A 55,049-nucleotide genomic window follows, 5' to 3' on the forward strand; every position below is an offset into this window, starting at 1 on the left:
TTAGCTTCACCTACAACTTTGTATGAGGAAGGCATTTTGATAATTGCATTTAAAATCGGACTATAAAACCAGGTTTGGAAAAGCGTGGATCATTAGTTTGTTATTAGTTAATAGATCGGTATACAATGATTTTGATGAGACGATCAAAACCACAAAAAGTTGGTCAAAATCGTTGGAAATTGTTGATATTATTCAAATTATACATGTTTTATCACACAACATTCTTCATACTTAACTATTTTCATTGCATATTCACATGATTAGATACTAAAAATGTGTCTTTGTGATTTTGCATAAATAAAATCTCTTTCGTAAAAAGAGAGTAAAAACCTAATGAAAAACGAAGAAATCCATCAAGTATGGCGAGACATGGCCGTGGACATCCTAGGGGCAACGACCATGCCGCTCCAAGACAACCAGGATCAAGGACTAAATCACGAGTTGATGTTCAATTTAGCCGACACATTTGTGTCGATGTTTCTCTCTTTATAAACAGAGTTTTACAACAAACATTAGCAAGTGGTAAATGAATACAATGTAGTGTTTCATTCCATGAACTTGAAAGAAATCCAAATAAGCAAAGCCAATAGATATTAATCAAACATGTAGAGAAATAGATACGCGAGAATATATATTAATCAAACGGTACTGATTTTGCTCATCTCTAGTTTTTAGTATGTTGTACAAAATTTTTGTATTAGATTTTATGTATTGGATTTTTTGCTTTGTGCTGAAACTTTTGTGCCTTACATTTTTTGTTCTTGTGTACAGAATTTTCCGCGCTGTACTTTGAAAAACACGTGGTTAAAGTTTTACGTTTTAGGACTAAAATACCCCTTAATCATAACTAAGAGAAGCGTCACATGTCATCAACATAATCTATACTAGACTACTTATGGGTTGTTTGGCAACCTTTCAATCATTAAGTGTTGAGTCAATAAGCGACCTAAATTGTTAAGAGACTCTAAGCCAGTAAGTGCTGAGTACGACGATATGGTGGTGGGCCAAGGAGACTTGCGTTAGTGGCAGACTAATGGTTATGAACACACGTGAAATAACAAAAGGGATAAAATATTTTCATTCAACATTATTTTAAAACTTAATACTAATAGGTAAGTATTTTGAAGCTTAATAGGTAAGATATTTACTAACCGATTTAAATGTGTACTTACAGTGAACCAAACACTTAACGTTGTCTGATCTAGACGTAGCATTTTAACGAAAATATTAAAAAGGCTACTAAACTACACCTTAGACAAAAAACTTTTTATTAGGGGTGACTCCCTAATAATATGCACAATTTTTTTAATAACAAAATTTCACATTTACATTACACTTTTATTGATTTGAATATCTACACTTTATTAAACACCCAAGCCAAACTTTAAAAACTAAGAGTATATTTAGTTGGAAGTAATGGAAGGAAAAGAGAATGAAATGAGAGCATGAATGAAATGAAATGAAATGGATCATTACCATTCCTTTGTCTTGTTTAGTTAACCTATGGTAATGAAATAAATAATTACTTTATCTTGTTCGGTATCCAAAAAAAATTGTAGAACGAAACAGAAATAATACAAATATTCTTATCCCAAATTATATACTTTTTTTACAAAAAAAAAATTGAAATGACGACGGTGGTAGTGGTAGCTTTGGCGACATAAATGGTGGTAGTGGCGGTCAGGCGGGGTGATTGTTGTGGTGGGGGTGGCGGGTGGTAGCATTGGTAGTGATGGGGATGGTAGGGTGGCGGGTACGGTGGTGGTTAGGGATGAGCATTTTGTCACAAATACACGTACATGTACCCGTACCGATTTTCCCTATTCGGTACGGGTATTAGTACTCATTTTTGTTGAATTTTGGTACAAGTATAATCGGGTACAGATACGGGTATGGTACGGGTATATTTGGTATTTTGTACCTGTTTGGAGTATATAAGGGTTAATTGAGATTCTTCATATTTAATATATAAAAATAAATTCTCCAACCATGTTATTATTGAACAAGTACCAAGCGTTTCTTCAAAAATAAATAATATAACATCCAAGACTCGAACCAACAGACAAATCACTCAAAATTGGCGACCGAATTAGGGTTCTTCAATACTATCTAATCATTAAATCGACGGCCAATTTGGTACATGTACTAATTTGGTACCCGTCACGTACATGTGCAGGTACCGATACCCGGACTAATTCAGGTTGTTTGTTACTCGTACCGGTACCGGTTTTAAGTTCGTCAAAGATTTAGAAATAAAATAGCAAAGTGGTACAAAAACGGGTACTGTACCGAAATACCCGTACCATACCGAAAAATTTGGTTCTTCAATACTATCTAATCATTAAATCGACGCCCAATTTGGTACCTGTACTAATTTGGTTTATGTACTAAGGGTGTGCAAGAAACCGAAAAAAACCGATCCGAAATAAAACCGACGGTTTGGTTTTATGTTTTTGTGAAAACCGCACCAACAGTTTGGTTTTGTTTTGCATGTAAAAAAAACCGAAAAAACCGATCCGAATTCCTAAATTTTTATTTTTTTATATTTTATATTAAGTAATTTTTAAAACTTCAATATTTTTTATCAAATGTATAATAGTATATTATTTTTCACTTAACAAAATTATTTATACCTAAGTTCATTATTTTTTGCCAACTTTTACTTTGGCCTAAAATATTCAAGTTCATATGAAAAAAACCAAATACTCGAAACCGAACTAAAACCAAACGAAAATTGAAAAACTGAAACCGAACGAATTCAAAAACTCTAAAAACCAAAGATTTGGTTTTAGCAAAAAACCGTACCGGACCACATCACGCACACCCCTACTAAAAACCAGCATGAGCCAGACTAAAACAACATAGTCCGGTCAAAATGAGGTAACGAAACGCTCCAAGTATGAAGTGTACGATTGCTTGACACACAACAAAGTCGCGTTAAAATATCTACCACTTTAGACTATATGTAATGGGGCTACAATTTGGGCGATAAATGGCGAGAAGGGGCGCGAACACCGCCCCACCCCACCCCCCGCGAGTTTGGGCGAAAAGGGGCTGGGGCAGGGTTCTTTTGTCGCCTGGATGGTTTGAATAATAATATTATTATATTATAATGACCGTTTGCAAACGGTCAAATGTAAAAAAAAATAATTAATTAAAACAATATATATATATATATAAACATACATCTTCTTCTCCATTTCATACTCAAATTCTTCAAAAAAATCTAGCAAAATTAATCCTACAAACAACCCGAACCAACCGAAACCCGTGGAACTCACCGCTACCATGAGAGAAATCATCAAAAAACACAAAAGTGTGTCGAGGAACTCAACGATACCATGAGAAAAACCAACAAACAACACGAAAAGATTGCCGCTATGTTGAAATTGCGGGAAATGAGTGAAGAATACGAATCCCTCAAAGCGGCCGGGTTACACGAAGAGGCCGCATTATTGCAACGACAACGAATTGAAAAAATGCGTGAATATTATGGATATTAGTATTTTTTTAGTTATGTATTTTTTTGTATTTCTTTTTAATTTTAATGCATTTTTATTTAATTATTGAACTGTATACCATGTTCAATTTATTCTTATGTGCAAATAGAAACTTCTATTAGCATGAAATAAATCCAAGCTAATTCAGAAGTTTACCAAAGTAAAATATTGTGTGACTTCTGCTGCTGAGCAAGTTAAAGTTTGTCGAACCAACATGCCTGTGTTCTGTTATAACAAAGAACAAAAGAATGGAAGATCAGTGACATTTAAAAAGTGAAAGGATCAAATAACAAATTTTTAATTAACCATAGGGTAGAAACTGCCTCAAAAGATATTATACCACTGATATCAGTCCAGAAAAAAAAAAAAAAGACAAATCTTTTTTAAATGACCTAGCATCTGGGATGTAAGAGCCTGATATGCACGATTATAGAACAAAAAAATACAAACCTTCTCCAGCTGCAATAAGCGAAAGTGCATGGGCAGGTGATAGCACAACTTCCTCCTTAACACCTTCAACAAAGGTTCCCTACAAGCAATAATTATCGCATAATTCTCATTCAGAATTGTTAAGGTCTACAGATATAGACCAGAATGCTTCCAAGACAAGGGAAGGCTATTAATTAAATAAGGGCATTAACATGGGATCTAGAATAATGGTGGAACAGTATACTATAATATTAGTAATGTATGGTAAGAGATCAAATTCATCAGGTATTCGGGTCCAACATCCAAGTTTCACAAGTGATTATGATTTGCAGTTCTATATGCCAATAAAATAAAGCTTCCCAACTTAAAGCAATTTTGCTTTGGTGAAAACTATTACTAAGCTGATCACTTAATCTCAAAATGTCATTGAAGAAAAAATGAAAAAGCAAGTATCGGAGTGAGATGCAACAAAATTACCTGACTATCCTCCCTTATTCTTAAATTTTGCCCCGCTGGATTCAACAAGTCATTAACAACCTGAAGAAAACAGAAAAAAATAAGATTTCAGTATTATATAAAAAGAGTCTAATGCATCTGCAATATATGGCTAAGGAAAACTAGCACCAGGGTGGTTCCAAAGGGTGTATACAATAATAGTAAAAGACAAATTACATTCAACACTAAACAAGCTAAAAGAAACCAATACATAATATAGTGAAGATATAAGTTGATGCATGAAGGACTACAAGTAAAACACATAAAAGTACCAAGAACCTATGGTAAAAAATAAAAACTGATAATCAACAAGTATATAGACAATTAAAGCAGATGAAGATAGTGGCAAAGGTAGGACCGACCCGTTATTAGGAAAGAAAATATAATGATAAGGTATATCTAACAATTTGTGAGCGCCAAAATTGATTGTTCAGAAGCCTACCTCATTATAAATTTCCAAATATGAGACACGAAGAAGAAATTCACGGCTTGGGGTCTGAAAATATGCAAAAATTATCAGATATTCCTCTTAAAACAAGTTCAACTTGCACATATGGTATCAAAAGTTTAGCGATACGAACCTCTTGAATTATACTGAAAACATCTTTTACTGCCAATGGTATTATTCCAGGAGACCTCTGATCACCCTGATTTGTGTATATGAAAAAGAATAATCAAAACAGATACATCAGAACGCAATACACACAGAAATCTTAACGGCTTTAAGGTAAAATTTATTCATGTGGCCAATGGAAGTTGAGACGTTAAGAACCGACACTGTAAAGAAAAAATTGTACTTACATGCATGGTGTGAGTCTTTCCACTACATGTAACACCATATGCAAAGATAGTCCCTGATATTGAAATAGGTCAAAGAATATTCATGTGAGGTAATGCAGACATATACAGTGAACTGATAACTAAGATTAGAAAACTATTGGTCTAATAATGCTTAAGTTACCGTTATATGGCAAACAGTGAACTTATTCTAATACCTTTGACTACATAGAATCATAAAACTGCATAAAGTATCAAAATTACATACCATTAACGCCTTCCATAGCGCCACCAACAACATGATGGGCTGCAATATCGTATACATGTCGTGTTGTTGTGGTAGGTCCAAACACCCGATCTATACATGAAAAAAGATGAGATTCACAATGTCAATCAAGATATCCGAAATTCCAAACCTCAAATATATTCAGTTTCAAAGGAACCATCTAATCATCTATAATAGAAAATTTTGTAATTTGGAAGTGAAAGCTTATATGAACTTATGAAGATACGTAAAATACACCAAATTTGGATCTATAAACAAAATCAACCTAATATACCTACACATAGCATGTTGAAAACTAAAACTAAGATAAAATAACAAAAAGCTAACAAAAGCATCTTCCTTCATTCAGAGATTTTATATAGGACTAAAAGATGAGCCAATACCCATCTTTAGGAATCATAATCTAAACAGTTCTGATTGCTGAGAGTGATCAAATGAGTTTAATGATGAACTAGCCAACCCTCCACTCTTAACAATAGCACGCCACTGGATCGACACATAATACTGAGATACAGCAAGTATATTAACTTAGATTAAATAAAACCACTACTCATACTTAAACAAGGCATACTGATTCATGGAGATAGTGGCCTGGGCTCAACTAACATGGTCAAAAGTCAAAACCACTACCCAGATTCATACAAATCTATAAAAATGTACAATAGTACACTTTCAATCTCTATATTGGCTTGTGATAAAAAAACCTCATATACGTAACACACTAACACATACCCATAATATTCTTAACGATTTGTAGACATTCATGTTCTTCAATTTCAACTTGACCACTAAGGTATGGTAAGGGATGCTTAATTGCTTAATGCTTATATACGGCTTCTTTTAAATACTCTACGTAAACTAGAAAACTCAAAAGTACAGGCCAGTTTTATGACTTCTCGAGTTACTCTACGTATCCCGAAAATCACAACCGCATTCTGGTAGAATTTTGGGTCCTCAAAACGCCAAACAACAGTATCCAACTCAGTCATTATCTCAACATACAACTTCGTATCTCTTCTATGTTCTTACCACTACTCAGTTTAACTCATCTTTACTTTCTTAACTTGCTCTCCACTCTCTCATACACTCATATCAGTTACAGGGTGGTGTTTACCAGCCTTATAATCCAAGTTCTAAAACACAAATTTCTGCCGTGAGTTTCACTTAGCTAACTGAATACAATAAATACAAATATCTTCACCATAAGTCAATAAAGCACCATACCGTATGCATAAGCTATCAAAGGATTATGCTCGTTCCGCACAATCGTTTCTCCATCCGCATACCACGCAATCTCCTCCCCTTGCCGTATTTCCCTCGGACTATCAAAAACAAAATTTAAGTTACTTCTAACTGAAATAATATCACATTTAACAAGAAACGTTAACCTAACTTAATATTAATCACAATTCACAAAGAAATCAAAATAACATCACATTAAACCGAAAACATTAACCTAACTTAATAAGTTAATATTAATCACAAAACGAACCAATAATATCACATTTAACCGAAAACAATAACCTAACTTAACATTAATCGCAAAACAAATCAAATAATATCACATTAAACCATAAATTTTAACCTTACTTATCACATTAAAGTTTGTGTTAGTTAGGGTTTGAATTGAAGGAGATGATGGTGTGTGAGACTGGTGATGTGTGTGTGTGTTGTCTGACTGGTTTTTGTGTACTTTTTGCAGAGACTTTTAGACCACTAGAATATCTGGAATATTATAATAGAGAGGAAAGTGGATAAATACAAAAGAGTTAGTATCAGTTTCATCAAAGTTTGTAAAAGTTTTTTATTATTATTCTCGGTGGTGTTTTATCAATCGTTTTATATACTTTTATAAATACTATTAAAATTTTATATTTAGTCATTTAAGGGTGAGTCATCCCGAGACTGGAGGTTGCCGTTCATATTAATTTTAGCGCTTTAGGCGTAGAGGTAAGATTACCATACTTGTACATGTTTAGTACTTGTACTGGTACCGGTACCTGTTTATTTGATACGAGTACGTGTATCCAGATTTACTGAGTTTAGGTGTGGTACTATCGGGTATGGGTGCGGGTATTATGGGTGCTCGGTATCCTTTTAGAATATGTTTATTAGGTTTTCAACACTTATGACTTAACGTATATGTGTTTTTTTATCATCAGGTTGTTCAAGTTTCAAGCGGGATTTTCAAAACCTAATTGTCTTATATCTTTCAGTCCTAGCATCGATCGATATAAAAATCTCACACATAGCTCTAGTCAAATATAAGCCATTCCAATCAAACCATAGTTCCGGTCGCTTTTGGTTGTGTTAATATGGTTTTTTTATTATATAGATAATTTATTGTCGGTACCGATACCAAGTTTAGTAGAGATTTTGTTTAAAAGATCAAAGTGGTATCAAAGCGGTGTCAAAGCGAGTATCGTATCGAAAGTACCGTGCCCTAAAATTCGGTAAGTGTATGGGTACCCAGATTTAATGATTTTTGTTACGGGTACTTTCATGTTCGGGTACGGGTATGATTATGGTATGATACGAATCCCATCCCTATTTAGGTCTGATTCGCCTTGAAACACCGTCAAATAGACTATAAAATATGTCACTGGACCAAAAGATAAACAAAAGAAACAAAATGGGAAAAATAATATAGTAGCTAGTTAGCTACAAAGAATTTATCTAACAGTAATAAAAATTAGAGAGAGTATTGAAGAAATGGTGCAACTTATGCAAATATAAAAAAGGATAATCGGTGGGATTGTTGATTAAGAAACATCCTCAAATTTATTTAGTACAACTAATTGTTAGATAATAAAAAGAATTGTGAACACTTAGTTAAGGGTAGTCAACAACTTAAATTAGATAGATCACCTTGTGGACTCTAATTCATGAATCGTGGCTTTGTGAACTCAGCCCTTTTATTTTATTTATTTAGTACATTTAATATGCATTACTTAAACATTTAACTTCAACGATAAGAAACTTAGTTGGTTTAGCATCGCTGATAAGCATGAGCCCTTTCATATGGATCACCTCTCATGCACGTTCGTCATGGTTTGCTTGTGTGGCTCACACACCACATCATGCTCCCTTCATTTCATGTGTTACAACTTCCGGTTTAAAATTTATTGAGACATGTTTAAGTAAACACATAATTATATTATACTATATATAATTGCAAACATAAAGCTACAGTACATGTTTTATAAGTCAGTTTTAGCCCTTTATTTTATAGCAATAATACTCTTTGCCCACCATGTGTTTTGCATTTTGTATTCGTGTTATGTTTCCACAGCTCCTATTCCCTGTTCCCTGCTTTTGTGCTTCGCCATTTCTCTGGCGAGAAGAAGAACCATCAATAATACTCTTTTGTGCAGCCACAACGAGTGAGCCCAATTGGATGACATTGACTACGTTGGTACATATACTTTTATGTAGTTGGGTACGTTGCTAGATATTGAGTCGACCCCATGGTTGAATATAAATAACAATTCATGTTAAATAAGTCACTTAACCATGGTGTTTGAAGTTTTGTGCATGCAATGATTTCCAATACAGTATGTCCTTCAACCATTAAAGACATTCTTTGAGATTGTTGGTCACATTTTAAACGGGCCAGATTTATAAACTTTTTTATAGCAGATGATTTTAAATGGGTCAAACTTATGTTTCTTTACCTAACATGTTTTTACCTTTTTTTCTTATGCAACATAGACTTATTGACATGCATTTTGATGTTTTCAGCAGGTTTAAGTAGTTTTAAACTAAGGATTTTAAGTGGATTGTGCAGATATTTCTACTGTAAGTTTTCATATAGCTTTCGAATGGATTGTAAGTTGTAAACTGTTTTGTGTGTATAGCGCATACTTAGGGTTGTAGTCATGTGCGTTTAGGACTAACATGTGCATAGGATGTAAGAAAGGCGGTTGTTATGCATGTTTGCATGTAGGGTGTATTTTTTTTTTTTTGTTTTGTTTCTTTTTTTTCTTTTTGGTTTTTATTAAGCATGTTTACTTTGTATTAACATGTGTTGTTATTGTGTCTTAGTTATTAGTTTACGTTTTCTACATATTGTATTTGTTTGTTTCCTTAGGTTAGTTGTGTGGTTATGGTTGTGTTCTAAAAGCATGAATTATAAACAATCATTGATGTTTACTTTGATCATGCTATCAGTGATTACGGATTTCGAATCAATTTATTTTCATCATCGTAAACTATGCTCAGTATGTATACATCATCATATTAATTTTCAACTGTTTTCGCTAATTGAGGGTTTTATTAGGTTTTGACCAAGTTCTGTTTTTGGGTGCAGCTCAAGAATAAGTTAACAATCACTTGGTGTGACAACTATAGGTGTGGTTAGGCAGATTTACATGGCACATAAAGTCTTAAAAAGGTAATAACATGAAATGTCAAACCCGCAAATATTACTGTAACAAATTATCTTTCTTTTTTTATATATATAATTTTGATGCTAATTTATCTATGTTTTTTTACTATTGCAGGATCGATTATACTAAGTCGTAATGTTTATTTGGATTTGGGGGTTGCTGTTCGACTTGATGGATTTAAGTTATAACGATTCGATTATTATGTGTTGAGTTTTATATTTATATATGTAGGAGTTTACAGAACAATTGGTGCCTACAGATTGTACAACTAAATTCGAGCAAATTTTAGATTTGTTTGTATATAATTGTAAACTTGTAATTTATACAGGCTATTTGTCAGATACCCTCGGCACAACGCGCCGGGCATCCACTAGTTATAATAATTATAATGTGAATAATAATTCATGACAATGACTAATTTTAAGTCAACAAAAGATACTCAAGGAGAAAGGGATACTTGAAGATTAACATAATAAAATAACTATGCCCTAAACTATATTTTATAAAATATTAACAGATATAATATATTTAAATCAGTCAACATAGTATTTCCTATTGCTTTTAGTTCTATATATATTGACTTTTGTTATAGTTATGAATTTATGATCTCAAGTTGGTCACCAACAATTTATCTAATCATATCTTTTTGGAACAGTTTTTAAAATTTTATAATCATATTGGCTGCTTTTTTTTTCGAGTTTAATAAAAACAGTCATAATAATAAAAATAATCATGAATATACACTACAATTTCATATAAACCAAGAACATTATTTAACTTACTATTTTCAATATCTATTAATTAATACTTTTAGTTTAACTGTAAGTGCACAAACACTACTAAGGGGTTTTATTAACCGTTGTGTATCTAAACCGTCAAATCAAGGTAAAAATGACCGCTTACTGAACCGGACAGGTTTTATGGTTCTGTTTTGGTAGTTTATTAGGCCGGCTAACAGTTTCAACTTGAAACATACATAGATGTATATGAAACCGTTTAGGCAGGTCCAGCCGATCTAACCAACCCAGCCGGTTGCTCTTTTGTAGTCAATTTCTTACAGGTAACAGTATACATAAATCACCCACAAAATTATGAGTATACTGGTAAAAGAAATTCTACAAAAAGAAAAAACACAAAGGGTCAAAGTTACTAGTCCTTAATCTTCGGTTTCAGAAAACCATAAAAACAGCTACATGTGAAACATATTCATGAAAAACATCATGCGGTAATTGATGGCATCATATCAGCAAGCGCGCGAATGAAAGTACTGTGTTCTGAAGTTGTTGCAAAACCTGGTATGAAGTCACGAAAGAATCTAAGAACCGCAGCTAGTTGTTGTGGGTCATTTGATGCATACGCTGCTTCTAGAAACAGTGACGGCCTCACAGTAGTAACCTGATTCATAAACATAATGAACCGGTCAAACAAGAAGTCAAAACAACTAACAATTATGAAATATAGATAAGTCACAAATTATAACCTTATTTTTCCGTGCAAAACGCAAAGCTTCAAGATAACATCCGTCTTGTACAAGTAACACAATATAGTCGTGATGAAGCATGAGCTGTCTCATCATATCCAGTCCCAACTTCCTTGTTTGGATGTTTTGACAGCCCGTCTCGAGCAGTTGAAGTGCTACCTCTTTCGAGGGCTCAATTATCTACAAAATATGTATATAATTTTAAGTTTTAAATATGAACGCATACTTACAAACTATACTACTGTATTAAAGAGCATAAAAATTTTGTACCTTATTCATAATAAACAATCCAAGTTCAGCATAACGTTCATTCCTGGCAAGCAACCGCACTGCTAGCACATAGATGTTCGGGTTGAGTTTTATTTTCTCCAAGTTGGCACTGCAAAAGTAGAGAATGTACTGTTCACTCAAACGTTACATAAATGGTCCTTGGAGTGAATGAAGGTTACATTTTTGTTAAGTTTTATAAAAAACAATTGACGAAAAGGGTTTGGATCAAATACAAATTAAACTAACGTGCTAACTGTGAGAATCAAGTAGTGTATTATATATATAACATAGTGTAATTATAATGTAGTGTAATTACACAACGATGTAATTACAAAATTACACAACTTGTATATATAATTACACTACTTGATTCTCACAGTTAGCACGTTAATTTAATTTGTACGTTAACTTTTCCCTTGACGAAAATACCCTTTCATACTAAAAACAGTAAAAGACGATAGCAGTATTACCTTCTTATGAACTCTACGATAATGGCAAACAAATAAGAACCATCTGAAATCATCTCTTCCTCCACCGAAGCAAAAACAAAACTGTACAGCTCATCGGGTGGAATGGCTGCTGAAGTAAGCTGAGACTCTTGTTCAGAAGCATTAGCATTCAGTGGTTGGTTAACTAATTGGTCTCCACTTCTAGAACCTTCTTCTGTGTTTCCACTAGAAGAATTAATGTTAACAGATTTGGCTTTTGCGTTCCTGACATTATCATTACTATCCTCAGAGTCTGACATTGAGAAGCCAGAATTGTGTTCAACTCCACTTGCGGATTCATTTTTGACGGATTTACCGGATTCACTGTTTTCTGGTATATTGGAAACTGTGGTTTTCTCTGGATTCCCACCCTTCAAATAACTACCGGTTTTGAGTGAATATGCAAAGGATTTGAGTAATACGTCTATGGCACGAAAAACCATAGGGAGAGGTCTTCGTTCAATGATGACAGAGCGAGTTAGTTCCAGGCATAAATGTTTAGCCTGGAAAAAGAAAAAAAAATGCAATTTTGAAATGCGTCGCATAATTAAAGAATTGTATCATTTAGTCGATAATATATTTTTGAAAAAAAAACATTATTTAGCCAGTATATTATGCGTTACAAACACACTGCATATGAAAAAGATTTTATATAAATAAAATTATATTGCCCAAGAGTTACCAAGACCGTTTATCATTACACTGATTCAATATATCTTTTTATATTATATTTCTTTTGATGTTAATAAAAAACGGTTTATGAGGTTTTATGCATTAAAAAACACTTTTGAACAACTTTTGAGTTTGACCCATTTGACTCGATTCCTTTTAAGCTAACTTTTCTGATTTTGTTAATAAACGGGTCAAAACTGCCACTTCTAAACTAATTCTTAATAGACATGTGGCATCTGCAGACTGGATTGGGGAGCACTGCAATACTTACTTTCTTTGCGTCTAACTTCCTCCGCTGCAAGAGCTCTAGGACAGCTGGCACTTCTGAGTTACTTGCAGAAATTGCCTGCAATCATTCAGAGACAAACATGATTTAAGAAAAATAGTACCATCACAGTGAACATAATATATATAGAAAAACAACACCAAAACTTACCTCCAAATCTAAGCTTATTTTCCACAAAAATCCATTGGCAACATCACATATAAGATCAGGGACAAGAAAAGTCCAGCCATCACCATATAGATTAGTTGTTGCATTATTTGTCAGTGTTGCTTCTGAACTTTGTGCATTTGTCCTACTTGGCGCACCCCTTATCAAAAGAGGAAGTGGAGCCGATACAGGTGTACGTGAGTCGGCAAATATATCGTATAATAGAATAACTTTTGTGTCTACTTGATGAATCACCAACACATTGTCAACCACACTCACAGCTATCTTGCTAGAATATATAGGTAGAGAACCCTAATAAAAAAGAGAACACGGTAAATAAATAGTTTTCATTTCAACTGCTTTCAAAACAAAAATACAATTTACCTGTTGGATAACAGCATCACGGTAAAACCTGTATGAATGCAGTAGCATTGCAACTTTATCAACTTGTAAGCAGTATATTCTTCCATAACTGTAATTCCAACAGAATATTAGTATCGAAAAGTCAAAACGTTTAAAAAGTCACAAATTGATAATACATATAGCTTACACAGTGACAATATGAACATCTTCAGCAGCAAGAACAGGCTTACTGTTAGCATCCAACTTTGCCATTGACATCTCAAACCTTGGTAACCGAATTACACCAGCAGAAGAAAGCTGAAGCAGTATATCAGTCACATTGTAATTTGTGCAAAATCTAATCTTCTAAATATAATAGTTATAAGGTGTAAATATCCTGTAACCCTTATTAATAACGATATATCTTTCATGAGTTTTTGGCTGGTTGGAAGATCAGTGAAATGATGATAATAAGAGAATCAAATTATTAGGTACTTTTAAAACACTTTAAAAGCAAGTAGTTATATAGTTGGTTATACCTGAAAACCAGTAAAGCTTTTGCATTGCATCCCTGTAGCAAGAAGAACCAAACGGCTTTCATGTGTGTAGATGTACCAACTCACACTCAATTTCTTTGTTTCAACCAAAGCAAGTGACTTTTGCTCTGGCACGTAAGTGTAAAGGTCCAGTCCACTGTAAGTCAACTCTAATAAGTCAAACCAAGTTACCAGCTCAACAGTAAGCAAATTGTATTTATATTTTAATATCCGTTCCCTTAATATGGAACTTTTTAACAAGTACCTGGTCTTGACAAACACAATATCACAAACCGCGCAATCGGTCCAAAAGAATCCCAATATGCTATCTGAATCGGACTTTGACCTTTGACTAAAAGTCTCCCCAGTTTCTCTGACCCAAAACTGAACCTCATGATTTGATCTTTGAACAGCTATAAGCTTTAAATCTAAAGAATACCGAACAGACAGTAACGGGCCTTCGCTTATTGTGTCTGTTGTTGGAGCTACATCAGAAGTAAAAGGAGAAACTTTCCAAGATACAACCTGACACATCAGCACAAAAATATTTAGCCTCATGAATATATACATATGTATGTCCTCTTCAAGGTTTAACAACCGATTGTATAAACAGCAGTTACCTGGTCAGTGGTTGGTGAGATTAGCAGCTTATTTCCATCATCATAAAATAAACCACTTGATCCATCATATCTGCATTTTAAGGGTGGATATTGAATGTACGCGTGTGACAGTGCACCGGACCCGCCAAACCCAGAACTGGACGTATTCCCAAACATTTAAAACAGTTTTTTTAAACAGCGCTCGAGGTTTAAAGTTTGAACTTGACAATCACAGGGAAACCTTATCTGAAGAAATTACACTGAAAATAAAAGGATGGAGTTCAGTTTGATGACAAAAAAGGAACAGAAAAGTATTAAAAGATCTTTAAGCTATGATATTTTACCTCTTTATATGAAAGTACAAATATATATATATAACTGTAGCTTTGATATATCTGTTAAGTAAAATGCTGTAAATTTATGGCTTTCCTTTAAGCTGCAGAAGAAAGATAAGCAATTTGGTGGAAGTGTTAGTTAGAGAAACACATAAACAAATTAAAAAAGGTTATAAATTCCAAATGTATTATTTTAACAATCAATACCACACTCTGCATGCAATTCTTTAATGCAAGAAATTCTTTCAAACACATATCACGTTCAACTTGAGGAACTTTTGCTGCAACACAACTCCCGTATTCTTTTGCCTGCAATTGTTTGCATGGTCAGTAAACATGAGTGTTGAACACGCAGCATTTCAACTACTGATATAAAGTTTCTCACTTTCTATACTGATATAAAGATTCTCACTTTCTACTGATATAATGTAACACAAGATAGTCTTAATTTTGAATAATTACAATTAACTAGCTGCACCCTACTTACTTTTATATGATTATGTCTAACTTAGTATTTTACCTCTTAAAATATTACATTAATGTTTAATTACATTGGGCTATTTTCTTAATCTAGCTCTTACAATGGTATAATGCCTGTAACCTGCTTACTTACATATCTAACTTAGTATTATGCCTCTTAAAATATTACCATCTTATGTATGTTCAATCACACTGGACTATTATCTTAATCTAGCTCTTATAATAGCTCTGTTTGTTTGTCTTTCCATTTTTGGTGCCATCTTGATTCTTGACCTTCGAGTCAAACAAACTACATCAAACTATAAACTGATGAGACTTTATGGCATTTTGATTTTTGAGTAAATAAAAAAGTTAACCATGTCAGATGTGAAAGTATCATTTCAGTGAAAATTATACGGATCAGTTTGGATTTTGTGAAGTTGGAATTTGGAAAGATACAGAATCTGGCACTCGGTGTGTGTATATACATATATTTACTCCCATGTGGATTGTTTTTCTTATGATCATGATGATGTGCAATATTAATAATCAATGACTAAAGAGTGAAGTGCAACATATATAAAATTCTTGAAGAGAAAATGATAACTAATAGGGTTCACATGTCTGTGACAACCTTGTGTTACATTATATCCCTTGTACTAGTGTCGGTGTTACATTATGTAATCTATTTTGAAAATTATACATAAAACACTGCTTTAGTCTCATTTATGCACTCATTAACAGCCGTCCAAATAAAAAGTAACTAATCTGCACTTATACACGTTCACTCATGGCACTTCAAGGCACAAACAAAAATATAAATATTCTAAAGCAATTTGCTATCGCTTAACAGCTTACCTGAGCACCACAATTCAACAGAACACGTTTAAGCGGGGATGATGCAGTCCTTTCTTTCATTATACTACCTGATATGTCAATTACACAAAATTCAGGCTTCCAAATTTTCAACTCAATTCACAATTACAAATATCAATTCTTCAAAATCAGTTCAACACATGTATACTCCATTCTTATAAGCAATGCACCTTTTTTTGGCGCTGTTACATTAAACACAACATTCTCTATTTTAGAAGATCCCATTTCAAATTTACCTAGTTGCTCAGTATCAGTCATTACAAGAATTCGGTTAAACTGATTGGGGTCCTTTATCTTGCTAAGGAGTATTTTACTTGAAAATTTAGCGATTAATCGAGGACTAATCGATGTAACTTTTTAGTAATCAGCGACATTAATTGCTAACCATTCAAAGACAGCTCTAATCTGCGCTAATTGTTCTTAATTCCGGCCAATATCCGGCGATTCGGATCCTGAGTGGGTCAAAGATGGGTTAAAATCTTTCTATTTTAAAATTAGGCATAACTATGTGTGCGTATGTGTGTGCATGCATATATATGTATATGTATATAAAACTGAAAGTTACATATAAAAAATTCCAATCCGATTAATCCATAGTCCCATCGACCGACTAGCGCCTAGCGACTTGACTTCTACAACACTGATCATTAGTCACATACTTCTAAGTAAACTCAAAAATATTTTCAATATACTTCAGCCTCTATCAAGACCCTTATTATAAAATTTTGGCTCACGAGATCACCAATGACCTTATTAGGGGTGTGCAAGAAACCCAAAAAACCGAACTGATACAAAAACCGACGGTTTGGTTTTGGTTTTCGATGTAATAAAAGCCAAAAAAGCCGAACCGAACCGAATTTCTACTTTTGTTTTTTATTTTAAGTAATTTATAAGAATTTAATAAATATGTAACTCAAATACTTTATGCCAAATGTATAACAGTCTATTAGTTAACAATTAACAAAATTGTATATGCCTAAATTCATTATTTTCAGCCAACTTTCTTTTCGGCCTAAAATGTTCAAGCTCAAATGACAAAAACCGAAAAATTGAAACCGAACCGAAACCAAAACTAAAACCGGAAAACCGAACGGTTTGGTTTTAGCCCAAAACTGCACCGAACACCCCTACCTTAATTTTATGGTACATGATCAACTCTAGTAACTGAGCCGCGTGTATCGATAGCTTACTAACTTCAAAACAAATAATAACTGTTATAGAGTAAATATACTGGATCCATAAACCCTAACCAACACCTAACATTCAAAAATTGTCATGTAATAACTAATAATAACAGTATATACACAAATTGCGTAAAATAGATACTAATTAGAAACTAAATTAACTAATTACGATCTACAAAACCTAAAGTATTATAGACATAGGGATTAAATGGATGTTCGATCTGTTACTTGTTACATTTCTGATATATATGAATATATAAGTCAATGAATGATTCGAAATTACCTCATCAATTAGGTTCGGATTATGCAGGAAACAACAGCGATTAATAATAATAATAATAATAATAATAATAATAATCAGAAAGGTTTCAGTAATCGACAAATATTTAGGAGAGAGTGCTTTTGTTTTTGGAGAAGAAAGGGGGTAGGTGTTGGGTATTATACGTATACCCAAAATCGAAATATTTAGGATGGGTATTCGGGGATGGGAACGAGTATTACGGTTAGTTTTTCATATTAGGTGGTATCGGAACCGATTAATCGATGGATACTTGTTTAGTTGTTTACATAAATCATACCCGTAAACATTTTGTTTTAATTATTCTACGAGGATATAAAACCGTGCGATGATAGGATCTATTATAAATCATGAAAAAAGTTTGGGTAATTGTAAAGACGAGCTATATAAAATATGAAGACAAAGTTTAAGAAAATCGTTTAACCGGCAAATAAAACATGTAAAGTCAACACTTGATCAAGTTTTGTATTTAAAAATATAGTTTGTTAAATATTTTAGTTAGTTGAAAAGAAAAGTAAAATAAAGAAAATAAAAACCATTAATATTATTTATGGAATTACGGTGAGTGATTTAGTAGTTAAATACATTAATAGTTAATAAATTGTTAAAATATTAAACAGTAAAATGAATAGTAGATATGTGAGGGGGATAAAATCCTCCATTTAATATATATATATATATATAAACGAAGATTTAAAAATCATATGTGTCACGATGTGGTCGCTCCCCCTTTTTTTGGAGTCACCAGATTTGTTTGATTTTTAAATTGAGGCTTCTCATGCATTTGACCCGAATTCATGGGTATGAGTCTTACCAACCCAGATATTCCTTAAACGGGTTATAACATCTCTCATTAAATTAAAAATTATTCTCACCAAATTATCGATGTAAAATTCCTATAAAATAGGATATAATAAAAATCAATATATTATTTATTTTAAAAAAGATATATATATTATTTAAATTAAAAAACTAATTTGATAGTAAAAAAAATTAACGGGTTTTGGGTCTCATCAAACCAATCAAACCATACGTATATTATTAACTTTCATAAATATTATTTATAATTAAAAAAACAATTTTTAATAAAAAAATAAACGGGTATTGGGTCTCATCAAAACCATATAGCATTTAAACCGGGTTACATCATCTTATTTATTTGTGAAACAATTTATCATCAAACTATAAGTATATTATTAACTTTCATACAATAAAAAAACAATAAATTCAAAAAATAAATAAATATTAGAAAAAAACAATATAAAACAACCCCCGTAATACAGGAGATAAAACTAGTGTGTATATATATATATAGAGAGAGAGAGAGGAAGGTTATAATAAAAAGGTGAAGTTTTCTAAAAAGTGTAGGAAGCCACCACAATTTGACATGTGGCATAGATTAAGTAACACACTCATGGGCATTTTGGTCTGTTAAATTTTAAATAAATATGGTAATTTTTGATGATAATTGATTTCCTATTTTTATGGATCTATATTTAATAAATTCTATAGATTATAATGATACATTCATATTGTAAATCAAAAAAACTACCCAAATATTCCTATTATACGGCTTCATCTTCCAATTAATTTAAAATTCTTTGTTTTTTCATGAGAACATAAATTCAAATTAGATTAGTTCATTGCTAAACTCCTTTCCGGTGACCCTAATGGCTTGTGGAGATTCAGTAGGTTTTATCACTTTATGCATCGAAATATGTCCCTGGCACGACTAATGAATTGAAGATGACATCATTTGGTCTTTTCTCACATTACAATTGTCGGCTACATAAATAAGCACAGCGGACTCCACATTATTAGTAATACTAACTGTATGTTTTCGTGTATATTAATAAATTGATTTATGTTCATTTGAAAAATAAAGCTATTTTTGGAAGTAGTAACTAGGAATTTTGATCGAGATTTAAGATGCATTCATATGAATTTGTTAAAAAAAGTTAAATTAATATTTTTAATAAATTCTTTCATATAGTAAAAACTATTGTAAATGGTAATGTAACTCGAAATTTTTTACAAAGTTAATAATTGAGATTCCATTATTTTATAATTTGCATTATTAGTTTTTATTACATTATAATCTAACCCTATTTTGGTATGTTACAGAAATGCACCATCGATTTGTGGAAATGAAGGACACAATTAAAATTGTGCTTTAGCTCATAACGTTGTTTATGACGTGTTTTAGTTCATATGGATAGAAAATGACGTGTTAACTTGTTATTATGTTTTGTTGTTATTGGCGTTTTTATGTTATTGGTATTATGTCAAGTAAGATATGTTGGTGTGTTTATTTTATTGGTGTTATGTCCAAAATAAAATATAATGTAGTGTGTTTTTGTTCTTGATGTTCTTGGTGTTTTTTTTTGTAAATATGGATTAAAATTTGGTGTTCTGTTTTAAAACACACTGTAATTCAGCAAGGTTTTCCGTAATGTGTTATTGATGTTCTAGTGTGTTTTACGTTATGTGTTTTTCGGTAATTCAACAAGGTTCATGTATGGTGTGTTAATTATTGGTGTTCATGATGTAGTTCATTTATATTTTTGGTATTAGGTTTTAAATTTGAAGGAAAATATGATAATTAAGGATTTAATAAATGTTTCCATATATAATATAACATATGAGACATTTATGCCCTTTAACACATCTTTCTTGGTCTTTAAAATAAAACACACCCCCAATTATCTCAACTTTCCATCTTAACCACTGATTGTTAAGATCCAACGCTCCAGATTTCTTTCTACACTTTTTAGGCACTCTTAACTTTTTATAATAACCTCACCCTATATATATATATATATATATATATATAATGCCCTTGGTTGTTACGACAATCTATTTTTTTCTATATGGCGATTTTTCTTGTGTTTTTAGGTCACGGCATTCCTTGAAGTGGAGAGACACGTTGTTTCACTTTGGTCAGACTATGTTATTATAACCGGGCACACGTTCGTTTCGGAGTTTGGCTTGAGCGTTCCACTTGACAGTCGTTGTGCCGCCACAAGAGTAAAACTCCTTGTTTTAACACACGATGAGGTGAAAACCCAAGTGAACTTGGGATTCGAATTAACCTCTTAAGGCTTAGCTCAAATCCTTTATTGCTATAATTTTACAACAATCTACTAATTCACTACTTTTTGGTTTTATATTTATAATTTTATTTGATAATAGTATTATGTATAAAAAAATATAATAATAAGAAATGCATTTGGAAATCACAATGGCTATTTTTAACAAACTAATAGTTATACTCGCTACAAGCATACAGAATACTAATGGCCAATTTCAATACATATTCGATGAATATTTGGCCAGGTATAAGACACGGTTGTATGATCGGGTGTGAGAAATGAATTGTAAATATCTCTCCCAAACTCGTCCCATTATCATGCGTAACCTTTGATGTCACTCTAAGAGGACGTTCATGGTTTGCTTCTAATGTTTTTTAAGTCAAATTTTGAGTAAAAACCAAATCAAGTTGGTAATAACAGTTTGGTTTCACTTTGCTTTCAAGCTTTAGACTCATCGAGTATATACAATTACAAAATGCATAGAACACGATCAAAATAAAGTAGTGATGGTGTTTCAACGGTTAAAACTTAAAAGACCAACTATTCGTACTATAATTTAAGCAAATCCCGATAATGCATGTGTTTACTAAATCTTAAAAAAATTAAAGACCCAACTAATACAAAAGGTTATAGATCAGAATCCTACGGTCCGGTATGAAAGTTTCTAAACCAACCTACCCAAGTATTTTGTAATAACTAACAGGCAAAACAACCCGATAATTGGTAATTGGTTTGTTAACTTTTTCTCCATAGTTTTCTAGGTGATGCTAGTAATTAGATTTCGGTAGTTTCTTTGATTTCTAGTATTAGGCTGGGCCTTTTATTGAATTTGAGAAGTTATGGGCTTAGGCCCACAATCAAAAGACCCGTAAGTTAATTAAGAAGTGAAGACTGAAGACCGAGGAGGATAATGAAGTAGTTGAAAGTTGAAACTTTCAACTTTGATCGAGGGAGTTAGAAACAAATACATGATGTATTTCGTTTATAAGGAAATGAAAAAAGAATTGTATTCTTACTCCGTTAATTATTTCCAACTTTTTATGTAATAACTTAACAAGACACATGTTTAAAAAATATAATTACTACAATTAAGTTATTTATTTATTTTAAACCAAGCTCTATTAGGTGTTTCTTATTTTGCATGACATCAAGTAAATATTAGAACACGGTTAAGAATCGAGTTATGTATATTAACAATGGCTTGATATCCGTCTACCACACGGAGTTTCTAATAAATCTATTATTATAATAAATAAAAACCTATTTGTGTCACTTGGCATCTAATTATACTATAGTTGTGTCACTTGACAAGTTTTTTCTCAATCATTAAACTTTTATTCTTTATTTAGAAAAGAATAATTAAAATTGTTAAATGGTAACCGAAACTTTCTTTAAATATGTTTGTCCTATTATTATGCGCTAATTAATTAGTAATCAGTAATAAATGTTAATAATAAATGTGTGTTGCTGTAAATTGTAATTTTTAATTTTTAAGACTTTAAGAATGAGAGTATCTCCATGGGACATGTGAGTGCATATTATTCTTTCATGGATAAGAAAATGAAATGCATTGTTTACTTATTATTATCATTGTTATTATTATTTATATAATAAAATAAAAAGAACTTTAGCTTAAAGAATAAGTACTCGGTTTTTATGGGTTTAACAGTTCTGTATTCTTTATAAGTAATGATTAATAGTATAATCATAATTCTTAATCCTTAATATAATTAAAAAAATATGATTATGTCACTTAGCATATAATTAGACCATCTTGTGCCACTTGACACATTAAAGTTAAAAAAAACTATATTAATCTCATCCCATATTGCTCAAGGAAGAAATTAATAAGGAAGCCAACTATTATAAAATGCATTTGTCATCAAACTTGTCATTAGCCGTTTCATGAATTATTGTGTATGGTTACTTAGTTTTAAAAATATTTAATGTTATCTGGACTATAAATATTGTACAGTTTGATATCCTATATCCGTTGTTAAGAACACAAAGATAAAAAGGATGACATGAAATACATGTAGAAACAAATACGGTAAAGTTACATATAAAAATATTAATGTTATATACATAGAAATATTTAGTCTTTAGGAATATAAAGTTACATATATAAATACACACACACCATATCGTTTAATAGATAATTTATTATACTGTAAACTACGTATTTATATAAACAATTTAACACATTATTTGTGTTTTATGTTGTGCCGTTGTTGAATATATTTATTTATTCTAACCGTGTTGCACACAGGATCTTAACCTAGTTATATGATAAAGGATTCTAAGAGATAATAAAATATTTGTAATCTATAATATACATAAACGAAGACATAAAAATCCTACGTATCGTGATGTGGTCGCTTCCCCTTTTTTTGGAGTCACCAGATTTGCTTGATTTTTAAATTGAGCCTTCTCATGCATTTGACCCGAATTCATGGGTACGGGTCTTACCAAACCCAGATATTTCTTAAACGAGTTATAACATCTCATTAAATTAAAAATTATTCTCACCAAATTATTGATGTAAAAATCCTATAAATTAGGATATAATAAAAACTAATATCTTATTTATTTTAAAAAAGATATATATATTATTTAAATTAAAAAACCAATTTGATAATAAAAAAACGGGTTTTGGTCTCATCAAACCATAAGTATATTATTAACTTTCATAAATATTATTTATAATTAAAAAACAAATTTTATAGTAAAAAAATAGACGAGTCTTGGGTCTCATCAAAACCATATAGCTTTTAAACCGGATTATAACATCTCAATTATTTGTGAAATAATTTATCATCAAACCATAAGTATATTATTAACTTTCATACAATAAAAGAAATATAATTTCAAAAAATAAATAAATATTAGAACAAACAATATAAAACAATCCTCGTAATACGAGGGATAAAAACTAGTTAGACTAATATATGATAAAAGATTTCAAGAGAAAATAAAGGATTTTCAAGATATTTATTTTGAGGGATAATAAAGGATTTAAAATTTTTTTAATATATAGTTTAATGGATAATTAGATTAGTCCTTCTAGGACATCCGATAAAATTAAAATGATACAGAGAAGATTAGTATGGCTCTTGCGTAAGGATGACACACACAAATCGAGAAATGGTCCAAAATTTTGCTAATTAGCTAGTTGTGGAGTGGTAAGGGATAGACTTGGTGTTCCATGTGATCCATGTTTGATTCCTGCTCCCAACATTTAGTTTCATGGGTGTCAGAGTGATGATGGGAGATTAGGCGAGTAGGTGGCTTTCACTAGTTGGATCCTTCAACTAAACGGGTTTTATATCACCGCACTGTCGTGCCTTCGGGTGAGTGTTCACGGGCATTTGCCTTAGGTGAGGGTTTTTCCTAGATCTAAAAACGAGTGTATCTTAATATGATGAATTTAACCAGTAGCTCATTTAGAAGATTCGTTAGCCATTCAAAAAGAATGAATAACTAATTTAATAAGGTAGTGAAAAGTGATAAGACTTTAAGTTTTAGAATAGTAACCAACTTTGAAAATTGTTCCAATCAGGTCACTGATAAAAACTTTTGTTCCAATCAGGTAATTGAACTTTCATTTTTGTTCTAATCCTAGATATTTTACCTGGATAGTAGGTAATCTAGGTTTTTTTTAATTTTTCAATGTTTTTACTTTGCATAATAACTTTTAAATGTTGCGAAAACTAATTTCAAAATTCCGAAAATTTTCAAAAAAATTCGGAAAATTGCAATAAATTGCAAAAATTGAAAAAAATAAAAAAAAATGTTAAAAACGGGTTGGAACGGGTTAGGGTCAACAGGTTCGGGTTAGAACGGGTCAAAACGGGTTTCGGGTCAGTTTTTTTTTACCAACGAATCAGCGCGTTTTCAACACGTTACAGTTCGTTTTAACAGTAAAAGCTCGTTTAAGCGATTTTTTCAGTTCGTTTCAACACTTAACAACTCGTTTAAGCGAATTTTCAGCTCGTTTCAGCACCTAACAACTCGTTTAAGCGATTTTTTAGCTCGTTTCAACACCTAACAGCTCGTTTAAGCGATTTTTCAGTTCGTTTCAGCATCTAATAGCTCGTTTAAGCGATTATTCAGCTCGTTTAAGCGATTTTTCAGCTTGTTTCAGCACCTAACAGCTCGTTGAAGTGATTTTTTAGTTCGTTTCAGCCCCAAACAGCTCGTTTAAGCGATTGTTCAGTTCGTTTCAGCACTTAACAACTCGTTTAAACGATTTTTCAGCTTGTTTAAGCACTTAACAGCTCGTTTAAGCGATTTTTCAGCTCGTTTAAGCACGTTTAGGTGCTGAAACAAACTGAAAAATCGCTTAAACGAGCTGTTAGGTGCTGAAACGAATTGAAAAATCGCTTAAACGAGTTGTTAAGTGCTGAAACGAACTGAACAATCGCTTAAACGTGCTGTTTGGGGCTGAAACGAACTGAAAAATCACTTCAACGAGCTGTTAGGTGCTGAAACGAGCTGAAAAATCGCTTAAACGAGTTGTTAGGTGCTGAAACGAGCTGAAATTCGCTTAAACGAGTTGTTACGTGCTGAAACGGACTGAAATATCGCTTAAACGAGCTGTTAGGTGTTAAAACGGACTGGAAAATCGCTTAAACGAGCTGTCAAGTGCTGAAACGAGCTGAAAAATCGATGAAACGAGCTGTTAAGTGCTGAAACGAGCTGAAAAATCGCTTAAACGAGCTGTTAGGTGCTGAAACAAGCTGAAAAATCGCTTAAACGAGTTGTTAGGTGATGAAATGAACTGAAATATCGCTTAAACGAGCTGTTAGGTGCTGAAACGAGTTGAAAATCGCTTAAACGAGCTGTTAGGTGCTGAAACGAACAGAAAAATCACTTAAACGAGCTGTTAGGTGCTGAAACGGATTGAAAAATCGCTTAAATGGGCTGTTAAATGCTGAAACGAGCTGGAAAATCGCTTAAACGAGCTGTTAGGTGCTGAAACGAACTGAAATATCGCTTAAACGAGCTGTTTGGTGCTGAAACGAACTCAAAAATCGCTTAAACGAGCTGTTTGCTGCTGAAACGAACTCAAAAATGCTTAAACGAGCTGTTAGGTGCTGAAACGGACTGAAAAATCGCTTAAACGAGCTGTTAGGTTTTGAAACGAACTGAAAAAAATCGCTTAAACGAGATTTTGCTTTTAAAACGAGCTGTAACGTGTTGAAAACGCGCTGATTCGTGAGTAAAAAAAAAACTGACACGAAACCCGTTTTGAACGGTTCCGACCTTGGCCCGTTCTAACCCGAACCTATTGACCCTAACCCGTTCCGACCCGTTTTTAACATTTTTTTAATTTTTTTTTCAATTTTTGCAATTTATTGCAATTTTCCGAATTTTTTTTGAAAATTTCCGGAATTTTAAAATTAGTTTTCGCTACATTTAAAAGTTATTATGTAAAGCAAAAAACATTGAAAAATTAAAAAAACCTAAATTACCTGCTATCCAGGTAAAATATCTAGGATTAGAACAAAAATGAAAGTTCAATGACCTGATTGAAACAAAAGTTTTTATCAATAACCTGGTTGGAACAACTTTCAAAATTGGTTATTATTCTATGGATTAATCCCTTTTTTATTATTATAAATTAATATCATAGATAGATTAAGATCATGATATCCTTGATCTTGTGATAGTGTCCATTTAACTCTATCAAATGGGAATCTGATTCTACATAAGATAAGAAAACCTTGTTTGGTGTCGTCAACATGGTTTTGTTTCAGTTTCATAACCTAAGTCCTACTGAATTCGTATCGGTTTGTTACTGTAACATGCAGTTTTTATTTTTTTTTTGTCTTTTTTATGTTAACTTGTTGCATTTAGGCGTTGACGAATTTATATTTTAGCTTAATTCCGGTGCCGTAACACATTACCGGCTGAATTCGGGTTCAAATATTGGTTTTCGTTTTCATTGTGATGGGCCTGGAGGGGGGGGGGGGGGGGGCATATCAAGTATCAGCTTCGGACCACGTCTTCTTAGGACTATTTTGGATGTACAATTCAATTTCAGTTGTCATATTTCATTTCAATTGGAAAAACTCGTACCCGCACCTCATTCAAGTCAACTCGTACCCGCACCTCACAAGTTTAACCAACCGACTACTCGTCGTTTTAAATATGTTATTTTACAATAATTATTTATACGAGTGTCAATACTACTATGTGTGTTTACTTTTTTAGGTTTACAGTCGTTATCGTTACGAACCTTACTTATACCGACCGAATTCTCTTGTTGAACCGCCACAACACGACGGATTTTGTTACCTTGAACTTTATTTTCAAAGAAGCTATGCTAAATTTTAATATCAAAATTAATATTTTATGGTATTCCCATTTCCCATCTAGTTGGATTTTGTTACCGTGAACTTTATTTTCAAAGAAGCTAAGCTAAACTTTAATATCAAAACTAATATTTTATGGTATTCCCCTTTCCCATCTAGTTTTATTATATGTAGAGCCACCGTTTATAAAACTAAAGCATAACAACAAACTTTAAATTTCATCAATATTGATTACAATATAAGTGTGAAATAAACCAAAACAACCTTACATAAAATAAAATTAAATAATTGAATCAAGAGAACAATAGAATATAAATAAACAAAAGCAACATACAATGAGTGTTCGTTGAGGATTTCTGTTTAACAGATGTCCCTTAAAACAAACTCCAGGCCACCCCAGATGAACCAATTTGTCTCCCAAGGTACAAAACCGCAACAATGTTTACTGTCAGGATTAACCTAGCACCCGAACTATACCTGGAGCTAGAGCAGTGTGTACTCCTAAGATATTGTGTTTATTACGGGTCCAATCTCATCTCCTCGTCCTCGAAGAGACAGCTGACGGTGTCTCACTCCAGTGCCGAAGCTAAGTAGCGAGGGGTCGTCAACGTACCTGCTGAAATACGTTGGCTTCGGAACTTACTTTTGGAACTTCATCATCCATTGACATGCGCCACCACTGTGTATTGTGATAACACGAGTGCCATATATCTCTTCGGTAATCCTGTTAATCGCCAACGTGCAAAACATATTTGAACTCGATATCCATTTTGTACGGGAACATGTTCAACGAGGACAAGTTCGCACACATCATGCGTATTTTCCTTATCAAATAGCAAATATCTTCATCAACGGTCTCCCTCGTACTTCGTTTGAAGACTTTAGATCCAGTCTCATCATTAGATCATCTCCTGTAAAGAGTAATGATTAATGAATGAGAAGGCAAGGAATTCACAATTATTATTCTATCACTAATGTCACCAAGTGTGTCTTGTCATAAAAAATATAATCTTGTAAGTCATCCTCCTTATAAGGAGCTCACAAGTTTGTTATTGTATCAATGTGGGACAAGACCATTTCCCATTTCACCAATGTGAGACAAACCTATTTTTCATAATTTTCTTTAGCTACTCATTTTAGATGATCGATATCGCATTCATCTCTATTTTTTAAACCCGTTAATAATTAGCTTATTAGTCTCCTCAAACTAATTATTATATATTATATAGTTAGATAAATATCAACTGGCTGTGTCACAAAGTAGTTTTAAGAAGCCGTTGCTTGACTTTTATAAAGTTAAGTTAATTAATGACCAAATTTCATGTTTGGTCTGATGGCCAAGGTTTGGTTTTCTAACCTTTGAAATACTTATCTGCCTGAGTTCAAATCCCTTTAGAGTCTTTAGAGTCATGTATATTTTTTTTGTGAGTTAATGTTTTAAGTGTTGTTAATTTGTTATATTAATGTTTTTTTTCCTTAATCCCGTCACTTGGCTAAATTATCTATTTATGTATAAAAGTTTGTTTTTTTAATACGGTAATTATATGTTATGAACCTACCGAATATATTCGCTTTAAGTCGCCGAGGCGAAGCCCATGCCTTATTTATCTTAACTTGACGAAATTAGTTTTTGTATTTAGTTTCGACACTATAACAAACGCAACAATACCGCTCGAATAAATGTCGGTTATATATGTTATTTTTTTTGTATCATAGGCTATACGAGTTTCAATACTATTATGGGCGTCTATAAATTTATTTTTAAGGTTTAAATCATATACCGAATCGAACCTAACCGGTGGCGACTAAATTGTGTCACTTTGATTATAAGTTGTATGTGTTCTGGTACTCTTTTGAGAGTTTATAAACTTAATTTGTAACGCATTTTTATGTAGTTTTGGTGTAATGAACTTAACCGATACCAGCTTAATCCGTGTCTCGCCGCCGCAACTCGACGAGTTTTCTACCTAGTTAATATTATTAGCCAAAATTAGTTTATTAGCCAAAAAACTAATTCTGATTATTCTAGTTTTCAAAACACTAATTTTCAAAGTCCCTTTCTAAGCATTCATAAATGCCAAATGGGCCCCCCCTTTAAGTAGCTCTTAAAGGCCGAAGGAGACAAAGCTATCATCATTTAATTGATAAATGTGTCGAAAATTTAAAATCCACTCATCTCTCACTTGAAAAAGACAACTAAGTGTTAAGGAATTCGTGATAACATGATTGAATAATCTAAGAGTCGTGTGATACACGTTCAAATTGAATACTATTAGAATACACAAAAGAAGCAGAATTGAAAACTGTGATATTTAAAAAATACTTAAAACCTAGCGTACGCTGCTTCTTAAAATACATGCATACAACTGATAATTACGTTTTGAATATAAATATACCATGAGGTATTATTCCTTTTGACCCAGACACCATTTATGTCCAATTGCTGACTATGTAAACTTATGTTCAGTTGTGTACAAATAAGCGCGTAAATGTTACAATCATGTATATCGAGATCTTTGAATTTGTTTGTGACATTAAAGTTCGCATGTGCATCTTTTATATGTTTTGGAAGATGCAATGTTTTCAGCTAACAAGCTTCCATGTAAAGGGTCCTACCATATGTCAAAGCTTCTAATCGAAAGATTGAAGTTAAGAAGTTTGTGTGGATGAAGTAGCAGAACAAAAGAAGTTCAAAGGAGAGACATATTTGTATGTGGAAATATGAGTACTTTGTGTTATGGACCACATTGATAATGGCAATATATAGCAAAGATGATCATCATAAAAAGAGGCCAAGAACAATGGTCCACCAAAACATGTGTTGTATCAACTTAGACCTCAATCTTTAGTTTATTCCATAATAGAATATATAGTCAATCATTGATATCTGTTTAATTTGATGAGTTGGTGTAATCTTCTTGTTTTCACATTTTGTTAAAGTTGAATAACATGTAGGGTTGTCAAGTCTTCTATCACTCTTGTTTCTTTGCTATGGAAAAAGAAGAAACAAATGGCATATACTACTTTGGAATGAGTCGACATGAATATGATTCTTTTTCGTTCATAACGCTTGACCTTTCCTATTCATGTTCGTGTATGTATGTATGTATGTATGAATGTATGCATGCGTTATGTATGCGTGAATGGTTGAGAAGATATAAAGTTAATTTGTAGTATAAATTCATAGCATACAACCTAATAAAGTTATGGTTTACTTTTATATCGTTTCCATAAACATTTTATCGCTAATTTTGTACTGGGCCCAAGGCCAAGCTCATTGGGCCTTTTATATGAAAGAACATAATAGCCTAGGGGTGACAACCCTATATCATGGTTTGATCCGTGTTATTGTCTAGATCCGGTTTTGGGACCTACATACGTTAATAAGTGATTTTCGCCTAGGTTACATGATCAGAAGCAATATGAACTTTTCATCAAATCAATTTAAATTTAGTGGTTAAAATTAACTTGATAGCAATTTCGTAAATAACATAAATAACGACTGAGTGGGTAAAAGAGGAAATTTTTCATGATGTTACCATGTTAGATTAAATATTGCATTACTTTTTTATTTCAAAAAAAATGTAGTAAAGTTATTCATTTTATTCTCTTTAATACGAGCATAAAGAATCACAAAAAAGTGATAACAAGAGAACAATGAGTTATACATGTAGTATAAATTCATATTTGCATTTTTTTTCCTGAAACTTTGGTATTAAAATACATGTAGTAGCTCCATATCAAGTCAACATCTCAATCAAAGATGTGGACCATTTAGTCCAGTCAATGAAGTAAATTTCGGTGTTACCAATTCACATGATACTTTGATTTTGAGTTCAATTTCTACTTTAATTTGGGGAGATGTCTTTGATCAAACACAAAAGCAAAAGAAGAAAAGGAACATGCAAACATTTCTCTAGCAATTAATCAACTCACATAAACGTGTTTTAATTAACTAATTGATTACATAAAGTCATATTTTAGTTGTTTGAATATTTTGATATAGTATTTTGTGTTAACGGCAACTTACACTTGAATTATTTTCTACTTCTAAACTACACTAAGAAAATAATCTACTCCATCACCATGCTAGGATCCGAACCCTGCTCTTTTCTCTTCATAAAGCAAGAGCTTCTACCACTAAGGCCTCAACCAAGACGGGAATGGATGATAAGAGTATTTTAGTTAATTCAAATAAATCAATATTTTCTGACGCCCAAAACTTAATATGACTACTAAAATACATCATAGTACATAATTGAATTGATGTATACATATGTATGTATATTTATGTGTAACCATATATTATAATCATGATTATCTACATATACATGCAGTATTACTCTAAATTTTTCTAACCTAAACATGTATGTGTTCAAAATTTGTTATGAGTAAGAAACTGGAACATAAAAACTAGAGAACCTAATCTTTTTTTGAACGATAATTTGGATAGCTGACGTCTGACGAACCACGGTATAGAAATTATTCATTTAAACATATATATTATCTAAATTTTATACATCTATACATGTTTCATTTATTTTTTGATAAAAGTAAACCGTTTAGACTGGTTGTAAATTTGGACAAAAATTACACACACCCACAAGAAAGAAGACTTTTACGGATGAAAACTTTACTAAGGGAAAAAATTGTCTATTATTTACTGACATTGGACGAATTGAATCAAATATAATTCAAAAGAAGAAAAAAAAGGTTATATTTACATACAAGGTTGAGAAGGGGACACGTGAATCTATTTGAATTTTGAAATACAGTAATTACCAAACACGTACACATATACTGTAATATTATTAATCAAGAAAGGGACCATGTAGAGAGAGGTATCTTTGACATAAACTTAAAAGAGCTAGCTCCATTGAAAATTAAAGGGTTGTACATGTTCATGCAACATCAGAAAAAGATGTCATGGTTTCTGGTGGTCCATAACTAAGAGTTCCAGACAACAATGATGCACACACATCACAATAACACAATAATAAAGTATTTTATTTTATTATATATATATTCTAAAAAATGGTAAAAGCGACTAAATCTTAGATTCATATACCGATTGTATGTATTTTCATGGAGTTTTTCCGATAGGATCCTGATTGTATGTATTTTTAGGTTTCTTTACCGATGGGCAATTGAGGAATTTGTTTGTCAGTATAATCCTCAGATTGTAGTGTAATCGATAAATCCAATGGTCGGTACGATGGTAAGCACACGATTTCTCTCTAGGAGATGTCTTATAAATTTAAATCTTGCTTTTACGGATTTCTTACCATAACCTATTGATTATTGAAGGGCACATGCCCAGTACAAGTTATGATTTACCTTGTCTCATTAGCTAGCTGAGCATTGACAGTGTCTAGTGAGTTTTCTGGTAACGGCTTTTCATGGTTATCAATATTATAATTAAATTAAATTGTTCGACCTGTAGAATATATAAAATCTTGTATTAAATCGGATTATAGAATAAATTTGGTACTTTTTTTAAAAATTGATTACCTAAGGCTTTACTATCTATGTTTAAGCATATAGATCTTTTATACCTAATTTGCTTTTGGAGTCATATAAATCATTAGTCCTTCAATGAATGATTTAATAAAACATAGTTAGAACACATATTATGATTCTTTTAATGATACACGAACTAGACTCAAACTAACTGGGCCAGTAATTGTGACTCATGTTTGTACCTTTCAATGAATTAAATTATAGAGTGGGCACTCAATGTCTCTAGTTTTTATTGCATATACATTCTTGGTAGCTAGATTGAGGGTTATTATATGTGAGAGATATATACATTAATTAGTTAGCATCCTCATATACTTATATGTCTCTCTCACATGTATATAGTTCATAAAATATATGTGTTACATATACTATACAACGAGAATACGAGATCGATGTATATACATGTATCATATGTCATGTTCAAGACACCTATTTTTGAAAGTGATATTACAGAACATCCTGATGGTGACTATTTTATTTTATATTAACAACTATTTCAAAAGAAATAAAGAGAGAGACCAAAAAACTCTTTTGAACATGTTAGGGTTTCAGAAGATGGTGATCATTTGCTTGTCCCCTAATCATACATATCCAACCCCATTTTTGTATTACAATTTTTAGTCCTTCAACTTCTTCTACTTTTGCATATTACAACCCAACTAATGTTTTTTTTGAATTTTGATAACATCAAGTGCAAGTATTGTTTTTTATTTATTGTAATTTGGTAATTGGTAATTAGATCACCCTCTCTAGTTAGGGCTGACAATTAGATACCTGTTTAAGACATGATAAGACATGTTAATAAAAAAAATGCGGTATGTGATTTTTTTATTTTCCTAAATAATTGAAATTAGTAGGCTAAACTCAATCATTTTCTCTTATTGGTATACAAAACTTAAAACTTTCTTATAGTCATGACATATAAAATAGTTAAATGAGTGGTATTTAAGTTTGATATTTGTGTTACGCGCGTTGCTTCTTACATGTTAAACCTGTAGTGTATAGTTTGCAATACCAAGTGTCTATTAGTAGTCTTAGGGATAAATATGTTATATCCTATCTTTCATACCAAATAATATTTTCTGTTTTGTACACAAAGTGTTAAATGATTTGTTTTTGATTGCCCAAATAAAAACATTTTAGGACACCCATGATGGATTGCTTCCACTCAATAACAATTAAATTTGGAGTTCTTCTCTTAAATGCAACCCGTACAACCAAAATGCGTTTGTGGTATATGTTAGGCGAGGCATTTCTTAAGAACGAAATATCTCTCAAGTGAACAGAACAAAATTGCCTAGGGTTTCTCTAAGACATCAGACATTGTTGATATTATATTATAACTATACTCGGGTAGAAGTGCATTAGATACTACCTAATTGGGACCGTCGACTGCTTGTTTTGACCTTTAAAGATGACCATTAAGCAGTCACAAATAATTGTTTTTCGTAGTCGTGGATTCTTACATTGTGATTATTAACTTTACACTATAAAGTTATCCTGAGGTGATTCAATGTGGCTAGTTTTCATGTTGGTTGGCGATCTACGACATATAGGAGATAATACAAGATGTGTACATAGTGTACATGAAACTAGCCAGATTTGTTTGACTGATTGATTAGGGTTTGGTTGGTGTAATTTAAAGGAATATATCAAGTTAAATACATGTCAAGTAATAAATTAAAAGAATGGGATGTTTGTCCAAGTGAACATGCATTTGAAAACCACCAAATAAAATCCAAAGAGGGAACACACATACATGCATACATATATGTACATAAAATACAAACACATGTACACATATGTCACACATACACAATTTAGTTAGTGTTCTACTATAACACTAAATATATATTATGATTAGTTGATTACATATGGAACAAAATGAATTACACACTTTTCCATTCTTAAAAATCTTATAAAAGAATAATAAAAAGGCAATTTTGTTTCTCTCTGATGAATTTCGCCTTACACTTAACAGAGAACACACACTCTTCTAAAAAATCGTCTTCCAAAATTCGTTTATTGTCAGCTTTGTAGGACTTGGAACTTCATTTATTTATTATCGAAGAGCATTTAAATAATTCATTATTTTTATTATATTAATAATTAAAAATCTTCTTTCAATGGATTTTAGAACATGTAGGTAATAAATGTATGGACATGATGGATTGCGGTGCCATGTCTAGGGACAAAACCTGTAAGCCATAGTAAAAACAAGGACCCTTTAGAGGCTATTAAGTTACATAAATGACAAAAAAAACTTTAATTTAAATGAATAATAATTGACATAAACTTTTCATTAATTATATTTTGTATATTAATTATATATATATATATATATTCAATTATAATTTTGTATATAACATAATATTTAATAAAACATATATAAATGACAGACTCGTTTAGGCTTTTGAGTCGATTCGATAAGTGAAACGTCTCGGGCTCGTTTAAAGTCAGCTCAGTCGAGTTATTTCACGATCCAATCTCGAATGGCTCGCGAACAACTTGGCTAGTTTGCACCCCTAAGGGTTTTCCCATAGTGATGAATTTCCTCCTTGTTGGTGTTCATGAATGACTCAATCTTGAAGTGTTAAAATAAGTATTGATGATTTACATCTCATTTTAGGAAAGTCACTCACTCACTTGTGTATTATAGATAGTTTAACTTAGTAAGCACAACTGTCTATTGCTATAATAATCCTAGGAATAGTTTTCAACTCATCGTATATGTTTACATATTAATAAAACAAGAAATTGTTACTAGAAAATATAAAATAATAAGTACGTCGAATAAACCAGCAGTCCAACCACCTTGGAATTGGATATGAGTGCAAACAAGTGCATACGCAGTTTGTTACTCTTACCATATTAGGAATTGATTTCGATAGCTAAATTGCATGGCAAAGTATTTATGGATATTGTAATTAATTATCAGTATTTATTTCTATCATTATGTGTGTGACATTGGATGTGAGTAAAAGTGTCATAGATTCTATTGTTGGTAGCTTTCTATATATAGTAAAGCAAAGTTGTTGTCAATACTTCCATGTTCATCCACTTTAACCAATTCTATATATGTTAAGGTTGAATAAATTTCTATATTTAGTAACAAGAGGCCAAATGCATCATGAATTATGAAGAGTTGTAGCATTAAAAAGGGCAATAGAGTGAACAAGCTAGTTTAATCGCTTTTTAAGTACATACCATACGCTTTTGTATCTAAGAAAAGAAAACACTTAAAGATATGAACCGGTGATCACATTTTTTGTAAATTAATTTAAGTTTGTTCTTTTTATTCTCTCGATAATTGGTGTTCTGGAGTAAACCTCTGTCTCTATATGTGTATATATACACACGTGTGTACTCTTGATTAACACACATCAATGAATAATTAGATGAGACGGTATTAAGATTGAGATGACCACACAAATGATCATATTATTTTAAACGGAATTAACAGTTTTAATAATATCAACACAAAGTAAGCTACATCTGGATAATGGGTAAGCGAGCAACAAGCTGCACCATTTGAATCGCAAAACATATTCTACTAAATATCATATTATTGACTTTTTCCTTTCATCCACAAAATTCCGCTATTTTTAAACGTATTTACCTTTCATCTACCTATTGGGATGGTTTTGTGAAACCTGATAAATAATTCTTCTACGCTAGCTAGACTTCTTGACTTTGCAAGCCTTGTTTGAAAAATTTATGATTTTCATTACTCGATTAGGTCGACTTTTGACAAAAGAGGGTATTTTGTAACATAATTGTAGTATTGAGAATGAAACACTTGTAGATATATACTCTTCACATCGTATCAAATAAAAAGTATGATCCGAACATGTGGACTTTCTTTCTATCATAATAAAATGACATTACTAGTTACTAGAGGCCTTAGCCATTGAAAGTTGCACAATGGACCACATTGGCAGGAAGAGGGGTCGACAGGGATGTGTGGACTCGACCAATATTAAAGAACCAACACCAACCAACAGGACCAACGTTGGTTGGTCCTCATAGTGTCATCATATCTTTTAGAAACTTTTGTCATCTTCTTACAAACTTATAATTCCATTGTAGAAATTGCAAATCAAATTATGGTGTAAAAATTGGATTAAAGAAATTAGCAATGTTTATTTGATTTAATAAAGATTAACTATCATTAACAGATGAAACCTATACCGATGGCGTTTGTAGTTAATCTATTGGTGATCAATCATTGTTTAATTTGTCGGTGATATTACCATATCTGAACTTAATAGGTCTTTAAAAAATGTGAAATTCTCGATGAAGGTTCAAAAACAAAATGGAATCAGATGACGAAGGTGCATGCATAGCGCAACAGACACATGTATAAGCAACATGAACTAATTAACGTATAGAAAATACGAGTGAAAACATACTCTTTGGATTCTCATGATCACCATCCCCTTATATTAACCTCCAAAATTTTGGAAACAAAAAGGTAACATAAATCTTCAAAATTACTCTATATTATAACTAAGGGAGTTGATACATGAGATAGTCGAGTACTGGACAAACATAAATGGGTTAGCAGACTTTACTTTCGTCTGGTTTGTAGTTACATGACTCCTAACTTCTAACTTCTAAGTAATAAAGAAAATTACACATATGCTCCCTGTGGTTTGATGATTTTGCAAGTTTAGTCTTCGAAAAACTGGAAACTTGATCCAAACATACGTGGGAGTAGCAAGGTTAGTTTCCACCGTTAAATCCGGTTTGTATTTAACCGTAAAAACTAACTAGATCTGCATGGATTGTGCGATTTTTTCTTACACATGCGCGCGCTTATTAACGGATCGGATCTATAACAACAAAAGAAAGAGTTTGGTTCAAACACAAATAGCAATAAACATGCGAGTAGTACGAGTTAAAGGAAAGAAAAAGGATGTTGTAACAAAAGTGTAAATAACGCATCATGGTTTTAACAACGTAATTGTTTGTATAACTAGGGTAATTGTTCTATTTTGTATAACGTTAACTACAACAATTACACTACAACGTTTTTTACTCTTATTATAAAAAGTAATTACTTTATATCTATATATCTAGCATAATTACATTACCATGATACTTATCACTAGTGTAAGTTCTTTACTTATAACTAATGTAATTACATTTTTATTACTAATGTAGTTACATTTCAATGATATATGTTCTAGTTAGTAATTATAGAAAGTAATTATTCTAGTTATAATAAATTATTTATTCTAGAAATGCAAAATTTATGTTTAAGTTAAATAATAAAATAAAACCAACAAACGTAACACGTGTTGATTTTCTTTTAAGCATGTTACTACTTGATTTTGGGGTTTTTTCTTTCAATTGCTATAGTGCATGCACCAATACTGACTGAGTTCCCACGTATTTATTTATACTTTTGCTTAAATTTGCTACATAATGATTCTTAACTGCCTGTTGCAATACACGCCCGAACAACTAGCTAGTTTAGTATTATAAATCTTGTTTTCTGAAAACTCTTTCTTATAAATTTAACTATAGAGTGGTGATTGGTGTCGGTTAACTAGTTTTTGTTTACTTCACTTTCATAATCATCGTGAACTGTGGTGGAACCCTAATAACCATAATTCTCATACTTTTCAGTTACATGTCTCATGAACCACACACATTTCTCATATTTTCTTTTTTGCTCAATCATTTTGCTCATTTTATGGATTCATTTAATATGTTTTAGTTTTACTTTTATTCCTATAAGTTTTTTTAGCCATCTGTAAAAAGAAAATAACATATTTTGATGTAATAATTATATTTTTAACAAATGTCACTAAATAGAATCATATTTGTATATTTGATACTACAAAGGAAAGCCTCAATAATTGTGACAAATGCCACTGTAAAAGACGCGAAATACCTTTAGCGCCGACATGTTGTTTTAAAATATATTTTAAAATATTAAAAATATTTTAGTATTTCAAAAATATATTTGCTGCATCGCTGTTAGACTAGTTGTCGACGCTACCGATGTTGTCACAAAGGGCATCGCCCTTAAAGACCTTTGTCGTTGCTACCATGCCGCCGCTAATACTTTTCTGGCTAACCGCCTCTCCGAGAATCTCCATGGCTAATACTTTGTAGATAAGATTTTGTGTTTTGATTATTTTACTTTGTTTTAATGTGCTCTTTTTGATAGTTACACATATAAACTGATTGAACTTATTAAATTATCGCCGTAACATTTTTTTTATAATCATTATTACATGGCCAAATGACCTAAAACAATTGCAAGCTTAGATCTTTAAAGTCACGAAGCCTTTTTAATTTTGTATAGTTATTGTTTAAGATCTAAATAAGGTGAAATAGCAATTACCTGATTATAACTTGTCGATTAGTTTCTTAAATATGAGTTTTCATCGAGTTTAAAACGTGCTTTTAATTTATAATAATTCCTTATTTGAATACACAATCATTTCCGTGACTGTTAAAAGAACTTGTGTTTGAACCTATAGATGTACTCCGTAATTATCATGTATTCATAACAATAAGAAAAGGTTGGTTAAAAGTTTAATCAATATTTTTACTAGGAAAATGTCACTAGGTAACAATATATAGCAATATAGCATTGCAATTCTTTATTCTATTTTAGTGATTATATTGTATCTTACTTGGGAATTGTTAGTAAAATTCTAAGCATCCTGACAAAACAGAGACAATATCCGGGGTAATCAACGTTACTAATTGACGTAATTCTTTTATTTTTGACTTGGTCTTGTAGGCAACGGTTGACAATAATTCTTAACTGAAGACTCGGTCAAATATTAAATACTAGAACGTTGGAGTTGTTATAACAACTGGGTAAAAATGAGGATATGCAAATCTGTAGCGGTTCAAAAAGCTTCACCAACGCATTTATTACCAATTATTGTTATTGTAGCTATATACATAAGTGATTTTATCTGTTACGACACAAAACACACACACACCATGAACACACTCTTGTACTCATAGCAGCGGTAAGCACTTCCAAACTTGTAATCTTCGTTTTTACTTAATAAATATGAGACAGTGAGATAGTTTTCCCTCCCGGGATTTTTTGTCGGAGATTCTTAAAGGATCAGGTGTTTTTTCCTCGCTACATCGCCGTGCTACTTGCATTATCTACATATTATTTAGTTTACACCTTCAAACCTCCTACCTCATAAAGTCATAATTAAAGTTTGATTACTTGATTATACCTATGTAATTTTTTATCAAAACAGGAACCATACTTTCTTAAATTTTAACACACTATACATGGTTTGTGGCCCGGGGGTCCTTTCTTTGAGGACGCTCATGATTGTTCTTAATGAAATTTACCTTCCAAAAAAAAACACACTATACATGATCTAATCTCACTAATTCGGATCATCTTGTTGAAACCAATATTAATCATCTTTCCTAATTAATAATCCAAGATTTTTTTATTATTTTTTAACGGGGGACTTGAACATAGGACTTTAGATTATTAACAGTCTTTTACTCTTTACTAGCCAACCAACCCCATACCAAGTTAGATCAATAGTGCCATTTTTACCCAAGGGCCCATACTCTTCTTTCACAACATTTTATATAACTCTATATATTGTATACGTTTATAAGAAAAAAATAATTTGGAAATTAAACAGAAACATGATCCCTATCTATATTCTATTTCTTGACAATAATAATTTAAGGCATCCCTAACTATATTTATTATCCCTAACTATATTCTATTTCTTGACAAAAATAATTATCCCTAACACTATTTTGTCTCTATACTCTATAGTAATTTTGTTAAGTTTGCCTTAGAAAACATATTTATTATCCCTAACTATATTCTATTTCTTGACAAAAATAATTACGGCATGTACCTTTTTGTTTCCTTCACAAGCATTCACTAATACTTTGTACTATAAGAAAGCTAACGTATAACAATGTGAGAAGATTTATATAACTCTTTTTATCCTAGTTCATTTTATTTATATTTTTTTAATTTAAAATCACACACACAAGAAATTTGCGATCGTTTGTGATAGCAAAAAACAATCACAAATTTGGCTGACTAATTTGCAGTCTAACCACAATGGTCGTAAAATTGGCAAACGTCACAAATTAACAAGGTCAAAATTTTGCTACCACTTAACTTTTTCCCGCAAACCATTCACAAGAACGTAAAAAAAGTAAGTTATTCTATAATAAATTATGAACCGGTCATAACTCAATAGTTTTTCCCGTAACACTTTCAATTATTTTCTTTTTTGAACAGCTAAATTTTTTTACACTCTACAAGGTTAATTTAAACATAAATATCTAGTTTTCTGGTACTATAACTTATAACTATACAATGTTTAGATTTGTTTTATTATATAAATATTATAAAAATATTTATATTTTTTCCATCACCATTTTTTTACTTTAAATAATAATAAGTATTTTCTGAAACACAACACAAACATTTGCATTGAAAGATTATATTTCTTGACAAAAATAATTATCCGTAACACTATTTTGTCTCTATACTCTATAGTAATTTTGTTAACTTTGCCTTTGAACATATTTATTATCCCTAACTATATTCTATTTAATGACAAAAACAATTAAGGCATGCACCTTTTTTTTCCTTCACAAGCGTTCACTAATACTTTTTACTATAAGAAAAGCTAACGTACAACAATGGGAGATGATTTATATAATTCTCTTTATTCCGGTTTATTTTATTTTTATTTTTTATTTTAATTTTACAGAAATTTGCGATCGTTTGTGATAGCAAGAAACGATCACAAATTTGGTTGACTAATTTGCAGTTGTTAATGGTCATAAAATTGGCAAATGCCACAAATTAATTAACAAGGTCACAATTCTGCTATTACTTAACTTTTGCCGCAAACCATTCATAAGAACGCGTAACAAAAAGTAAGTTATTCTATATTAAACTATGAACCAGGTCATAAGTCAATAATTTTTTCTGTAACACATTCAATTATTTTCTTTTTTGAACAACTAAATTTTTTACGCTCTATAGGGTTTAAACATAAATACCTAGTTTTCGGGTACTATAACTATACAATGTTTAAACTTATTTCATTATATTATAAAAATATTTATTTTTTCCATCACCATTTTTTTACTTTAAATAATAATAAGTATTTTCAGAAACACAACACAAACATTTGCATTGAAAGATTATTTTCTACAACATGTTTCTTCTTTATAGGTCCCCTACCTCACCCAACATGTAACTTAATTACAATCCACCTTCTTATTCATCCTCCTTCCTCCTCCTCCACCACCGTTAACCACCGCTCTCCGATGGAAAATTCCGACCAACAAACTCATGATTTCATGAACGTCCAATCCTTCTCTCAACTCCCCTTCATTCGCCCCTCATCCATCAAAGAAAAAAGCATTCGTCTATTCGGTAAAGACTTTGTTGGCCACGACGAATTTGATACAAACGACAATAGCAGCAACAACAACAACAGCAACAACGTGGCATCCAACCGCGAAGAATTTAAAGAAAGTAACGAAAGTAGTCGAAAATTCGAGTGTCATTATTGCTGCCGAAACTTCCCTACTTCACAAGCTTTAGGTGGACACCAAAATGCACACAAAAGAGAAAGACAACATGCAAAAAGAGCTCATCTTCAGTCAACCATGGTCAACGGTGGCTTTACGGAGGCACAAATATATGGTCTTATGAACTACCACCAGTTCACCACCACCCCACCACCCTATTACCACCACACAAACACCAACTACCATCATAATAGGTTTTATGGAACCAATAATAATAATATGAATAATAGCAATAATAATAATAATATTTACACTTCTCATCAAACACCTATCAATGGGAGTCCATTAGGGTTATGGAGATACCCTAATTCCCAAAACACAGCATATAACCGTGACGGCCAGGTGATTAACACGTCGCCTGTTGTGATATCGTCGAAAGAGGGGTTGCGTGCAACGAGAATTGGGACAAACACGAGTTATATATTCGATTCGAAGCCGGTTCAAGATCAAGTTAGTCTAGACCTTCGTCTGTGACATTGTGTTAAAAGGTTATTTGAGTTTTATTTAGAGGTATTTTTATAGAACTACTACTACTACTACCATTTCATTTTTTATGCTCAAGTACTTGTACCTTAATTATGAGTCATGAAATCTAACAAAGATATTATTTTTATCATGTGTGTGAATATGTTTGATGTTAAGTTGTAAAGAAAATTAGGTTAAATCCATCTTTATCAAGATTAGATTAGAAAAAACATGTTTCTCAAACTGTGAGGTTTGAAGAAACAATAGAGCCGAACGAATTTAGATAAGTTATTAGTGATACAAACTCGTTCGGCTCATAATTTTGCAGATCAAAACAGTTTCATGGTTTTAAACTCTTTCCCACATTATGTTACAAGTTACTTGATTTAGAACTATAAATTAAATGTTTTTTTTTCGTCTTTGTATTGTTTATTTTCTGATACCCTATATAACCCGAAAAAATGGGTAATGAATCAAACTCCAAGCTAATGAAACTGGAGATGTTTATCGTTTGGTTTGGTTTGTTCGGTTGGTTTCATGAGGAAAAACCCTAAAATAGTGTTAGGAAAAAAGATAAGAGGAACAAGAATTGAAATGAACATAAGAACCAGGTATTTATTAAGTCATTAATTAACTTAACTTTTATAAAATTGTGAAGAAATAAATTAAATTAATTAAAGTTTTGAAGAGTCAACATCTGGCTTCAATCAGTGAATGTACCCACAGATGCAAATGAAGCTGTGTTCATGAAGGAAAAAGAGTGCTGATGCTTTTAATAACTTCCAATGGGTATACTCCCACTTAACCATGCTATCTATATTTGTCTAAAGTACAAGTGTCAGCTGCTTCAGTGTGCTTTCCATGCTTGTACATTGTACAGACCTTTTGTATTATTATATGTATACATGTGTGTGTGTTTGTGTTTTCAAATAGAAACTAGTAGGAAACATTTTGTTGACATTCAGATCCACAAAAATAATAAGAACAAAAAGTTTTCTGATGGTGTCTAAATACACATGGGAGGATATATTATTTCACAACTATTAAGATTTTTTTTTCTTTTAAATTGTAAACTTTTATAAACAAATAAGCTGAAACAACCAAACCGCTCTCCACACCCCAAAGAGGAGCCCAAAAACAAGAATCACCTATGTTCGAACTTACACCAATTTAACCATCTTGTCGATTTGCATTTTGATCTAAGCTTGAACCATAAAAAGCCAAGTCTTCTATCTTGATATCCATACCTTCAAAAATCTTCTTGTTCTTAGCTTTTCAAATCCTCCAACAAGCTATAACTATTAAGAATTAAGAATTAGAGTACGTAACTCATCAAACAAAATATTTGTTTTATTTTAGTTTTCGTTTCTCTTTTGATATAGATATTAAGGAAAAACTATTTTTGAACATTTTTATAATTATTCTCTATGATTTATGTTACTTCAAATATATCTTTTACAGTGTTAATTATATTTTTCTTTCGTGTTTTAGCAAAATAAGCAAAATGTCCAGGTTGATAACAATCTAAGCGTTAGATGATAAATGGTGTGGAATTGTGGATGAATGTTCTTGATAATTCTTCTTTTCTTGATTGTTTATGTTATGTTCTTTGCACTTCACTTGACCCAACTATCAAATATCATCTCCATGGTCACTTTGTTCCCCAACGAAATCATGAAACTCTAAATTCTTATATTAATTTTATTAAAAAGAAAACCCAAAAGAATATATGAAATGTCAAATTTTGCCATCAGCTTTTGATTTAAACTTACCGACATGTCATATGAAAAGAATAAATAACGTTAGACTCTTTATTTTATCCATCTCTTTTCTCATTGGCTCAATACGATACAGAAGAAGTTGAACACAACATGATCCCAATCCCTATGTGAATTGTGATAACGAGAAATAAAAAAAGACATGAACACGTGTTGGCGTTATATTTATTATTATTATTATTTTTTGAACGATCAACAAAATCAATATAGTATAACGTGAAGAAAAAGAACATACATCCTCGACTAGCAGGGAGCTAGACATACCAAAAGAAACCAACACCAACCTATTACAATCAATGGCCATGCCACTCAAATACCAAACCACCTAAAAACACGGTAAAACAAAACACTTAAATATCAAAAACGTTCCATCTATCCCAAGATAAGCTCAAATCTTTTGACTTGCTACGAACCCACAAGAGACCCAAAGATTTAATCTCACCAATCACGCTATGCAACCGAGCTGGCTTGAACTCAAAAACAAACGCATTCCTCGTTATCCAAATACTCTAAATTGTAATAAGACAAATAGTGTGAAACACCTTTGCCTTCTTTCTCGGCAGCCGCGAAAACTTGTAAAGATCCATAATGTCTCGAAAAGAAAACGCGAAAAACGTAGGTGCCTTACACCAATTTGTAATAATGCTCCAAACCGTCTGTGTGAACCCGCATGAAACAAACAAATGCTCCGCCGATTCCTCATATATTATTAAATTAAATATTAATATAACAAAAAGTAATTAATTAGCTTATACACAAAAGACACGACAAATATATGTTGTGTTTTACGATTATCCTAGGTTTCTTTTTCACTTAAATTGTGTGTTGTACAGTATTCTTTTAATTTCATCTTATTTGCACAGTGTACTAAGGACAATGTTATTTAGTGATATTAAAAATGATAATTTCATCTTATGTGTCAAGGTGAAAAACATTTTATCACGTTACTATCACGTAGGCTTGGGGTCCTTATTAGCTTTTTCCTGAAAACGCGTAATGATTTAACTAAAAGCACAATTGTTTTCATTTTATTTTTGTAAAAATGTAAAAGGGTGAATATGAGGTTTGGTGCTGGATTGATTGGCTTTGGGTGCCATCTCACAACACTTAGTCTAAGAGTTTCAAGTTAAAGATTTTATTTCCGAGTTCTTTGCTCATATTCTACTATGTAGTTTGAAAACTAAAATAATTACTTAGCTCATATTCTACTATGTCGTTTGAAAACTAAAATAACCCAATTTTAGACTTTAATATTTATATTCTAACGAGCGTCATTATAAAAAATTATATATTCTAACAAGTGAATTTAGCTAACAAATTGTTGCTTTTCATCTAAACAAGCGCTATTAGGGTGGACGGAGTGGGCAAGAACATGGAAGCCGGTACCGATAGGCATGAGCATGAACACCACTCTGTGGTGGTCGGTACCAAACAAAAACATACAGCCAGGAAGGAAATGTGGCACAACTGCCCCTTTGTGTTGGATAGCCAAGAAGAAAAGGAAGCCGGGCGGGATGGAATTCGGGGTTATAGTTGTGGTTCCGGGGCGAACACCATCCCTGCATGTTAGGTACCGAGAATGAAGTTTGGCATGTCCAGGATGACTCCCACCACCCTTAGCAGAAAAATAAATAATATATGTATTATTTATTAAAAAAAAATAGGTTTATAGTTCGAATTCGAATAATCGAGTCTGTTAGGTTCGAAATTCATAGATTCGACTTTGATTCGATTGGATAAAGAACCGAATCAAATTAAAACTCAATTTTGACTTCATTATATTCAAGTTTGATTCGAATATAATTTTGGATTTTTCGTGTGAGATTCAAATAATAAAAACTGATGTGAATATGCACAGAAACAGAAAAATCAAGTCAAAAAAGTTCTTTTATTAAATAAAGAGAGAAGATAAAAAAGAGTGTGTGTGGCTTTTAGGAAAAGGGTAGAATTAAGATTTTACTAAATTAAGGAATATCAACAAAGGTTGTTAGGTCAGTTTATTGACTGGTGGGTGATTGAGGCATAAATAGGGTAGATACAAGGATATGCCATTGGTTGAATACTATGTATGATACAACTCATTTAGAGCTGTGTTTTTTTCATTTTTTGTGTGTGAAATTAAAAAATTTGCATGTATTTCAACTTTTAACAAAGATTTTTAATCCAATATATAAAATTCACTTTTACATTTTATAAAAACCACCATAAGTTCGCGAGTCGATGTTAACACATAAATTAATTCATAGGAGTGAAAACAAACCAAGTTGTCCCGAACTCGTCTAAACTCGAGCTCGACTTTCAAGCTCTACTTTTAAAAAATGAGCTTCTCATCTGAGTAATTTGTAAGCCCAAGTTACCCTCATTTTTAATTATTTTATATATTTATGAATGTAACTTCATATCCGCATGATGTGTTATTTAGCTACTTTTATCATAATTGCATATGATAAAAGTTATTACGTAATGATATACTTATATTACGATATCAGAAAGTGCGATTGTAAATAGTAAAAGGAGCACAGTTCAAGTTCACAAACTCCAAATTAAGATCAAACTAATTTAAGCTTATTTCGATTTTACTCATTCAACAAATATAAGTGAAATAGTAAAAAATTATAAAAGTTAACTTTAAAGAAAGAACAAGTTAGACATTTTAATCAATATTAGTACCCTATTGACAACTTAAAACAAAAATAAAAAAATAAACGTATCTGGTAAAATCTCACTCGAGAAATACTATGATTTCTTATATATACATGCATTTTTTCTCAATACATAGTCAAATTTAAATAGAAAAACTGTTGTAACCAGCAAACCACATAAACACTTACATATAGTGTTTTAACTAGCTACAACATATATAAGACGGTTATATAACATAAACATCTCACTTCTTCTCTCCCATTATATCTAACATACGCAAACTACAAGTTAAATAGATTGGTTCAACAAGATAAGATAAGATGATAGTATTTAAAATATGATAAAACACTTAGAAATTTAACAATCATTTAATCAGAAAGCAAACGGGTGGTTCAGACCCGAACAAACTGGTTTTGGACGTGAACAAGTAGCGAACGGAACATCCAATATCAAAACTAAACTAAACTCAAACCAAATGGTTGTTCTAGTGTGGTTTTGTGATAGATTTTATCGGATACATTTGTTTTTATTATTATTAAAGTTGTCAATGGGTTACTAATGATGATTAAAATAACTGACTGGTTTTTCTTTTAAGTTAAATTTTCTAACATTTTTTATTGTTCCACTAATATTCGTTGAATGAGTAAAAATAAATTAATATTATTAGAATATTTAAATAAATGACAATATAATTTTAAAAAGTTGGATAACCTTGGAGATTACCAAAGATAGGCAATAGACCAGGCAGGGGAATTTTTGTGTGGTTTGCCAATATTATCAAAGATAGCCCCAAAGCAAAATGCTATAATCTGTAATTGCATGATAGTCCTTTAGATTCTTGTCTCTTTGCATTAAAATCCTTCATTTTCTTCACCATTGTTCATTGTTTTTTTGTAGTTTTGAAAACAACTCTAATAAACACATAGAAATTTAACAATAATTCAACCAGACAGAATAAAGGGTAGTTCAGAACTTCAGACTCAAATAAACTGGTTTTGGACGTGAACAAGTGCCGAATTGGGCATCCGATATCTAAAAGGAACTAAAAGTAAACAAAATACTAGTATGGTTTTATGACAGAAAACCAAACTATACTAGACAACCGAAAATCCAGTATAAAAAACGAACTAAAAGGAAACCAAATGATTGTTCTAGTTTAGCTTTATGACAGAAACCAAACCAAACCAAACTAGACCATACAACAGAAATCCAGTATAAAAAACGAACGAAAAGTAAACCAAATGGTTGTACTAGTTTGGTTTTATGACAGAAAACCAAACTAGACTAGACAACCGAAAATCCAATATCAAAAACGAACTAAAAGTAAACCAAATGGTTGTTCTAGTTTGGTTTTATGACAAAAAACCAAACTAGACCAAACAACCGAAAATCCAGTATAAAAAAACAAACTAAAAGGAAACCAAGTGGTTGTTCTAGTATGATTTTATGACAGAAAACCAACCTAGACTAGACAACCGAAAATCCAATATCAAAAACGAACTAAACGTAAACCAAATGGTTATTCTAGTTTGGTTTTATTACAGAAAACCAAACTAGACCAGACAACAGAAAATTTTGAAACAACGAAACCGGAAACCAAACCACAGTTAGGACCCGAACCAAAATGTTATTAAAAAAAACATCCAAAAATGGTTGTTCTAGTTGGATTTTATGGTTAATTAAACCTTAGATCTCAAAATCTTATAAAAGTTAAATAACTGAGAATTTAAGGAGTGAAAGAAAGGTCCGCAAGTACAACCACTTGGTTTACTTTTACTTCGTTTTTTATACTGAATTTCCAATTGTCTAGTGTCATTTGGTTTTCTGTCATAAAACCAAACCATTACTTTTAGCTCGTTTTTTATACTACATTTTCAGCTGCTTGGTCTAGTTTGGTTTTATGACTAGAAAACCAAACTATACCAGACAACCGAAAATTTTGAAGGAACTAAACCAAACAAGTGTTAGGATCCAAAACAAAATGTTATTAAAAAAACAAAAATCCAATAATGGTATTTTCTAGTAGGGTTTTATGGTAAATTAAGACTAGATCTCAAAAGAGAAGGTTAAAAGGTTAGATAGGTGAGAATTGAAGGAGTGAAAGAAAGGTCCACAAGTACAACGAATTATTATTATACATGAGATGAGATGGGGTCAACTGCAGTGAGAGTACAACAAAAGGAGTGGAAACCATAAAGACAGATGAAGAGTACACATATACATATACATACACACACATATTTTGATCTGGACCACTTTCTTTTTTCACTCGAATTTAAGGAACCTTGTCCCTACCTATTCACACACCTCCTTTCCTCATTCAATTTTTTTGTCATTTTTTTTCTTCTAAATATATACAAATTTCATCTTTTAACACTTTTTTTAAAATATTATTACACCCACCCATTAGGGTTGTAAACGAACCAAACAAGGCATTTTTCATGTTCACTTGTGAGCAGTGTTACAAAAGTGTAAATTAGCCACTGATTAATCCTTGATTAATCGCTAGTTTTCACTTCACCGATTAATTTTGGGCTAATTGACCAATTAATCTGTCAATGGTCAAATCCGGCCAATTAATTGGCTAACAAGCTTTTTCAGATGAGGTTCTAGCCAAAATCGGCGGTTTCCGGCAAGATTCCGACCAAAATCAGCGGTTTCCAGCGAGATTCAAGCCGATTTACGGCCAATGTGTTTGTATATGTATAAAACTAAAAATTATACATTAAAGTATGATCTGATTAATCCCGGCTAATCGCTAGTCCCCACCCCACCGCCCGACTAGCGACTAGCGATTTTTACAACACTGCATGTAAGAGAACGGTTCTCGAACACCAAACTGAATGAATTCTCTTGGTCGTGTTTGTTCATTAAGAAAATGAACTTGGTTGTGAAAGGTTCTCGAACACAAGCGAATGGTATGGTTTAGTCAGGATACCAAGTTTTGTGTTGGTGTTCTTTTAACAATCATATTTATATGTTAATTTTCATATATATTAATTAGATAATACTTATATATATTTTTCTTATATAGTTAATAATTTTGTTTAAATCTATACGATAAGCTTAATGAAAATACACGGACATGAACGAACATGTTATCAAACGTTCACGAACCCAATTGAGCATGCATGGCTTTTGTTCGTGTTCATTCATTTAGTTGATCGAAAGATATTCCTTGTTCACGTTTGGTCCTGTATTAAATGAACAAACATAAACGGACTTTCCACCGAACATTCAGTTCGTTTACAACAATAAGATTTGGTCCAAACTAATGTACAAAAATAGTGATAATATAAGGTAGGACATTGGATAAATATGGTTTCAAAAAGGTAGGCTGGATAAAATTCTATCTTCCTATACTAATGAAATCTTTGGACAAGATTTATCTTTACCTAGTTTGTGAATGAAAAACATATGACTTAAGAATATGGCAAAAAGTGGTCATTTTCAAGATAAATCAATATGAACTTGTGGTACAATCTACCACCCCCCACAATGTGTACCTGAAACATTGAAGATTGTACTAAGTGTCGGTAGATATGCATATAATCGATGACCATACGAATCTTTTGAGGTCCTCCAAAGAATCCCATGATAATGCATTGCATGATGTAGATTATACATATTTTCTGTAAGTAAAGATTACAAATGAAAGTATGAAAGTCAGGCACTAATTATCGTTATGTGAAATTACTATATTACCCTTGTTTATAACGAACTGGCTGCTGCCAGTAAAACCGTAAAATTTGAATCTTTGAAATTATTAATATTGAGAATGGAATTAAGTTTAACTAGAATATCAAAAGCTAGAAATTGAGATTTTCACAAAAAACGTTGTCCAAATAAAACATGCAGCATTTGACTTTGGCACTTATTAAACAAAATGCTTGACAATTGGTCAAATGTACAGATTTGACCCTGCATAGATATGACCCTTTAAGAGTACAAAATGTAAGATTGTAAGATGCTAGCTTCAATAATATGTTATTAATAATCAAAGAAGTGATCTAAGATTAAAATCATTATATTAAATAAACCCATTTTTTAATTTATGACATTTATACCCTTACGGCGTTACCTTAAAACATGTACTAGAATGTAAAAGTCTAAAAGTATGATGGTCGTAATATATATCGTATTTTATGAAGCTGGTAAATCTGAAATTTGAAGTGTATACGATATTATGCTAGTTTTGAAGGGTATATATGAGATACGAATCTCCGCATTATTTTTGAAATGAATGGAATATTTTGCTTCGATACACCGATCCTAGTTATGTGGGTCCCACATCAAATATCATAGCAAGAAAAATAAGGTGTGTTTGGATTTGCTTATTAAAATTAGAGTAAACAGCGGTTTTCGTCCCTTTGGTTTGTCCAAATCTGCGGTTTTAGTCAAATAGTTTTAAATTTGAGAATTTCATCCATGTGGTTTCAATTTACTTGCAATTAAACCCAAATCACTAACCCCGTTAAGTCTGGTCGATATACCTGTCAGTGTGCCCCTCACATGAGGGGCACGTTTTGTCCTTTTTCTCCCAAAATAACCCCAAACCTAATTCGCAAGTCCCCTCACGTGAGGGTGTGGGCTGTATTTGGAGAGAAAAAGGACAAAATTTCCCCTCACGTGAGGGGCACGCTGATGAGTTTAATGACCAAACTTAACGAGGTTAGTGAATTCGGGTTTAATTGCAAGTAAAAATGAAACCACAGGGACGAAAATCGCAAATTTAAAACTATTGGTCACCACAAGAACGAAAACTGCAGTTTACTTAAAATTTAAAACTGCTTATTTGCTTAAACAACTTCAAAATCGCTTACTCAAACATGCATATTTCACTCACAAATAATCAAAATAAGCAATCAAATATAGTAACAAACACTAAACTAAAACCAGTGGCAACAGAGAGAACAGTTTTGTTAGTTGTATTTAGTTATAATTAGGTTTTTAGCCCATATAGTTGGCTAAAGCCCATGGGCCTTTTATGGGTTGATAGCTAGGGTTTTATTTGTGTATAAATAGATATAGTTGTTTATGTATTTCACACACCTTCAAGTAATAAACATTACTTTCACTACAACCATCTTCTTACATGGTATCAGAGCTACGGCTCTCGATCCAAACCCTAGCCGCGATCTGACCCGAAACCGAGTCTGACCAGCCGTCACCAGCAGCATTCAGATCTGAAACAAGCCCCTGCCTTGTTGTTCTGTCCTGTCACGAAATCTTTTTTATTTTTCGACCATGAAAGTACTGTTCACCGACGAGCACTGTTCACGTGGGGAATCACTGTTCATCGGAATACTGTTCACCGCGCGGAATCACTGTTCCACCCGGAATACTGTTCACGCGCGGAATCATTGTTCACGCGGAAATTACTGTTCACGCCGAAGGAAATTACTGTTCACGCCGGAAAATCACTGTTCACGCCGGAAATTACTGTTCACAGCGGAAGTCATTGTTCACTGCCGGAATTTCTGTTCACTGCCGGAAAGTTACTGTTCGCTGCCGGAATTACTGTTCGCTGCGGGATTAACTATTCACGACGATTAACTGTTTACCCGGAATCCGTTCCCGCCCTCCAACCCCCGCACTTGTTACTGTTCACAGTCAATTTTCAGTTTCGTGTATCACTATAGGCGAAAATACATACATGTATACATTTACTAAAGAGGAGCATGATCTTATTCAACGGTTTCTTACCTCCCAGTTGCCTCATCCTCAAACCAGCTCGGCACATTCAGGTAAACCTTCTAGCCTTGACTTATCATGGGTGATTGATTCTGGAGCCACACATCACCTGACTGGGAATCGGGGGTATTTTTTCTAGTCTTCAAAATGTTTCCCATGCACCGGTACGTCTTGCCGATGGATCTTCATGTCCCGTTCTCGGCATAGGATCCATCAGTAACTCGGAAAACCTAAAACTGTCTTCTATCCTATTTGTTCCTAAATTTCCTACCAGTCTTTGTTCAGTGAGTCAGATTACCAAACAAAACAACTGTTCTGTGACCTTTTACCCAACTCTACTGCGTTTTTCATGAACTAGGAACAACCGGGTAATGGTACTGGTTTGAATCAGAGGTCCTCTATCGTATATCCCATTTTCGCATCCTGTAGCAAACTATGTGATTCCGCTGTCAGGGAGGCTCACTGTCGGTTAGGGTCATCCCTCTACAGCGGTTCTGAGGCAAATGCGACCAGATTTACCACTTTCGTCTTTTAATTTTCATTGTGAGTCGTGTCAACTTGGTAAACATACCAGGCGTCCCTATCCCCCTAGGGTGCCCAATCGAAGTCAGTTCTTGTTTTGAACTGGTTGCATTCTGATCTATGGGGTCCTTGCCCTATCAAATCTACGTTGGGTTTTGAATATTTTATTACCTTTATTGATTGACTATTCTCGCACTACTTGGGTTTATTTGTTGAAATCTCGTAGTGAGGTATTTTCCATATTTCCGAGAATTTAATGCTTATGTTCAAAACCAATTTAACACCACCATTAAAACTTTTCGATCTGATAATGCTAAAGAATATTTTTCCACCGACTTTTTCTTCATACTTAAAAACCAACGGTATTATTCATGAATCATCGTGTGCTTATACATCTCAAAAAAATGGTGTGTCCGAACGCAAAAATCGTCACATATTGGATGTTGCTCGCACAATCATGATCCAATCACGTGTTCCTCATCGTTTTTGGGGAGATGCCGTTCTCACTGCCACATATCTGATTAACCGCATGCCCTCAACCGTTCTTCATGGTAAAACACCGTTTTCTGTACTATTTCCCAACGATGATCCATTTCCTCTCGCACCTAAAGTATTTGGTTGCGTCGGCCTATGTTCATGACCATAGTCCAAAAACCATCAAACTTGATCCCCGAGCCATTCGTTGTGTCTTTCTTGGTTACTCACGGGTTCAAAAAGGGTATCGATGCTATAGCCCATCACTTCACCGATACTTTACAGTGCCGATGTCACTTTTCACGAGTCTCTCTTACTTTCTCGAGTGTTCCACTCCTGTTTCTGACCCGTTTCCCGACCTCGATATACCCACATCTCCCTTCATCCCCACCATTCATGTGTCAATTCCTTCTACCGATCCAATCTCTACTGATTCTGACCCACCGACAGAATCTCTGCCACTGCTTTTCACTTATGCTAGGCGGGGTAGGAGGTCAAACATCAGCGACTCTTGATTCACACCCTGGCCACGACCCCGAAATACCCTCCGATACTCCGTCTACATCTGAGCAATCCACACCTCTCACTAATACATCCTTACCCGATCCAACAACCTCTGATACACCCGTTTATGATCCTCCTGGTGCTCCCACTTCCCGATATACCTATTTCCTTTCGCAAGGAACCCCGGAAATGTACTCGTTACCAATTCAGGACTATGTTGCCTACACCACCTATCTCCTGAATCTCATGCGTACACCACTACCCTTGATTCCCTACCCGATTCCCAAGAATGTGACGAGCGCTCTCGCTCACACCATGATGGAGACAGGCTATGGAAGATGAAATTGGGGCTCTAAAGTCCATCATACATGGGATCTTGAAAACACTTCCTAAAGGGAAGCGTATTGTTGGTTGTCGTTGGGTGTTTACGGTTTAAACTACACCCGATGGCTCCTTACACCGCTTAAAGGCTCGGTTGGTTGCAAAAGGGTATTCTCAGGCATATGGCATTGATTACGATGAAACCTTCTCTCCGGTTGCTAAAATGTCAATCTGTCCGTTATTGTATCGCTCTTGCTGCCATTAATCGTTGCCCGCTCCATCAGCTTGAT

At 32.5% G+C, this 55,049-nt stretch overlaps 3 protein-coding genes and 1 non-coding gene across 7 annotated transcripts; 2 read left to right on the forward strand and 2 right to left on the reverse strand.

Annotated features, from left to right (window-relative positions):
* Positions 1-3,624: 3,624 nt before the first annotated feature.
* LOC143603182 (kinesin-like protein KIN-7D, chloroplastic) lies at positions 3,625-6,954 on the reverse strand. 2 transcript variants are annotated; one of them, XM_077080064.1, is made up of 9 exons: positions 6,924-6,954; positions 6,712-6,833; positions 5,470-5,559; positions 5,226-5,278; positions 5,006-5,071; positions 4,867-4,920; positions 4,407-4,466; positions 3,951-4,029; positions 3,625-3,725 (listed from the first exon to the last, which is right to left on the reverse strand). In XM_077080064.1, exons 3-9 carry the CDS (start codon positions 5,483-5,485, stop codon positions 3,640-3,642), a joined length of 414 nt encoding a protein of 137 aa, XP_076936179.1. In that variant the 5' UTR covers positions 5,486-5,559; positions 6,712-6,833; positions 6,924-6,954; the 3' UTR covers positions 3,625-3,639. The 2 variants fall into 2 exon arrangements, with proteins under 2 accessions (XP_076936179.1, XP_076936180.1); XM_077080065.1 differs by lacking the exons at positions 6,712-6,833; positions 6,924-6,954 and adding an exon at positions 6,044-6,166 and having other exon boundaries at positions 5,470-5,700.
* Positions 6,955-10,924: 3,970 nt separating this feature from the next.
* LOC143603181 (uncharacterized) lies at positions 10,925-17,936 on the reverse strand. Of its 2 annotated transcripts, XM_077080062.1 has the most exons (15): positions 17,833-17,936; positions 16,348-16,415; positions 15,238-15,339; positions 15,040-15,131; positions 14,717-14,955; positions 14,362-14,621; positions 14,100-14,253; positions 13,769-13,878; positions 13,603-13,690; positions 13,222-13,530; positions 13,057-13,131; positions 12,096-12,616; positions 11,626-11,734; positions 11,356-11,535; positions 10,926-11,270 (listed from the first exon to the last, which is right to left on the reverse strand). In XM_077080062.1, exons 5-15 carry the CDS (start codon positions 14,870-14,872, stop codon positions 11,094-11,096), a joined length of 2,139 nt encoding a protein of 712 aa, XP_076936177.1. In that variant the 5' UTR covers positions 14,873-14,955; positions 15,040-15,131; positions 15,238-15,339; positions 16,348-16,415; positions 17,833-17,936; the 3' UTR covers positions 10,926-11,093. The 2 variants fall into 2 exon arrangements, with proteins under 2 accessions (XP_076936178.1, XP_076936177.1); XM_077080063.1 differs by lacking the exons at positions 15,040-15,131; positions 15,238-15,339; positions 16,348-16,415; positions 17,833-17,936 and having other exon boundaries at positions 10,925-11,270; positions 14,717-15,010.
* Positions 17,937-23,996: 6,060 nt separating this feature from the next.
* Positions 23,997-24,098, forward strand: LOC143603184 (U6 spliceosomal RNA). Its single transcript, XR_013148001.1, has one exon. It is a non-coding gene; the product is annotated as a U6 spliceosomal RNA (small nuclear RNA).
* Positions 24,099-41,956: 17,858 nt separating this feature from the next.
* Positions 41,957-42,961, forward strand: LOC143603183 (zinc finger protein 8-like). 2 transcript variants are annotated; one of them, XM_077080066.1, is made up of 2 exons: positions 41,960-42,552; positions 42,589-42,961. In XM_077080066.1, exons 1-2 carry the CDS (start codon positions 42,092-42,094, stop codon positions 42,830-42,832), a joined length of 705 nt encoding a protein of 234 aa, XP_076936181.1. In that variant the 5' UTR covers positions 41,960-42,091; the 3' UTR covers positions 42,833-42,961. The 2 variants fall into 2 exon arrangements, with proteins under 2 accessions (XP_076936182.1, XP_076936181.1); XM_077080067.1 differs by having other exon boundaries at positions 41,957-42,958.
* The last annotated feature ends 12,088 nt before the right edge of the window (positions 42,962-55,049 follow it).

Source organism: Bidens hawaiensis, unplaced genomic scaffold, assembly GCF_021521415.1.
Source record: "Bidens hawaiensis isolate Kalapana, Puna unplaced genomic scaffold, B.hawaiensis_p1.1 tig00060974_1, whole genome shotgun sequence".
NCBI lineage: Eukaryota > Viridiplantae > Streptophyta > Magnoliopsida > Asterales > Asteraceae > Bidens > Bidens hawaiensis.

Coding starts and splice junctions, on each gene's coding strand:
- LOC143603183 (XM_077080067.1), top strand. CDS start 42,092: ATGGAAAATTCCGACCAACAAACTCATGATTTCATGAACGTCCAATCC.
- LOC143603182 (XM_077080064.1), bottom strand. Junction 5,072..5,225: donor GAAAGACTCACACCATGCAT/GTAAGTACAATT, acceptor TACACAAATCAG/GGTGATCAGAGGTCTCCTGG. Junction 4,467..4,866: donor ATTTGGAAATTTATAATGAG/GTAGGCTTCTGA, acceptor TGTTTTCTTCAG/GTTGTTAATGACTTGTTGAA.
- LOC143603181 (XM_077080063.1), bottom strand. CDS start 14,872: ATGTTTGGGAATACGTCCAGTTCTGGGTTTGGCGGGTCCGGTGCACTG. Junction 12,617..13,056: donor GGAAGTTAGACGCAAAGAAA/GTAAGTATTGCA, acceptor TTCTTTTTCCAG/GCTAAACATTTATGCCTGGA. Junction 11,271..11,355: donor GTTTTGCACGGAAAAATAAG/GTTATAATTTGT, acceptor TTTATGAATCAG/GTTACTACTGTGAGGCCGTC.